General features: G+C 43.6%; 4 protein-coding genes across 5 annotated transcripts in view; all 4 read right to left on the bottom strand.

Moving 5' to 3' along the window:
- Positions 1-11,897: 11,897 nt before the first annotated feature.
- Positions 11,898-19,419, bottom strand: LOC149995670 (uncharacterized). The gene is made up of 3 exons (XM_090259281.1): positions 19,387-19,419; positions 17,522-17,648; positions 11,898-14,413 (listed from the first exon to the last, which is right to left on the bottom strand). Exons 1-3 carry the CDS (start codon positions 19,417-19,419, stop codon positions 12,927-12,929), a joined length of 1,647 nt encoding a protein of 548 aa, XP_090115407.1. The 3' UTR covers positions 11,898-12,926.
- A 3,799-nt stretch (positions 19,420-23,218) lies between these two features.
- LOC149995669 (zinc finger protein 552-like) lies at positions 23,219-35,290 on the bottom strand. Of its 2 annotated transcripts, XM_090259326.1 has the most exons (5): positions 35,052-35,290; positions 33,858-33,984; positions 25,448-26,267; positions 25,112-25,279; positions 23,219-25,027 (listed from the first exon to the last, which is right to left on the bottom strand). In XM_090259326.1, the coding sequence occupies exons 1-5, from the start codon at positions 35,082-35,084 to the stop codon at positions 24,808-24,810; spliced, it is 1,368 nt and encodes a 455-aa protein (XP_090115452.1). In that variant the 5' UTR covers positions 35,085-35,290; the 3' UTR covers positions 23,219-24,807. The 2 variants fall into 2 exon arrangements, with proteins under 2 accessions (XP_090115452.1, XP_090115451.1); XM_090259325.1 differs by having other exon boundaries at positions 23,219-26,267.
- Positions 35,291-50,664: 15,374 nt separating this feature from the next.
- Positions 50,665-51,843, bottom strand: LOC149995668 (uncharacterized). The gene has a single exon (XM_090260770.1). It carries the CDS (start codon positions 51,774-51,776, stop codon positions 50,847-50,849), a length of 930 nt encoding a protein of 309 aa, XP_090116896.1. The 5' UTR covers positions 51,777-51,843; the 3' UTR covers positions 50,665-50,846.
- A 14,558-nt stretch (positions 51,844-66,401) lies between these two features.
- The window catches only part of LOC149995667 (uncharacterized), a 14,027-nt gene continuing 8,699 nt past the window's right edge, over positions 66,402-71,729 (bottom strand). The window contains exon 3 of the mRNA XM_090259280.1: positions 66,402-68,085. Coding sequence (XP_090115406.1) covers positions 66,467-68,085 — 1,619 coding nt within the window. The 3' untranslated portion in view covers positions 66,402-66,466. The remainder of the gene's footprint in view (positions 68,086-71,729) is intronic.

Below are 71,729 nucleotides of genomic sequence, written 5' to 3'. Positions count from 1 at the left end.
CTCAGAGATCCTTTAATTACATTTGCCCTTTGTTACTAATGACTTTCTATTGGTTTGGGAGTCACTATGTCCTTGTTTCTAACAATTCCCCCCTGTCTCTTTTGGAAAATTGACTACTCAAACCATTCTATTTGTCCCTTCAAATCTAAGGAGGATTTCTCGACTTTCTTCCTCATGGTTAGGATTCCCTTTGGTCTCTCGGAGGAGGAGATTATGAAAAGTTGCTGGCATCTGTTTAGTTAGTACAGTCTCAATTAGCCTCTGAACCAGACCTTTGACGCATGGAATAATATAGCAGCCTAAAGCTGTGAGGACGCCTGCTACCACTATGAGGGATATGAGAGCTGATGAGATTATTCCTTTCCAGTTGCCAAACCAGTTTTCTAACCATCCTGTTATGGGATTATCAATACCTGAGTTTTCTGCCAGTTTATTTGCTAAGGTAGTTAGTCCCTGCAGAGCCTTAGTGATATATCCATCAGGAGCCGTATTATTAGGGATAAAGGTGCAACACTGCCCCCTGAGCATTACACATACACCTCCCTTTTCTGCCAACATCATATCCAGTGCCATCCTGTTCTCCCAAGCCACTCGACTGGTGGCATCTAATGGTTGAGCGATTCCTTCTATAGCATTCCTGCTATATAATTGATAAACCTCTGCTGGTTATAATAAATATAGTTTATCCAATCAACATTTTTATTAATGGTTGACCACCAGAAGAGCACTGACTCAAACCCTGCTGCTATCTGATTTCTAGCTTTAAACTCATCTGGAACTCCTCTGGGGACCCCAATGGCATCAATATAGATATGAGGATCAAAGGATCCACCAGGCTCCACTGACCTCTTTTTCCTAGCAGGGGCAGTCTGGACCGGTTTTGGAAATGCTAGGGTAAAAGGGATAGCCAATTGAACCAGGGCATAGGTTCCACTCCACCTATCAGGTAGGATTTTCCAGAGGCTCCTCTGCCCACAATACCACCAGACATCTGCTCTGGGGATCCGGAGGGGAATATAGTTGCCGGCCCCACTGTGAAGGTGGCTCGCATCTCTGGTATGAGCGCATGTTAGGAGTTCTCCCGCAGGGGTACCCGAATTCGCTTCCCACCTAAAGAGGCAAGAAGAGTAATTCATGGGCCCCACTGAGTATGGAGGGAGGGACTGAGTCCCATTACTCCTTATAGAGGGAAAGAGGAGAGACAAGCTTCTGCAAGTCTCGTTTCCCCATGCATTCTCATCCCGGTAGAGAGCGAGCATACAGGCGATTCCCGAGGGGTCAGAGTCCCAGCCTAGTGGAAATGGTATGACCTGTGCCTGGGGTCTCCCTGTGGTACAAGCATAACAGTTGCTTTTATTCAGGGATTTAACGGTAAATTTGACCCATTGTACCCAAGCATTTGCGTCCCCGTACCCAGTCTCTGTCTCCAAGGTTTGTCTGAGATCTAACACTTCAAAAACTTTTACCTGGGCTGGATCATTCTGGGACCTTTTCTGAGGTGTTTCTGAGGTCCGGCTGGGGGAAGTTAGATGTTCTAGGGAAGGAGGAGTTGTCACTAAGTGAAGACCTAGCCACCCTACTAGATCTATGCCAGATACATCAGCTCCTAGGCCGTAAACTCTGGTAACTACATGAGGTTCCTGACTTAAGGCCTGTGGGTGGTTCAGTGTCAGAAGAAGAGGGCTGCACTGGAGAGGCTGGCAGTTTGGGGGAGGAGCTCCTTTGCTGAAAGATATTTTAGGCAGGAGCAGTTTTACTGGCTCAGGGGGAGTGGCCATTTGCCCACTAGGGTCAGTTGTCCACCAAATATCTTCCCATGTAGGACAAGGGCTGTTCCCTAAATATGTAAGAATCCCATTGTTTTCTAGATAGGGACAGAGATACTTATCCTGGGATGACAGCCAGCATTGATAAGTAAGGTCCCCACAAAACAAAACTTGGCATGCATCAAACTTCAGGGTTTGGGGATTTGTACTTTCAGTTACATTAATAATTAGGGTTATTGGCCTGACCCAGCTCAGAGTGCCCTGGAAGGAGACGGTTATCCAGCAGAGAATTATAGAGGGCCCACACCCCCACCTGGGGAACACGACTTTTTCCTGAGAGTTAACTTCAGAGGGTCCCTCCCCGGCTCCGAGGTTACTTCCCACTTAGCCTCTGCCTTTTCTTCTAGGGGTCCCTTCACCCTAGTGTAATGAGTCCACCCCTTTTCAGCAGTTCTCACGGCAGTCTCAGTAGTCAGGAGCACCTGGAATGGTCCTTCCCACTTGGGCTGAAGTCTCTCTTCTCTCCAGGACTTGATCAGGACCTTGCCGCCAGGCTGGAAGTGGTCAACCGGGAACTCGAGCGGTGGGGTCTGGGCAAGGAGGCCTTTCACCTTGAGAGATGCAAGGGTAGATGAAACAGCCAATACATATTTCTTTAAGAACTGATCCTTGGTCTCCAGGGTGGGAGGTTCAGTCCTCTTTCCTAGGTAAGGGAGTCCATACAGGAACTCGTAGGGCGATATTCCAATATCCTTCCTAGGAGCTGTCCTGATCCTGAGGTGAGCCAATGGAAGACACTTAGTCCATGGTAACTTGGTCTCCAAGATCAATTTAGCTAATTGTTTCTTTAGAATTTAGTTCATGCGTTCTACTCGGCCTGAGGAAAGAGGGTGCCAGGCGGTATGATATTCCCATTTGATGTCTAGACACTTCATAACACACTTTAGCACTTGGGAGGTAAAATGACTCCCATTGTCTGAGTCAATATTTTCAATTAAGCCAAATCTGGGGATAATTTGTTCAAGGATTATTTGAAACACCTTGCTTGCTGTGGCTGATGGAAGTGGTAAGGCTTCTACCCACCCAGAGAAATGATTTACTATAACTAAGAGAAATTTTTGACGACCCACCTTTGGCATTTCAGTAAAATCACTCTGAATGCTCTGAAAGGGCCTGAGTCCCGGTGGCCTTTCCCCAGCCGGCACCTTTCGTACGGCCTGTTTGTTCACCTTCTGGCATATGAGGCCTCCGCGGCAGACCTGCTTAGCTATAGTGTAAATCCCAAATCCCCCAGTTTGATGCCTACTGATGTGGACTATAGCGACTTCTGCAGGGATTAGGAGGCCATCCAGGACTGACTTGACTAGTCTTTCATGTATTAGTTCTTTCCCCCTGCTATTTATTAGTCCTCGTTTTAGCCAAATTTTTCCAAAGGTATGGGCTACCCCATAGCCATATTTAGAGTTCGTATAGATGGTTCCTTCCTGATTCTTTAGTAATTTCAATGCCTGCCCTAAAGCATAGAGTTCACATGTCTGTGCAGACCCATTATTAGGCAGCCTCCCTCCCTCAGAAAGTGCTTGAGAGTCCCCATCAATAATGGCATATCCATTATGCCTTTTCCCATTGATTACTCGGGAAGAGCCATTGATTAAGAGGGACTGTCCATCCTGTAAGGGCTTTTCTCTTATTCTATGACATCAAGGCAGTTATGCTCTAAAACCTTTTGAGTCCCCTTTTCCCCTGCCCAAAGAAAGCTAGCAGGGTTTAAACAACTTTTCAACATTCACAAACTTTCTAAATACCCTTTACTTCTTTAGACTTAACCATAACGTGCTTCTGATTTTTGTTCTTTTTCACACGGTGAAGGACTGTACTCAAACTCAGTATCTGGCCGTTAAAAGTTCCTAGATTTGCAGAGATATCCTGCAGCTTTTTGAAGTTCCTGCTTCTCCTCTCTTCTAACATACACTTTCTGAGCTTCCCTGAGGAGTTTTTCAATTGCTTTATTTGGCCCATTCATTTACTTTTTGCAATTTCTTACAACTATTTGGCCAGTTTCTGTTACAGAGGTGACTTTTAAGAGTCCCTGTCCTACAGCATTCTCTGGATTTAGACCAGAATACTTCCTCATTTGGTCCCTGAGCTTCTGCAGGAATCTGATGGAGTTATATTTCAAATACCTTGGAGACATCCTGTGCTTGGGAAACGACTCCTTGATTCCCCTGATGACGAGGCTCCTAAGGTCTTTCATTTGAGCCCTATCCTCCGGCCTGTTATTCCGTTCAGGATCTATACTGGGAAACTTTTGTTAGGCCGGGACAATTCCCTGACTGGGAAGATGTTCCCTTTCCCAAATCCTCACAGCAGCCCGTCTGATCACTCCCTTCTCTTCCCCACTAAAGATGTCTAGTATAGACATTAATTCCATCCACATGTATATGCTGGGTCCAGGGAACTGATCTAATTGTTCTGCCAATACAAGGGGGTCCTCTACCAAGTGCTTCATATTGCGTTTGAAGTTTCTAACTTCAGTGCTTGTTCAAGGAGCATTTGACATATCTAATATGTCCTGGACCCCTGGAGACCTCCCTAAGGGGAAACCGGCTGCTCTGAGGGAACGGGGAAGTTCTTTAGGTCTTGCTTACATTGTTTCAATTCCTTTCTTAATTTAGATAAGTTGCCACCAGCGCCGTAGGTGTCATGGGGGCGGATACTGGTGGGGTATCTGCTAGGTGTTCCTGGCCTCTTCCGTCTGTACTGTCTGTCCACGGTGCCTCTGCCCAGTTGGCTGCCGGCTGGCCAGGGATGTAAGGCAGCGGGAGACAGGACAGAGGGTCCCAGGCCTTATCTTCTTTCTCTTTTACAGGGAAGAGACCTGCGGATCTGCTGGTAGGTGGTGATCAGCAGAGAGCATATTCCCTCTCTTCCTTAAAAGCTGATGCCTGGCCCCGGCTGCTGTGGCCCAGTGGAGGCTGGTTCGACTCCCAGTCAGGGCACATGACCAGGCCGCACGCCAGGTCCCCAACTGGGGGCACAAGCGAGAGGCAACCACACAGTGATGCCTCTCCCTCTCTTCCTCTCCTCTCCTCTCTCCAAAAACAAACAAACAAATCCAAAAAAAAAAAAAAAAAGGCTGACGCCCGATAACTCACATATAAGACCAGGGCTTGACAAACTCAACATTAATCATGTTAGAAATAGTAAAAACCGAAACCAAGGAAGCTGAGATGCAAGATTTATTAAGAGGAACCTGCCGGGCTGTCTCAAAGGAGAGAACAGCAGCTGGCGTACAGGCTGACACGGTTTTAAAGGGAGGGATAGAGGATGACTGGAACAGGGTATTAGGGCGCCTAGTGATTGGTTTGGCCTGGGGTAGTGGCAGGAACAATGGGTTGAGTCTGAGGGTAACGGCGCGAACAATAGTGGGAACAACGAGGCACTTGGTGTTCTGTTGGGTATGTTGTTCGGGAGAAGGTACTTGGTGATTTATTGGGCGTGTTGCTGGGGAAAAGAATAGAATAAGGGAGTAAAAATTTTTCTACCTCCTACTGGTGCTTTGCAAGATTTGAGAAACTTTTCACTGGACTGCTCAATAGTCATTGTTTGTAGTTTTTACTTCCTGCTAATCAACTTATTGGGTGGGGTTTTGAAGCTCTTATTGAACCTAAGACATCAGACCCAAATTGGGGCCAGAAGACAGATTTCCCCTAAATGGGTTCCTTTGGCCAAAGGTAACAACAATAATTTACCATTGTCCGTTTTTCCTTACTTTTGGTCCGGGGATCCTCTCCCCAGTGCTCTAACATTCTCCCTAATGGACTGTTGGGTGGACTGTCTGTGGGGCCTTCCTTGGCCCCACCCCTAGGCCTAGAATTTCTATTTCCCATCCTCAGCTGATTCCCGTGGCTGAATCTACCCATGCGCTCAAGCCCGAGATGCTTCGTCCATCTCCGGCCGCTTCCCTCATGGGTGAACAGACCCAGCGGAGGGGCACTCCACACTAGTACCAGCCACACACACAATCAGCTTCCTGAGGATGCCCAACCACCAAGGCAGTACTTAAGTCGAATTTTCTTACCTTGGCCCGTGCACGAGGTTGCCTGGTTGCCGCGGTGTTTACTTTTGTTTCCCCCCTGCGTCGGTCCACTGCTGTCCCAACAAGAAGTCTCGGGTCGTTTCCAGACACTGAGGAGGGTGGGCCCTGTGTCAAGTGGGCCACCCAAAAGCGGGCAGGACGCGTCTCCCCGCCTTGGCTCAGAGCCCCTTCCCACACACAGGCGGAGGATCCTGGATGAGCCCCCAAATTGTGAGAAACGCTCACAGTAAAAACTGGGACACAGGACTTGAGCAGTAAAGCGAGGCCTTTATTCACGAGTCTGCAGAGCAGGGCGCACCCTCACAGCCAGGAGAATGTGTGCATCAAGTAGACAAAGATGGCTGGTTTTATAGTCTTGGCTTCCCCACCCTGAAATTGCCAAGGCAAGGTGAAATTGACTAGCTTCCTGGCCCTAAAGTGAGAGGATCAGCTCCCCCTCCCCTCTCCTCCTTCCCCATTTCTCCATGACTGGTTACTCCTGAGTTACAATCTAAGGCATTCATCTAAATGCCCCTATTGTGATTTGTAAATATGCCAATGCTGTCAACTCCCCTCTCAGAGATCCTTTAATTACATTTGTCCTTTGTTACTAATGACTTTCTACTGGTTTGGGAGTCCCTATTTACTTGTTTCCTACAGAAGGGAGGGTGAAAGAGAGAATCATCCATGTGTGAGATAGAGTAGTCCTTCTCTATATCGCGGTTCATTTATCGCGGCCTTACCGAATTGCGGGATTTTAAAAATATTATATTTAATTATTTATCGCGGATTTTTCGCTATATCGCGGGATTTTGAGGTACTGTACAGTAAACACTAAAACAAATGTAAGGTTCCTAATTCGCGGATTTTCACCTATCGGGGTGTGTGTGTGTGTGTGTGTGTGTGTGTGTGTGTGTCTAGAACGTAATACCCGCGATAACTGAGGGGTCACTGTACATCAATCAGTTGCCTCTCCATTGCCTCCCGCACACCCTAAACTGGGGACCTGGCCCGCAAACCAGTCCTGTGCCCAGATCAGGAATTACACAAGCCACCTTTTAGTTCACAGCCCGGCGTTCAATCCACAGAGCCACACTAGCAGTGAAATGTGCTGTGTAGTTAGTCTACTTTGAAGCCATCTTGGAAAATTACCCCAACACTATGAATTTAAATTCCTTCACGGTGGTGACAGGTTTCATGTGAAATTTATAAACAACCAGCTTGGGCACACAAGCCATCCTCTTCAGATACCTTGGTGTGGTTGAATTGATAGTTACTGTCTTGTGACCTGCAGTTCACCCATGAAAGGGTTACCAAACAGTCATTGAGTTCATTTGGTTATTAATAATTGTTGGCATAATCTATGCAATATATCTAAATTGAATTATGGTACCAGGTAAAATTATAGATAAGAATGAAGTTTGTGCTTCACCCATTATCATGTGAAATCAATGAACAAGTTAATATCCTAATGGGAAAAAAAGGAAAATAATGAGAGAGGAGAAAGCAAATATTCTGAGGGTCGCTGAACCATGGTGTCAACTCATCTACTTGCTTCAGGGCTGCCAAATACATTCCCCCCGGATTTCCTCTACAAACTGTGTGGAGTATTGTTGCTGTTATTGGTAAGTGAACACACCAAACCTATCCATCACAATGCTTGCCATTAAAAAATGTTTTATTAATTTTTGAATATTACTCTCTATAGCTATAATTAGGTGTGTATTTTTGAGCTTTTAAAAGCATGATTTAAAAAGATATTTTGAGCAGTATTCTCATATCATTTCTTCATCAGTGTGGGTGTAAAATTTCCCTGTAAGATTTAGTCAGACCATTTCCTACACAAAGGCCTCATTACAGACACAGGGAGACTGGAAAGGAGGATGTGTTTGCTGAACAAGGTCAGGGAAGCAGGGAGTAGATGGTGAGCACCACTGTCTCCTCCAGCCAGTCCTGGAGAGATTACAGATTACAGATTCTAGGGGACACTGAGTTCCCTGTATGAAGAAGAGGTGAACCCTCCTCCACGGAAGTAACAACACTCTAGGTCTCCAGCATCACTTTCGAGTATGTCCCCGGTGTCATGTCCAGTGTCCTCAATACTGCAGTGTATGTCAGTGACATATACCAACAACACCTGAGAGGTCAAACTGAGGCACCACTATCATCACAGTGGATAATATCCTAGTCCGTCATGCAAAGATAAGTGAACGTGCAGAAATATTTGGCCTGGAATCACTAGAGTCTCAGTGCCAAGCTGTGTGCTGAGCTAAAACACAAAAACAAAAACAAAAACAAAAAAAACAGACAAAATGCAGGGAAGGTTTAAAAGTTCCCCAGGAAAAACCACTGGAAATATCAGAGAGTGTTCCCATAAAGATTGTGAGGCATATGTAAAGCGCTCTCAAGACATTAAAAAATGTGGAAAATTCATCATTGCAACAATGAAAATAGCAACAGCTGAGTTTCCCATTTCAGTGGTCTTGAGACATGTCTGTACAGTGAACATAAAAATTAAACATGGATGTTTCCTCAGAAATTATTGTTTTCACACTGTGTCTTCCTGTCCTGCACTGAGGCCTTAATATGTCAAAATAGGGTATGTCCCCAGCTCTACAGCCAGAGTTTCGAGTTTCAATTCAGTCAGTTGGATTCGACATTTGTCTGCTGTGTGACCTTGCAAAAGCCCTTCCTCTTCCTGATCCTCGATTTGCCAAGAAATACAATAACAGTTTTTAATCCACAGGGTGCAGTTGAATGAAAAATAATCAAAAAGCAAGTCCTGAAATACTATTATCAGCAATGCTGATTGAATTTATTTAAGTCTATTGATTCTCATAAGGACAGTGATTAGTGCCTTCATTAATTTCATGTAGTGAAGTGACGTTGGGGGAGTTTTATTGTCACCCAGAGATTCCCCACTGGGGAATCCACAAAACCTAAGAGCCCTGGACTTCCGGCCAAGATAGAGGCCTAGACAGGCTGCATCTCCCTCCACAACTAAGAAGCAATACAACCACCTCAAAACTAAAGACAACCAGAAGTTCCAGAAAATCGAGCTGCATGGAAGTCCAACAAACCAAGATATAAAAAATACTCATCCAGACAGGTAGGAGGGGCGGAGAGGACGTGGTGTGGAGTGGCGTCAGCAGGAGCAACAACAGTGGCAGTGGCAGCAGCAGGCCAGCAAAGCTCAGTCACATTTTAAAAAGTCACGAGGTACACCTGGGGAGCAATCCCAGCCCTAGACCAGACCGTGCTGCCCAAGGTCCCAGCGCTGGGGAAAATCAAGCCTCATTGCTTCTGACTGTGCAAACCAGTGGGGGTTGGGGCAGAGGCAGAAACTGCTGGTCTCTCAGCAGTTAGCTTGTTTTAAGGGTCCCCAACGGTCCTAGAATGTCCACAGACCCACCCACTCTGGGAATGACGGCCAGAGCCATACATAAGTGGGAGGAGTGCCTGGAAAAGGGGGAAGTGCTGAGCAAGAGGCATTGTTCCCTCTCAGACCCCTCCCCCACATACAACACCACAATGTGGTAAAATGGGTTTCCCGGTTTGTAAGTTGCCCTTACAACGTAACTGGAGCGACAGTTGTGCCTAAGACAGAGGCAAACCAACACAGGAGACTGTCAAGATGAGGAGACAGAGAGGTATGGCCCAAAAGGGGGAACAGATCAAAGTTCCAGTGGGAGACCTAAGTGACGAGGAGATAGCCAACCTAACAGATGCAGAGTTTTAAACACTGGTGATAAAGATGCCCACAGGCCTGACAGATATGCTTAAGTATGGCAAACGCATAAGGGAAGAAGTGAAGGCTATGCTAAATGAAATGAAGGAAAATCCACACAAAACCAATGGTGAAGGGAAGGAAACTGGGGTTCAAGTCAATGATTTGGAGCATAAGGAAGAAAACAGTCAACCAGTACAGAATGAGGAAACAAGAATTGAAAAAATGAGGAGAGACTTAGGAATTTATGGGACAATTTAAACGTGCCGACATTCAAATCATAGGGTTTCCAGAAGGAGAAGAGGAAGAGCAAGAAATTGAAAACTTATGTCAGAAAATAATAAAGGAAAATTCCCCAAATTTGGCGAAGAATATAGACATACAAATCCAGAAAGCAGAGTCCCAAAAAAGCTAGACGCAAAAGGACCACACCAAGACAAATCATAAGTCAAATGCCAATGGTGAAAGATAAAAGCAGCAAGAGAAAAGCAGAGTTACCTAGAAAGGGATACCTATAAGACTATCAGTTGATTTCTCAAAAGAAACTTTGCAGGCAAGAGGGGACTGGCAAGAAGTATTCAAGGTGATGAAAAGCAATGACTTACAACCAAAATTACTCTATCCAGCTAAGCTATCATTTAGAATAGAAAGGCAGATAAAGTCCTTCCCAGACAAGGTAAAGCTAAAGGAGTTCATCATCACCAAGCTATTATTACATGAAATGTCAAAGGGACTTAAGAAAAAGATCAGAATTATGAACATTAAAATAACAACAAACTCACAATTATCAACAACTGAATCTAAAAAATAAAAACAAAATCCAACTAAGCAAACCAGAATAGGAACAGAATCATGGGTATGGGGATCATTTGGAGGGTTATCAGCTGGGAGGGGAAGGGGGGAGAAATGGGGAAATGATGCAGGATTAAGAAGCATAATTGGTTGGTACAAAATAGACAGGGGGAAGTTAAGAATAATATAGGAAAGGGTGAAGCCACAGAACTTACATGCATGACCCATGGACATGAACTAAGTGGGGTGGGATTGCTGGAGGAAAAAGACGTACTGGGCAGAGGGGAGCAAAGGGGAAAATATTGAGACTACTGTAACAGCATAATCAATAAAATATACTTAAAAAAAAAAAAAGACCTAGGAGCCCTGAAACCACCTCCTCCTGTGGGACTCTGTGTGGACTACAGCAGATATGGAGGATCAGAGAAGCTCCATTTATTTTCACAAGCACCCAGGACACAAGGTCCCATGATGTGGTCTCTCTATGGCAACCACGGGGGATGACTGGGGTATAGCCACTGCCTTTGAAATAACCACCAAGGCTGGGATCAATGCTGCTCTTTACCCCTCTTTTACACGGGAGGAAACTGAGGCGCAGAGAGAACATTGCTTTCCTATAATCATAACAATGGTCAAGAATCTAACATTTAAATTGAGATTGCATGGCCAAAGGTCTGTGAAGTCTTCATCACTGATCTTTCTTGCCTCCAGAAGTGTTTTGAGGCTCCACAGGTACCCATTCATCGTCACACAACCCACTGCACCTTCAAATCCTGCTCAGCCTAGCAAATCCCAGATGAGAGACAATAAAAATGGGCGAAAACCAAAATCAAAGCTTTTTATTATATTACTAAATGTTTGAAGTTAAAAAATTGATTAAGTGTGTAAACAATACAGATTATACTTTAAAATATATGATCTGCACCTACTACATTTTGTACAGCAAAAAAATATTTTAGACTATTAAAACAACTATTCCATATCCCCAAAAACCAATTATTACATAAAACAAAAATAACTTGTTTTTCAAGCAGTGAAAGTGGGTGACATTGCAACATACGTCTTTGCCCTTTTACTCTCCTATTTACTAAAGTGGAATATCCCAAATTAATAAAACAATTAATTAGGTAAATTATGTGAGCACACACTGTACTAAAAACATATCAATAATACAAAAGGCGGTTTGACGTTGTAGTCAACACCGGCAACTCCTGCGGCGCACCTGAAACCAAGCTGTATTGACTCCGTCTTTCCCTTGGACCCTTCAGCTGCGAAGAGAGGGGGGGTCTGCTGCATGGGCAACAGCAGACCCTCCATATCACCCTGCCCAGGCTCTGTAGCTTCAGCTTCACTGGAGAGGACACTCCAGCGTCATCGCAAGATGTCGATTCAACACGGGAGGAGACAGATACCGTGTCACTCCCGAGTCGGACTGCACAACCATTCTCGGCGGTGCAGATAGACTCTTAAGAAGCTACACCATCGTCTCTCGAGACGGACGGCTGCCGACGACGACGGAATACATAAACACTTGCAAAAATGCCCATCTTAACTCCTTAGGGAAATGCAACTAAAACAGAGAAAGATCAGGAACATAAGAAGAGCTAAAATTCATAAAAATTAAAACAAATCAAATTTTGATTAGAGTCGGGAAATGCAACCTTCACATGCTATGGGTAAGAATGTGTAAAGGCACATTAGTTCAGATCATACATTGTTAGGTTCTTCAAAATTTAAACATTAAAATTCTGAGAAATGTCTGTACTCTAAACATATAAAATTAAATCCGGACATTTCTTGAGAAGGTTCCTTCAGTGTCATTACACTGAAAAACAAAATAATTTTCTAAAATCTAACCATTTACACTATGAGAACTTCCCAACATTAAAATTTACCATGTTCACTTCACACTTAAAGCCTTTATGTAGTGTGAACTGTCATTAAAGTGGCCTTAACTATGAGGTAAAAGATGTCCCACATTTGATGTCTCCATAGGCCTATTTTCTGTGTAAACTGATATGGGTGAAGAAAGTATGGAAAAAGAATATCCCACGCTGACTGTACTCATAAGGCTTTTACTAGAGTGAAATCGCTGAATATAACGGAACTTCTTGCTACAAGAAAAAAACTTCTCATATTGCATTTATATATACAAAAGCTATCACCTGTGTGACTTTGGAGAAGATAGCAAAGGGAATGTCTAGAAATAGAAATAAAAGACTTCCCAAATTTTGTTAACTGCTAAGAACTGAGTCATCCTGAATTTTTGGATGACAACCAAGGCGTGGCTACTGGTAAAATATTTCCCATATTCAAAAGACTCAAATGCCTTTTCTACCTTATAAACTCTCACAGAATAATGGAAATTACTGACATAAGAAAGATTTCCCATGTCTCCTGCATACCTAAGAGCATTTCCCAGTGAGAACTCTCTGATGACAATGGAGGGGACAGATACCGATAAAAGATTTCCCACATCTCTGTACTCAAAAGCCTTTGTCTGTGTGAACTCTTCAATAACAAAAGGCACAACTTCTCATAAATTTCTCCACATTAACTACATTCATAAGGGCTTTTCTCCAGAATGAAGTCGATGGTGTTTAATAAGGGCAGAGCTATTTCTAAAGCATTTCTTACATTCACTGCATTCATAAGGCCTTTCTACAGTGTGAATTCTCTGATGCAGAAAAAAAGCAGACCTCCAAGTAAAAGACATCCCACATTCACCACACTCATATGGCCTTTCTCCAGTGTGAAGACTCTGATGACCTTGGAGGGCAAAGCGACTCATGAAAGTCTTCCCACATTCACTGCACTCATAGGGCTTTTGTCCAGTGTGAACTCTCTGATGATCACGAAGAGCGTAGCTTTGGGAAAAAGATTTCCCACAATCACCACACTTATAAGGCTTTTCTCCAGTGTGGACTCTCTGATGATCACGAAGAGCAGAGATTTGGGAAAAAGATTTCCCACAATTACCACACTCATAAGGCCTTTCTCCAGTGTGAACTCTCTGATGAACAACAAAAGCAGACCTCCAAGTAAAAGATATCCCACATTCACCACACTTATAAGGCTTTTCTCCAGTGTGAACTCTCTGATGACATCGAAGGGCAAAGTTACTGGAAAAAGATTTCCCACACTCACTGCATTGATAAGGCCTTTCTCCAGTGTGAACTCTCTGATGTATACGAAAAACATAGCTACTGGAAAAAGATTTTCCACACTCACTGCACTGATAAGGCCTTTCTCCAGTGTGCCCTCTCTGATGATTACGAAGGGCAACGTTACTGGTATAAGATTTCCCACATTCACTGCACTCATAATCATAAGGCCTTTTGACAGTGTGAACTCTCTGATGACCATTGAGGCCATAGGTGCTGGTGAAAGACTTCCCACATATGCCACACTCATGATGCTTTTCTCCAGAGTGAACTCTCTGATGATCATGGAGGGCAGAGCTATTGGTAGATTTACCACATTCATAACGCACCCAACACTGCCTTCCTATAAGAAAACTCTGGTCCTCAGCAAGTGTGTCTTCACATCCATAGGCTCTCTTGCATTCTCCAGAACTGTAATATTTTGTACTTTGAAAAGACATTACGGACTTAGAGATTTCCTTTGCTCCGTGCAGTGTGTGCGCAGACAGTTGCTCAAGAGGTCCCGAGTTGATGAGGAAGTACTTTTCAATCTGACTAGAGGTATGAGGCGTCAACGACACATGGAAATTCCAGTGCTTACCAAGTGAATCATCATCCACACTGCTTATGAAATAATCCTTTGTTGTGTCCTGCTCCTGGTGCTGATGACTCTGTGCACCGAAATAAAATGGTTCTGCACATGCCCCACACCTCAGCAGTGTCGGGCTCTGTTGTGTTCCCTGCTGGTCAACCAAGAGAAAAATGTCTCTCAAGACGCGCCCACAACTCTCACAGGGGTGGCTCTTCTGGGAAGACAAAGGTGGTTTCGGTTGTTTAGCCTGTGAGACTCTTCCAGAAGCATTCTGTTCATTGGGTGCCTCCACATCCTCTGCTCCACAGCAGCACCCTGAACAAAAACAAATGCTGGTAAAGTGAATACTGACCTATACAGAGGCAAGATTTCTCACCACAGAATTGCATCTGTCACATCAAGGCATAACTCTGCAAAGATTTTCAAGACAAGTGAGATAAGACTCTATGGAAGTGATGGTTGTGCGTTACTAGGCCACCAAACAGTAAATAATAGGAACCTCATTAGGAAGGACATAAAACAAGGAAGAGTCATGGTTTACTACTTGTTCCACTGCAATGGCTGCCTGAAAAAGCACGTACCCAAAACCATGAAAATAACCACAGCACAGCAGATGTTGTACAAGGTTTATATAGAAATATGTGCACACTTGAAGGCGCAATAGTCACTGACCACAACTGGAGAGAACATAGAGACCCCTCAGAGAAACGGTTGTGATGCAGGGGTTAGAGAGGCAGTTTAGCCCTGGCTGAAGGTCAGAATAGAAATGGCAACTGTAAGAACTAACAAACTGGCAAAGTGCCAACACTCGGGAAAGACGAATAGATTGAATTGTGGACACTGGCAATTGTGACAAAATACAGTTAAAGAGAACAGCTTCCTCGTTGTGTATTAACAAAGCCCTGTCATGAAATGTTCCCCAAGTGCCATTCACCAATGACAGACCCCCTCTGAGGCCGTCCTGTCATGGCTGGACTACTGACTAGCTCGTGATACACAAAGGACTCTTCCACTCCCCTCCAGTTGAGCAATTATATGGAATACTGAGAGAGAACAGAAGAGATGCATAATCAGCAGGTCATAGAACAACTCAGCACAAATAGACCAAAAGAAAAAGATCTATGTGACTGACATCAGCAGGATGGCAGCATAAAAAATACAAATAGTCAATCCCCTTCATGAATACTTTGACAATTATCCATGATAAAAAGCAGCCCTTGGACTTCCGGCCAAGATGGAAGGAGTGGTAGACACGCCTCCCCAGCCTCCATAACAAGAAATACAACTACCTCAAAACTAAAATTAGCCAGAATTACCAGAAAAGTGAACTACATGGAAGTTCAACAAACAAAGATATAAAGAAGCAATACTCACCCAGACAGGTAAGAGGGGTAGAGAAGGGGCAGAGAGGACCCACTGTGGTGGTGGTAGGAGCAAGGCAGTGGCTGTGGCCAGACAGGAGAATGAGTACTCACACCTTGAAAAAGATGGACAGACACCTGGGGAGCAATCCTAGCCCCACATCAGACCATGCAGCTCACAGTTCCAGTGTCAGGGAAAATAAAGCCTCATTGCTTCTGACTATGAAAAATAGTGGGGGGGGGGGGGGGGTTGGGGCAGAGCAAGAAACCCAAAATACATCACCTACCAAGCACCCATGTATCCACGGGCAGAAAAAATTATATCTCACCCTGGCTGGTGTGGGTCAATGAGTTTGCCACCGAACTTTATATAGAAAGGTCTCTTGTTGGCTTCCCATCAGGACACATGCCTCAATTGCCAGGCAAGCCCCCAGTTGGGAGTGTGCAAGAGGCAACCAATTCTTGTTTTTCTCCCACATTGATGTTTCTCTCTCTCGCTCTTCCTCCCGTACCCTCTCTCTAAATAATAAATAAAATCTTCAATATAAAAACCAATTCTTTAAACAGAACTTGTCCATAAAGTCCAAAATGGTAACTGTTTCATGAAATGCTCAAACATCAACACTAACACAAAAATATGAAAAATCACAAAAGAAACATCACAATTTTAAAGTGAATTCCCCAAAACTCGAGGTATACAAATTGCAAGGCAAGAATGCAAATACTCATTTTTTAAAACCTCAGTGAGGTATGAGGAAATACACATGGAACTAAATATAAAGGCCAGACAAATAGTCACAAAACAAGGGGTTCTGAGAGGCAGAAATCATAAAATAATAAACAGATATTCTAGAGTTGAAGAATACGATGAATTAAATGAAAACTGCAAATAGAATTTCAAAAGTAAGCAAGATGAAGGGTTAAAAGGGATAGGTCACCTCTAAGGCAGGTTATATGAAATCCATCATGAAAAGAAAAATTGTTAAAAAGAGTGAAGACAGAGTAGATGATGTTTGGAACACAACATTATTAGGGGACTCCCAGAGGAAATGAAGAGGAGGAAAAAAAGATAAAGGGAGGGGAAGAAGAGGTAAAAAATTTATTTTAACAAATGAGCTAAAGATTGATTTTATGTATGAAAATAAATTTGAAAAACCGTGTTCATGATCCTCGGAGGTCCCTGTACAGATTCAATGCAAAGAGAACTTTAGCAAGATGCATTATAACAAATGTCAAAAATAAAACCCAGAGATTTTAAAAGAAGATTTCATTTATTTATTTATTTTAGAGAGAAGGGAACAGAGGGAGAAAGAGAGAGAAACAAATATCAATGTATTGTTGTCTCCTGTAAGCCCCCAACTGGGGACCTGGACTGCAGCCCAGACATGTGCCCTGAATGGGAATTGAACCGATGACCCTTCATCATAGGCCAGAGCTCAATCTAATGAGCCACAGCTACCAGGCCAAAGAGATTCATGCTGCTTGGCTTAGCTTGATGGATAGTTGTCCGGCACAACCACAAAAGGTTGTGGCTTCAATCCCCAGTCAAGGATATACAGGAGGCAACAGATCCATGCTTTTCTCTCATATTGATGTTTCTCTCTCCCTCCATGTCCTTCCCCCTCGCTCTCTAACAGTCAGTAAATGTATCCTCGGATGAATATGAAACATAATTATGTAGAAATCATCAACAGGAATATAAAAAATGCTTTTCTCACTAATCGGTGCAAAATCTATTAGGTTTTTGGCAACACTACTTGCCTCAAATCTTTCCCTAGGAGAGTTCAGTATACCAGATATTGGGGCTGCAGAGAGAGAAGGGGGGCAGTGCAAATAAAGCCAGCTGTGCCATGTCCAGGATCTACCCAGAAAACTGGGGATGCAAACACTGTACACACTGCACATGTCAGCAAAGAGCAACCTGAAGAAGGAAGGGCATGGGGGAAATGCAAACCTAGTAAAGGTCACTGGAGAGTGTGATTTTTGAAAGTAAGAGTTTATTAAGCCTGAGGAAAGGGGGTGCAGACATGTGAAAAAAGAATGCACAGGGAGAGTGCCTTACCGAGAGAAGATACAAGAGCAAAGTTCTCCAGCATCACATCGAGGTACAGGCATCTCTGAGCCTCATCCAGGAGGAGCCATTCTGTCCTGGAGAAGTACACGGCGACATCCTCAAAGGTCACAAGAGCCTGTCAGAATTAATATAAATGAATGCAGAACAGTCTGTCTGAGACCATCCCGATCCTACTCCATACAAAGCTTTCCCACGCCCAGCCCTTTCCTGAATCCCCAGTTCAGAGAAGACAGCAGCCTTGGGCCCAAGGCCATCCGCTGTCTCTTCACAGTCTCATTAATCTCCTTTATCACCCTCAGCAAGAGCAGCAAAGATTGGATACTGGAAGGGACAAAGAAACTGGTGACTCTCAAACCAGTAGGAAAGAATTAGCAGCAAAGGACAAATGTAATTAAATCTTGAATTAGGGGGTTTCTGAGTCAGAGTCAACAGTATTTGCACACCTACAAGTCAGGAAGAGGCATTCTGCAGCTCAGCACAAATGTCTCTGAGATCAAAGGGGGAAGATATTCAACACCAAATATAGAAAAATGGGAAAATTTAGCTAGAGAGCTGAGCAAAAAATTTAGGGAATTTTCAAGGGGGAGCTGGAGAAATACATATAACCAGCTTGCCCTTAGTCAATCACTACCCTCAGGTTATTTAGTTAATTGCATTAGGTTGTAACTCCGGATTATCCAGCAAATGGAGAAATGGGAGAACAAAGGAGGAGGATGGAGGGGAGAAGTGGAGGGGGCTTCTTGCCTTAGGATAAAACCAGGTTGCTTTGGCTGTTGGAGCATGCATATTTTTAATTCGTGCGCCCAGCTCTGCAGACCTGTGAACTCAGCTACTGCTCAAGTCCTGTGATCTGGTGTTTCTATTGTGAGCATTTCTCACAGTACCATTATGCTCAGGTCCATGTCTGCTGGGCTGCGTCCCTCCGCCCAGCAGTTCCACACAGTCTCCCAGACCGCGCCTCCGACACAGCCAAACGTGGGCTCGCGCTTCACCCGTGATCCCCACACCGGGTACCGGGCCCGTCCGCTCACACTTCCTCCAGCTGAGCTCACAGTGTGGTCCTTCCTCCTTCACAGCCTCACACGCAGGGTCACCCCCTCGGCTCGGCCCCCTCCTGCTCCGCACCACAGGCATCTCTCTGAGATCACCCGTGAACTTAGCATGTGGCTTGCAGAGGGTGCTCGGAAATGCCAGGAGGACCTAGTACAACTGAGGCAGGGCAGAAGGACGTCAGGAGAATCCCGACAAAAGGATGGAAGAGCCCACATCCTTTCACCAGAGCCCTACGTCTGGGCACGAACTAAGGGGAACAGGTAATGGCAGGAGGCCCCTGCGTCAGGCACGGAAATCGCAGCCACAAGGGCCCCTCCCAGCCAGGAGGCCCCTCGGAACCAGGCGTCACAAAGCCCGGGGACAACGCCCCGCCCTGGGAAACGCGGAGAACCCCACGAACCCTCTCAGCACGGGCCCCGTCCGCTCGGAGGCACACGGTTTGCCCCCGTCCCCGTGGCGCCCGCACTGGCCTCTTCCTTCCGTTCTGACTGAAACTGCCCGAGTCTCACGCCGCTTTGTCCTTCAAACCTGTCCCGGGCCGGTCAGGAGCCCGAGGGGTGTCTGACGCGCGGAAGTTTCAGGGGCGCGCCAGGCGGGGGCAGCCCCCGGAGCGTTAGAGGTTCGGTGACCAAACCGCAGCGGCCCCTCAGCCGGTCGCCCTCCCCCACCCCCGTCACCCGCGTGTCACCCACGAGCGCCTCACGTCCCGGACGCCGGGGCCTGGGCCGCAGGACGTGACGGGCGCCCGCCAGGGCTCGGGGAGAGGCTGACGGGGCAGCGCCCCGGGGACGCGCACTCACCTCAGCCGGGCGCCTCAGCGCGGCCGCGGCCATTCACTCCGAGGTTTGTGTGGCGCGAGCCGCAGACGATTACCGGGGTCCCTGGTTTTGGGGTCCCTGTGGCGGCCCTGGCTCCGATCACCCGAGCAACGTCGCTGCGGCTCCCACTTGCTACACCGATCACCACCCCGGCGCGCTGTCCATGCGGTTGTGTGACCACGAGAACGTGACCGGGTAATAACGAAACCAAGGAAGCCAAGAGCAGGTGCCCGCCAGGAGGCCGACGGAAGTCCCGCCCCGCAGCAGCGCCCTAACGGAAATGCCTTTCTGGGCCTTTATTGGCTCAGCGTTCTGCCACTCCCGCCTGCCTTCTGGGTAGGTGAGGTAGAAGTTTACAGAGAGTGGGGTGCAGGGGGGTTCATAGTAATTGCAGAGAAAGCTCACAAATGACTATTAACTGCGTCGGGCCGTGTGTCGGTTTTTACAAAGATGACAAGAGAGGGTCTGGAGCAAGATAAAGACCTGACTTAACAGCCCTCCACCCGTGTCTGTGTTTATGAATTGACGCCCTCCCTAGGAAGAGTACCCATCACCTTCTCCCACCAAATCGGTATGTCATTCCCTCACCCCACTGTGAGAAACGCTCACAATAAATCACCAGGACACAGGACTTGAGCAGCCAAGAGAGGCGATTATTCACGAGTCTGCAGAGTCGGGCCCCCCACCAGCCAGGAGCATGTGCGCGAGAGGTAGACAAAGAAAACCGGTTTTATACTAATCCAATTTGCTCCCCTTCCCCTCTCTTCTCAATTACTGGTTAATCCGGGTTCACAATCTAACATGATTAACTACTTAATTAAGGGTGTGATTAACTAAGGGTAATCTAGTTATAAGTCTATCTCCAATTTATTGCAAAGTTATCTAGCTTTATCTTCACATTTCTGTATTTGGTGATGACAATCTTCCTCCTTTTGATCCCAGAGATATGTGTGAGGAGCTGTGGAATGTCAGTTCCTCGCCCCTTTTCCATGATTCATCAGTTAATTATCTCCTACTGGTTTGAGTCATTGGCTTCTTTATCCCTAACACCACCACAGAAATTCTATAACTCTTCAGCACAAAGACGCCCAGCGCCTATGCCTTAGCTAGGCCCGTTCTCCTCCCCAAGAACGCATTAATAATAAAATTCTGCTTGCATGCTAACCAACTTGCTGATCTTTTTTTTTTTTTTCTTTACTGTGTCAGTGAAGAATCCAGGCTCCTACAAGACTTACACTCCAGGGCCTGGATCCTGTAATATCCCCAGCTGACTCCAGGAGTAATTTGAGGACGTTTACCCTAAGAATACACAGGAAATAGTAGCTGTGCTGTACCGCCCGACGGTGCACCTCATTTCTGGAACAAGGTAGTCTCTGGTGTGCCTACAAGACCTTTACTTATTTATCTTTTAAACTGTGGATTCTGTCCTCCAGACATCCTGTTACTTCTTGCTTCAGGCACTCTGGCACGTGCCTCACCTGGCAGAATGTGGTTGCGGAAAGTTTCTCAAGTCCCTAAGGCTATCTATGGTGCCCCAGTTGGACCCACTTTACAAAGTTAATGTAATGAAACATATACTAATACTTAAGTGCATCTGTGCCTGATGCAGCCTGAAGTCCTAGCTCCGCCTGTGAAGCATTGTGACTAGAATCCATACTGATTTGATCAGATGCCTCTGACTTACATTTTTTGCAACAATGGAGTACATGTTCAAGATGGCAAAGACATGCAATTATAGAAATTCATTCCAGAAATTACATTTAAAGTTCCAGACCCACCACATGAATATGCTAATAAAGTTATGCACACTATATGTTTGTTCCCCAATACATATTGTAGTCTATTAAATATGCAATAGGTCAAAAATGAAAATACACATAAAAATACTTCATTGATTACAAAATAAAACCATTATGACCCTTCATTGAGTTGCATGCAATCTTTAAACAAATAAAAACGATTTACTCATGTATTTTTAGAGTGGGAAGGGAGGGTGAAAGAAACATTCATGTATAGGAGATATATCAATCAGTTGCCTCTCCATTGCCTCCCGTGCACCAACTGGTGACCTGGCTCACAACACAGGCATGAGCCATGACTGGGAATCAAACTGGGGACCTTTCAGTTTGCAGTGTGAGAAACGCTCACAATAAAAAAACTAGGACACAGGACTTGAGCAGTAAAGCAAGGCCTTTATTCACAAGTCTGCAGAGCCGGGCGCACCCTCACAGCCAGGAGAATGTGCCTACCAAGTAGACAAAGATGGCTGGTTTTATAGTTTTAGCTTCCCCACCCTGACATTGCCACCCTAAAGTGAAATTGATTAGCTTTCTCACCCTAAAGTGAGAGCGATCAGCTCCCCCTCCCTTCTCCTTCTTCCCCGTTTCTCCATTACTGGTTACTTCGGAGTTACAATCTAAGGCGTTCATCTATATGCCCCTATTGTGACTTGTAAATATGCTATTGCTGTCAACTCCCTTCTCAGAGATCCTCTAATTACATTTGCCCTTTGTTACTAACCACTTTCTACTGGTTTGGGAATCACTATGTCCTTGTTTCTTACAGCAGGCAGGCACGCAATCCACTGAGCCACACTAGCCACTGTAATGTGCTGTGTAGTTAAGTCTACTCTGAAGCCATCTTGGAAAATTACCCCAGCAGTATGAATTTAGAATTCCTTTAGGGTGATGCCAGGTTTCACTTGAAATTTATATACAACCAGCTTAGGCACACAAGCCTCTACTTCAGAAACCTTGGTGTGGTTGAATTGATAGTTACTGTGTTGTGACCTGCAGTTCACCCATGAAAGGGACACCTAACCAGACATTGAGTTCATTTGGTTATTAATGATTGTTGGCACATTCTATGCAGTATTATCTAAATTACATTATGGCACCAGGTAAAATAATAGATGGCAATGAGGTTTGTGCTTCACCCTTTATCATGTGAAATGAATGAATAATTTAATATCCTGCTGAGGAAAAAAGGAGAGTAAAGAGAGGGAAAAGCAAATATTCTGAGGGTCTCTGAACCACTGTGCCAACTCATCCACTTGCTTCAGGGCTGCCAAATACATTCCCTCCAGATTTCCTCTACAAACTGTGTGGAGTATTACTGCTCTTATTGGTAAGTGAACACACCAAACCTACCCATCACAATGATCGCCATTAAAAATGTTTTACTAATTTTTGAACAAATATTAGTCTATATATTGTTAGGTATGCATTTTTGAACTTTTTAAAGCATTATTTGAGAAGATATTTTGTAGCAATATTCTCATATCGTGTCTTCATGAATGCAGGTGTAATATTTTTCTGTAGGATTTAGTGAGACTATTTCCTACCCAAAGGTCTCTGGTGCAGACACAGGGAAGCTGGAAAGGAGGACGTGCTTGCTGAACATGGTCAAGGCTGCAGGAAATAGATGGTGAGCACCACTGTCTGCTCCAGCCAGTCCTGGACATAGTACGGAATCAAGTAGGCACTGAGTTCCTCTGCATGGCAACCACAGGGGATGACTGGCATATCCACTGCCTTCGAAATAATCACCAAGGCTGGGATCAATGCTGCTTTTTACCTATCTTTTACACGGGATGAAACTGAGGCCAATAGAGAATATTTCTTTCCTGTAATCATAACAATGGTCAAGAATCTAACATTTAAATCCAGGTTCCATGGCACAACGTATGTGAGTGTTTTCAAGCTCCACAAGTATCCATTCATCCTCACACCCGGAGCAGCTGGAATGCCCACCTGATGCACCTGCAAATCCTGATCAGCCCAGCAAATCCCAGATGATAGACCATAAAAATGGGTGAACACTAAAAATCAAGGCTTTTTATTTTATTACTAAATGTTTGAACTTACAAAAGTGATGAAGTGTGTTAGCAATTCAGATTATTCTTTAAAATGTACGATATGCAGTACTACAGTTCATAGAGCAAAAAAATATTTTAGACTATTAAAACAACTATCCCATCTCTCCAAAGAACCGATTATTCCATAAATCAAAAATTACTTGTTTTTCAAGCAGTGAAAGTGGGTGACATTGCAACATACATCTTTGCCCTTTTACTCTCCCATCTGTTAAAGGAGACTAGACCTAATTAATGAAACAATTAATTAGGTAAATTATGTGAGTACACACTGTACTAAAAACATATCAGTAATACATAAACACTTGTAGAAATGCCCGTCCTAAGTCCTTAGAGAAATGCAACTAAAACAACAGAGAAAGCATCAGAAGAGTTAAAATTCATAAAAATAAAAAAATCAAGATTTTCTTAAGAGTAGGGAAATGCAACCCTCACACACTGTGAGTAAGAATGCATAAAGGCACAATTAATTTAGATCATACATTGCTAGGTTCTTCAAAATTTAAACATTAATGTTATGAGAAATATCCGTACTCTGAACATATAAAATTAAACTTGGATATTTCCTCAGAAGATTCCTTCAGTGTCATTACACTGAACAACAAAATAATTTTCTAAAATCTAACAATTTACACTATGAGAACTCTCCCACATTAAAATGGTACGGACTTATGCTAAAGATTGATCATGTCCACTTCACACTTAAAGCCTTTAACCAGTGTGAACTGTCATTAAAGTGGCCATGACTAAGATGTAAAAGATTTCGCACACTAGAGTCTATATAAGGCCTATTTCCTGTGTAAACTGATGATAAAGAAGAAAAATGTATGGGAAAAAAAATTTCCCACACTGCCTGAACTCATAAGGCCTTAATCTAGGGTGAAATCTCTGAATATCATGGAATTTATTGGTACAAGAAAAAAAGTTCTCATATTGCATGTATAGATATAAAAGCTATCGCTTGTGTAACATCTAAGAATATAACAAAGGAAATGTCTAGAAACAGAAATAAAAGACTTCCCAAATTTTCTTAACTAGTAAGATCTGAGTCATCGTGAATTTTTTGGTAACAAAGGCATGGCTACTGGTAAAGTATTTCTCATATTCAAAGGACTCAAATAGCTTTTCCACAGTGTAAACTCTCTCAGAAAAATGGAAATTACTGACACATGGAAAAGATTTCCCACATCTCCTGGACTCATAAGTCCACTTCCCAGTGAGAACTCTCTAATTACAGGGGAGGTGACTGACACACATAAAAGATTTCCCAAATTCATTGCACTCATAAGGCCTTTCCTTTAGGTGAACTCTCTGATGACCATCATGATTAATGCTACAGATAAAAAATTTCAGACATTCACAGCACCAATAAAGCCTTCTTTGTGTATGAACTCTTTGATACTAATGATAGTGACTGCTACAGGTAAGATTTCCAACATTCTCTGCACTCGGAAAGCCTTTATCCAGTGTGCACTCTTCAATGATGAAAAAGGCAGAGATACTCATAAGTTTTTACATATTATCTGTACTCATACAGGCTTTTCACCAAAATGAACTCGATGGTGTTTAGTAAGGGCAGAGCTTTTTTTAAAGCACTTCTTACATTCACTGCATTCATAAGGCCTTTCTCCAGTGTGAACTCTCTGATGATTACGAAGAACAGAGCTACTGCGAAAAGATTTCCCACACTCACTGCACTCATAAGGCCTTTCTCCAGTGTGAATTCTCCTATGATAACTAAGAAGAGACCTAATGGGAAAAGATTTCCCACAATCACCACACTTATAAGGCCTTTCTCCAGTGTGTACTGTCTGATGCAGAAAGAAAGAAGACCTCCAAGTAAAAGATTTCCCACATTCACCACACTCATATGGCTTTTCTCCAGTGTGAAGTCTCTGGTGATAACGTAGAATAGAATTTTGGGGGAAAGATTTGCCACAATCACCACACTCATAAGGCTTTTCTCCAGTGTGAACTCTCTGGTGCACAACAAAAGCAGACCTCCAAGTAAAAGATATCCTACATTCATGACACACAAAAGGCCTTTTTCCATTGTGAACTCTCTGATGATCACGAAGAGTGGAGCTATGGTAAAATGATTTCCCACAATCACCACACTCATAAGTCTTTTCTCTAGTATGAACTCTCTGATGCACAACAAAAGCAGACCTCCAAGTAAAAGATATCCCACATTCATCACACTCATAAGGCTTCTCTCCACTGTGAACTCTCTGATGATCACGAAGAGTAGAGCTACGGGTAAAAGATTTCCCACAATCACTGCACTCATAAGGTCTTCCTCTAGTGTGAAGTTTCTGATGACGTTTGAGGGCACAGCTTCTGGTGAAAGACTTTCCACATATGCCACACTCATAAGGCTTTTCTCCAGTGTGAACTCTCTGATAATCATGGAGGGCAGAGCTATTGGTAGATTTCTCACATTCATAACACTCAGAAGATTGCTTTCCTGTAAGGAAACTCTGGTCCTCCACAAATGTGTCTTCATATCCACAGGCTTTCTTGCTTTCTCTGGGGGTGTAATAATATTTTCTACTTTGAAAAGGTATTCCAGACTTAGAGATTTCCTCTGCTCTGTGCAGTGTGTGAGTAGCCAATTGCTCGAGAGGTCCTGAGCTGATGAGGAAGGGTTTTCCAATCTGACTAGAGGTATGAGGTATCCGCGACACATGGAAATTCCAGTGCTTACCAAGTGAATCATCATCCACACTGCTTATGAAACAATCCTCTGTTGTGTCCTGCTCCTGGTCCTGGTGACTCTGCACACTGAAATAAAATGGTTCTGCACATGCCCCACACCTCAGCAGTGTCGGCCTCTGTTGTGTTCCATGTTGTTCAATCAAGAGAAAAATGTCTCTCAAGACGCGACCACAACTCTCACAGGGGTGGCTCTTTTGGGAAGACAGTGAGACTCTTCCAGAAGCGTTCTGTTCATTGGGTGACTCCACATCCTCTGCTCCACAGCAGCAACCTGGACAAAAACAAATGCTGGTAAAGTGAATACTGACTTATACGGAGGCGGTTTTCTCACCACAGATTTGCATCTGTCACATCAAGGTATAACTCTATGCGATGATTTTCAAGACAAGTGAGATAAGACTCTGAGGAAGTGGTGGTTCTGCATTAGTAGGCCACTAAGACAGTCAATAATGGGCACCTCATTAAAGGAAGGACTCTAGGAAGAACAGGAAACAAGGAAGAGTCAGGGTTTACCACTTGTTCCACTGCAGATGGCTGCCAGCAAAAGCATGTGCCCAAGCATTTGCAGTTGAAAATCCACTGCAGCAGAGCAGATGTTGTACAAAGGTCGTATAGAAATATGTGCACACTTCCAAGGCACAGCAGTCATTGACCAAAGTTGGAAAGCACACCAAAGAAATTCCTCAGAGAAATGGTTTTGCTTTAGAGATTAGAGATGCAAACTTTTGCCCTGGCTGAAGGTCAGAGTACAAATGACAACTCAGAAATAACAAATTGGCAAGGTGCCAACACTTGGGGAGGACACGTAGATTCAGGTGTAGCCCCTGGCAATGGTGACAAAATGCGGTTAAACAGAACTGCTCCCTCATGTTTAATAAAGCCCTGGCATCAAACCCTCCCCCAGTGCCATTCACCAATGACAGACCCCTTCTGAGGCCGTCCTGTCATGGCTGGACTACGGACTAGCTTGTGATACACAAAGGCCTCTTCCACCCCCCCTCCCAGTTGAGCAATTACATAGAATACTGATGATGGAACTCCTAAGAGAGAACAGAAGAGATGCATAATCAGCACTGTCATAGAACAACTCAGCAGAAACAGACCAAAGAAAAAAGATCTATGTGATTGACATCAGCAGGATGGCAGAATAAAAAATACAAATAGTCAACCCCCTTCATGAATACTTAGACAGTTATACATGATAAAAAGCGGCCATTGGACTTCTGGCCAAGATGGAGGGGAGGTAGACACGCTTCCCCAGTCTCCACGACAAGAAGAAGAAATACAACTACCTCAAAACTAAAAACAGCCAGAACTACCAGAAAACTGAACTACATGGAAGTCCAACAAACAAAAATATAAAGAAGCAATACTCATCCAGATAAGTAAAAGGGGCAGAGAAGGGACAGAGAGGATGCGGTATGGCAATGGCAGCAGCAAAGCAGTGGCTATGGCTGGCCAGGGGAAAGAGCAGCCACACACTGAATACTTGCGGGGGACACCTGGGGAGCAAACCAGACCTCACAGCTCACAGGTCTAGACTCAGGGAAAATAAAGCCTCATGGCTTCTGAATGTGAAAAACAGTGGGGATTGAGGCAGAGGGAGAATCGGCAGAGTCCGTTTGTTTAGAGGGCCTCAAAAGTCCTAGAACATCTGCAAACGCACCCATGCTGCGAACCACAACGAGGGGAACAGCTAGAGGGGAGCCAGTCTCATAAGGCCAGCAAGAGAAGTGCCTGGAAAAGAGGTAAGTGCTGAGAGAGCAGCATTGTTCCGTCAGACCTCTTCCCCACATACAGAGCCATAATGTTGTAAAATGGGTACCCTGCATTCATGAATAACCATCCCTTACAATATAACAGGTACGACAGCTCTCCTAAGACACAGAGATAAACAAAGGATCCTGTCAAGTTGAGGAGGCAGAGAAGTACACCCCAAAAGAGGTAACAGATCAAGGTTCCAGTGCAAGAACTAAGTGACCAGGAGATAGCCAACCTTACAGATGAAGAGTCAAAACACTGGTGATAATGAAGCTCAAGACTTGACAGAGAAGATTAAGTACGACAAATGCCGAAGGAAAGAAGGGAAGGCTAGGCTAAGTGAAACAAAGGAAAATCCACATAAAACCAACAGTGGGAGGAAGGAAGATGGGGTTCAAATCAATGACTTGGTACATAAGGATGAAATAAACAGTCAACCAGTACAGAATGAAGAAAGAAGAATTTAAAAAAAAAACCTGGGAGAATACCAAAAAAAAAAAAAAAAAAAGAAGAAGAAGAGAAAAAAATAAATAAACAAGAAGAGAGCCCTGGCTGGTGTGACTCAATGTATTGCGCGCCGGGGCCTGCGAACCAAAGGTCGCCGGTTCGACTCTCAGTCAGGGCACATGTTTCTCTTCCTCTCTTTCTCCCTCACTTCCCTTCTCTCCAAAAAAATAAATAAATAACCCAAAAAACAAAACAAAAACCAAAAAACCAGGACAGGATTAGGAACCTCTGGAACCAGTTTAAACGTACCAACTACCAAATCACAGGGGTGCCAGAAGGTTGAAGAGGAAGAGCAAAAAATTCAAAACTTAGATGAAAAAATAATGAAGGAAAACTTTCTTAATTAGGTGAAGGAAATAAATATATAATTCCAGGAAGCACAGAAAGTCCCAAACAAGCTATACCCAAAGAGGACCACAACAAGACACATCATAATTAAAATGACAAAGGTTAAAGATGAAGAGAGAATCTTAAAAGCAGCAAGAGAAAAGAAGAGGGTAACCTACAAAGGGTCCCCCATAAGACTATCAGCTCATTTCTCAAAAGAGACTTTGCAGGCAAGAAGGGACTGGCAAAAATCTTAAAAGTGATGAAAAGGAAGAACCTACAAACAAGATTACTCTGTTCAACAAAACTATCATTTAGAATGGAAAAGCTGATAAAGTGCTTCCCAGACAAGGTAGAGCTAAAGCACTTCATCACCACCAAGACACTATTATATGAAATGATAAAGGGATTTATTTAAGAAAGAGATCAAAACTATGAACATTAAAATGACAACAAACTCACAACTATCAACAAGAGAATCTAAAAAATAAAAGACAAAATCAAGGAAACAACCAGAATAGGAACAGAATCATGGGTATGGGGATCATGTGGAGGGTTATCAGCTGGGAGGGGGAAGGGAGAGAGATGGGGAAATGGTGCAGGGATTGAGAAGCATAATTGGTAGGCACAAAATAGACAGGGGGATGTTTGAATAGGACAGGAAAGGGAGAAGCCAAAGAACACAGAGGCATGACCCATGGACATGAACAAAGGGGTTGGGTCTACTGGGCGGAGGGGGAGCAAAGGGAAAAATAATTGGAACAACTGTAACAGTACAATTCATAAAATATACACTTAAAAAAAAAAAAAACAGAAGCAGTCCTTGAGGAAAAGGGGAAATGCTTAGGATACCAGTTTCTCCAGAGACATAAAGTGGAGCATAAAACAAAGAACTGCACAGAAACAACTGCAGGAATGATTAAGATGGTTAGACTCAAATCAGAAAAGTGAGAGCTTCCACTCGAAACCACTGCGCTTGTGCAACAGTGGACTCTAGTGGCCAGTTGTGTGATGACCATGGCAACCACTGTCATTGATAACTTTCGGATTCTCTAGTATCTGCAAACTTAACAGATTTTATCTTCAAGGAACCTGTAGTTTGTCAGCGCGGATATCAAGAGGAACCCCCTTGGCTACAACATCACTTATGAAAGAATAACATCAGTATGTCCCCAGCAATTTCTGCCACCAAAGACTCCAATGGAGATCAGCAAATATTTGGAAAACTTCTGCCCTGGCCACAGAGGATCCCTAAAGTCTTCATTATCCTGACATCAGCTCATGGGGCAGCAAGAAGAATGTGAATTGAATCTTGTCCTCACCCAAAACACATCACCTACCAAGCACTAGTGTATCCACAAGCCGATTAAATTATATCTCACTTGGCTGGTGTGGGTCAATGGATTGACCACCAATCTTTGTACAGAAAGGTTGTTGGATTCCCATCAGGGCACATGCCTCAACTGCCAGCCAAACCCCAAGTTGGGAGTGTACGAGAGGCAACCAATTCTTGTTTCTCTCCCACATTGATGTTTCTCTCCCTCACTTTCTTCTTCCCTTCTCCTCTCTCTAAATAGTAAATAACATCTTTAACAACCAATTCTTTAAACAGAACTTGTCCATAAAGTCCAAAATGGTAAGTAACTGTTTCATGAAATGCTCAAACATCAACACTAACACAAAAAGAAATATGAAAAAAAATCACAAAAGAAACATCACAATTTTAAAGTGAATTCCCCAAAACTGGAGGTATACAAATTGCAAGACAAAAATGCAAATAATCATTTTTTAAAACCTCAGTGAGGTACGAGGAAATACACATGGAACTAAATATAAAGGCCAGACAAATAGTCACAAAACAAGGGGTTCTGAGAGGCAGAAATCATAAAAATAATAAACAGATATTCTAGAGTTAAAGAATACAATGAATAAAATGAAAACTGCAAATAGACTTTCAAAAGTAAGCAAGATGAAGGGATAGGTCACCTCTGAGGCAGGTTATATGAAATCCATCATGAAAAGAAAAATTGTTAAAAAGAGTGAAGACAGACTAAATGAATTTTGAACTACAATACAAAGGACCTATATTTGCATTATGGGACCCTCAGAGGAAGTGAAGAAGAGAGAAAAGAGATAAGGTAAAGGGATGGAAAAGAGGGGTAAAAATTTAATTTTTAAAAGTGCTAAAGATTGACTTCCATGTATGAAAATAAATTTGAATAACCATGTTCATGATCCTCTTTGGTCCCTTTACAGATTCAATGCAAACGTGACTTCAGGAAGATGCATTATAACAAAAGTGTCAAAAATAAAACCCAAACAGATTTTTTTAAAAGACCTTATTTATTTATTTTTAGAGAGAGGAAAAGGGAGGGAGAAAGGGAGAGGAGCATCAATATGTGATTACCTCTCTTTCGCCCCCCCACTGGGGACCTGGCCTGCAACCCAGACATGTGCCCAGACTGGGAATCGAACCATCAACCCCTTTGGTTAAAGGTCAGCGCTCCATCCAGTGAGCCACACCAGCCAGGACAAAGAGATTTTTGAAAGACCAAAAAGAACAGAAACTCCTCATATACAGGACAACACTCCCATAGAGCTATCTGTATAGTTATCTGAAGAAATCTTGCAGGGTAGGAGAATGTCCAATCATGTATTCAAAACATTAAAAGAAAACATCTGCACACCAGCTATACCTCAACCAGAAAACCTCTTCCTCATAAATAACAAGTAAAAAACTTTTCCAGAAAGGCAAAAGCTAAAGAAGTTAATTTCCACTCATCCTGACTTACCGGAAATGACCAAAAACAAACAAAAAAAAGTTCTTTGGGCTGAAATAAAAGCATACTACATAGAAAAATGAAAATGTAGAAAAGTGAAACACTCTGTGGTAAGGCCAGGAAGGTCTTCAAGTTACCAATACTAAAACAATTAAATAGTGGAGTATACTTTATTTGACTTTATTGTATAGGATAAAAAATAAAGTGTATTAAGAATAAGAATGTTGATAATAACTTATTAATAGATACACAAAGTGTAAAGATACAGACTGTGACATCAAAATATACAGAGGGGTGTTGTGGCAGAGTCAAAGTGGACAACTTTAGTGTGCAACTGAACCTGTTTTCAGGTTACAATAATATGTTGAGTATGAATTGTTTTAGGTAAGTCTAATGGGAACCACTAGCACAATCCTGTGTAATGGATACACAGAAGAGAAAGGAATCAAATCAAACCACCATGGAAAAGGATTAAATCACAAAAAGACAGCAAGAGCAAAACAAAAAGAAGGAACAACAAAAGAGGCAGAAAACAATGACAGATGACCATTGTAGGCCCTTCGACCAATTCTGTAACGCAGATTGGCTGAAGGGATGAAAAACACAGGACACAAAAGTATCTGAGATTTTGCTTTTGGCCCACCATCATCAGCTGGGCTCAAATAACTACTTATAAAAATTCTCACAGTGAACGAAAAAGTTGAAGGGATTAAGTGCTACAAACAGGCAGTTACAGAATAGTCACAGGGATGTAAAGTTCGGCATAGGGAATATAGTCAATAATATTCTAATAACTACGCATGGTGTCAGATGGGTGCAAGACTTATCGGAGTGATTACTTAGTAAGTTATATAACATTTAATCATTGGGGCATACACATGAAACGAACTTAACAATGTAGGTCCACTTAAAATATTTTAATTTATGAAAATAAAGAAATAAATCAATAAATAAGGTGAGGACTGGCTGGGCTTCCCTTGTGTTAAAAGAAAAAAACACCACAAGACACAATATATGCTGCCTCCAAAGGACTCACTAAAACTTTATGGACACAAGTAGGTTGAAAGTAAAGAGATGTTAAAAAATATTCCATACAAATAAAACCAAAGAGAGCAGGAGTACCTAAAGTTCTATCAGACAAAACAGACAACCTGAAACACCGTCAGAAGAGAAAAGCCATCCTAAAATGATAAAGCAGTCAATTCATCTAGAGGATAACATTTTTCATTAGTATGCATCCAACCCCAGAGCACCTAAATAGACTGAGCAAACAATATGAGCTCTGACGGCAGACAAGGCAACAGAACAGCACTAGACAACTATGTATTTTCCTTCCAACAACGGGTAGATCATCTAAGTCAGCAGCACTACAGAATTATTTTATACAGCCTTGGCCAGTTGGTCTGATACAGCACCAAAAGGCTGCAGCTTCCACCCCCAGTCTAGGACATACAAGAGGCAACAGATCCATGCTTTTCCTTTCACATCTATATTTTTCTCTCTCTCCCTATCCTTTCCTCTCTCTCTGTCAGTAAACATATCCTTGGATGAGTAGTAAATATACATATATATATGTAGACATGTCCCTGGCTGGTTTGCCTCAGTGGATTGAGCGTCGGCCTGCGAGCTAAGTGTCGCTGGTTCGATCTTCCAGTCAGGGCACATCAGAGAAGGAAAACTCTGTCTCCAAAAAACCTCCGCTGCCTTGCGGCATACCTCTTCAGGGGAAAGGCTAAGGGAGTAAACCCCGACAGAAAATCCGGAGCCGGAGTCCCTAAGGCGGTTCGACGTTGTAGTCAACACCGGCAACTCCTGCGGCGCACCTGAAGCCAAGCTGCATCGACTCCGTCTTTCCCTTGGACCCTTCAGCTGCGAAGAGAGGGGGGGTCTGCTGCATGGGCAACAGCAGACCCTCCATATCACCCTGCCCAGGCTCTGTAGCTTCAGCTCCACTGGAGAGGACACTCCAGCGTCATCGCAAGATGTCGATTCAACACGGGAGGAGACAGATACCGTGTCACTCCCGAGTCGGACTGCACAGCCATTCTCGGCAGTGCAGATAGACTCTTAAGAAGCTACACCATCGTCTCTCGAGACGGACGGCTGTCGACGATGATATGTAGACATGATGAACGGGAATATAAAAAAATACTTTTCCTCACTAATCAATGTGAAATCTATTAGGCTTCTGGCAACGCTACTCACCTCCAATCTTTCCCTGTGAGGATTCAGTTCACCATACTAAGGCTGCAGAGAGAGAAGAGGCAGTGCAAACAAGCCAGCGCTGCCCCGTCCAGGACTTACCCAGAAAACTGGAAAACCAACACTGTACACCCTGCACAGGTGAGGAGAGAGTGCCCCTGGGGGAAATGCAAACCTAGTCCAGGTCACTGGTGAGTGTGCTTTTTTTTGAAAGTGAGTTTATTAGGCCTGAGGAAAGGGGTGCTGGCATCCCCAAAAAAGTAAGCACAGGAATAGTGTCTTACCCAGAGAAGATATAAGAGCAAAGCTCTCCAGCATCACATGGAGGTACAGGCGTCTCTGAGCCTCACTAAGAAGGCCCCATTCTGTCCTGGAGAAGTACACGGCGACATCCGCAAAGGTCACGACAACCTGTCAGAATTAACACAAATGAATCTGGAACAGTCTGTCTGAGACCCCGCAATCCTACTCCATACAAAGCTTACCCACGCCCAACACCTTCCTGAACGCCCAGTTCAGAGAAGACACCAGCCTTTGGTGCCAGTGCTGCCTGCTGTCTCATCACAGTCCACACAGTCTCCCAGATGGCGCCTCCGACACAGCCAAACGTGGGCTCCCGCTTCACCCGTGGTCCCCACACCGGGTACCGGGCCCGTCCGCTCACACTTCCTCCAGCTGAGCTCACAGTGTGGTCCTTCCTCCTTCACAGCCTCACACCCAGGGTCACCCCCTCAGCCCGGCCCCTCCTGCTCCGCACCACAGGCATCTCTCTGAGATCACCCATGAACTTAGCATGTGGCTTGCAGAGGGTGCTCGGAAATGCCAGAAGGACCTAGTACAACTGAGGCAGGGCAGAAGGACGTCAGGAGAATCCCGACAAAAGGATGGAAGAGCCTCTTACAGGAGCCCCAACCTCGGCTCACCAACTAAGGGGAACAGGTAATGGCAGGAGGCCCCTGCGTCAGGCACGGAAATCGCAGCCACAAGGGCCCCTCCCAGCCAGGAGGCCCCTCAGAAGCAGGCGTCACAAAGCCCGGGGACAACGCCCCGCCCTGGGAAACGCGGAGAACCCCACGAACCCTCTCAGCACGGCCCCGTCCGCTCGGAGGCACACGGTTTGCCCCCGTCCCCGTGGCGCCCGCACTGGCCTCTTCCTTCCGTTCTGACTGAAACTGCCTGAGTCTCACGCCGCTTTGTCCTTCAAACCTGTCCCGGGCCGGTCAGGGGCCCGAGGGGTGTCTGACGCGCGGAAGTTTCAGGGGCGCGCCAGGCGGGGGCAGCCCCCGGAGCGTTAGAGGTTCGGTGACCAAACCGCAGCGGCCCCTCAGCCGGTCGCCCTCCCCCACCCCCGTCACCCGCGTGTCACCCACGAGCGCCTCACGTCCCGGACGCCGGGGCCTGGGCCGCAGGACGTGACGGGCGCCCGCCAGGGCTCGGGGAGGGGCTGACGGGGCAGCGCCCCGGGGACGCGCACTCACCTCAGCCGGGCGCCTCAGCGCGGCCGCGGCCATTCACTCCGAGGTTTGTGTGGCGCGAGCCGCAGACGATTACCGGGGTCCCTGGTTTTGGGGTCCCTGTGGCGGCCCTGGCTCCGATCACCCGAGCAACGTCGCTGCGGCTCCCACTTGCTACACCGATCACCACCCCGGCGCGCTGTCCATGCGGTTGTGTGACCACGAGAACGTGACCGGGTAATAACGAAACCAAGGAAGCGAAGAGCAGGTGCCCGCCAGGAGACCGACGGAAGTCCCGCCCCGCAGCAGGGCCCTAACGGAAATGCCTTTCTGGGCCTTTATTGGCTCGGCGTTCTGCCACTCCCGCCTGCCTTCTGGGTAGGTGAGGTAGAAGTTTACAGAGAGTGGGGTGCAGGGGGGTTCGTAGTAATTGCAGCGAAAGCTCACAAATGACTATTAACTGCGTCGGGCCGTGTGTCGGTTTTTACAAAGATGACAAGAGAGGGTCTGGAGCAAGATAAAGACCTGACTTAACAGCCCTCCACCCGTATCTGTGTTTATGAATTGACGCCCTCCCTAGGAAGAGTACCCATCACCTTCTCCCACCAAATCGGTATGTCATTCCCTCACCCCACCCCACAAACTCTAAATCCTCAGGATAAGGAGACCTAGCGCCTAACCTTTTATCACCTTCGTCAGCTAGGCCCTTTCTCTTCTCTGAGATCATATTAATAATAAAATTCTGCTTGCATACTAACCAACTTGCTGATCTTGAATCCCTTTCATGTTCAGCAAGAAGAGTTGAGCCTCCCACAACACTTCAGGGGCGGGATCCCGTATTTCCCCAGCAGACTCCAGGAGTGGATTTGAGGACTTTTATCCCAGCAATACACAGAGAATAGGAGCTGTGCTGTAGTACCCCACAGTGCACCTCATTTCTAGAGCAAGATAGTCTCTGGTGGGCCTGCCAGGCCTTTATTTTTTTAAACTGCTAGTTTTGCGTATCTTTTTTCAGGATCTGCTCTTTCTGTCCTCCAGACATCCTGTCACTTCTTGCTTCAGGCCCTCGGCATGTGCCTCACCCGGCAGAATGTGTTTGGCGGAGATCACTCAAGTCCCTAAGGCTATCTATCCTGCCTCAGTTGGACCCACTATGCAAAGTTAATGTAATAAAATATATACTAATACTTAAGTGCATTTGTGCCTGATGCAGGCAGAAGTTCTAGCTCTGCCTGTGAAGCGTTGTGACTAGAGTCCATACTGATTTGATCAGATGCCTGTGACTTACATTATACATTTAATGCAACAATGGAGTACATGTTGAAGACGGCAAAGATATGTAATTACAGAAATTCATTCCAGAAATGACATTTAAAGTTACAGACCCACCAAATGAACATGCTAATAAAGGTAGTCACACTATTTGTTTGTTTCCCAGTGCATATTGTAGTTATTAAATATGCAATAATACTAGGTCAAAAATGAAAATATACATACCATAATTTGAAAATACTTTATTGATTACAAAATAGAAATCATTATTTGAGCCCTCATTGAATTGCATGCAATTTTTTATAAAAGATTCATTTACATATATATTTTTTAGATAGAGGGGGAAGGGAGGGAGAAAGAGCAGAGAGAGAGAAATATCCATGTGTGAGAGATACATCAATCAGCTGTCACTTGCTTACCTCCTGCACACCCCCATCTGGGGACCTGGCCTGCAACACAGGCATGTGGTGACCTTTCAATTCGTAGGCCGGTACTCAATCCACCCAGCCATACCATCCAGGGCAAGTTGCATGCAATTTTTTTACAGGTAGAAGGTCTTGCTTTCCTGTTGATGACAATGCATTACAATAAAGTTGGTATGCCCACATTGTAGAATCTCAAAAAGCTTACTATAGTAATGACCTAGTTACCCCATCTTACATATGACAATTATGTCTCAAGAATATAGAAGAAATCTTTGAAAATAAAAAGAAAGATGCATAATATAAACAAAAATTGGAGTCTATTTACTTGTAATTCAGGTATCAGTTAAGAAGAATTATTTTTTGAGGAATGGGCAGAATTAAATTCTGACAAAGTTATTGGTATTTTTATTAGTGTGAAAATGAAAGAGACCTTGTGAATAAGAGACATAGTTAATGATTCATAGATGAGATGATGATGGTAAGTATGGCATTGTCAATGCAATAAGATTAGGAACATGTTCAAGTATTATATTTAAAGTAAATAAAGAAATACATATCTATAATGAAAGTTGACCGATATTTAACAGCGAATTCTTTTACAATACATGAAATATTATAATGAACGATAAATTATGGGCTACCCTGGACAGCTATTTCCTTTGGTTACAGTGTTGACCCTACACACCAAGGTTGTGGGTTTGATCCCCAGTCAGGGCAACATATAAGAATCAACCAATGACTGCATAAACAAGTGGAAAAACAAATTGATATTTCTCTCTCCTTTTCAATCTCTCTAAAATTAATAAATAAAAACATTTTTATTATTACGGGTATGCAGGCTTGGTTGGTGTGGCTGAGTGGACCGAGCCTTGGCCTGTGAACCTAAGGATCACTGGTTTGCTTCCTAGTCAGGGCACATGCCTTGGTTGCAGGAAGCAACCTATCAGTGTTTCTCTTCCTTTCTCCCTCCCTTCCCCTATCTGTAAAAAAGGTAAATAAAATATTTTTTTTAATTATGAGTATGTATATATGCAATAAAAATTAAAAATCAATAGTAAAATTCTGTAAGAAGTCTTTTCCTATTTATAAATTTAAAGTGCTGTTCTTTTTTCTTGTTTATGTTGCAGTAGGTGTCGGGGTCTCTGTCTCCAATCATCTTTCACAATCTGAACATGCTGAAGTCATTACGGGCTTTAGAAGACAGCAAAGTTTATGACATCCTTGACCCAAGACAACTGTTCAGACTGGGTGGAGTCCTTATATGATTCCTGAGCACTTTCCGGATATGCCCTACCAATCTTTCAATTAAAGAGATCTCAGCTAACAAAGGCTACAGACTGGATTCGCGCCACATAGGAAGACACACATTAGTGCCCCCTCTCAGTTTGGTGGTGAAGTCAATATGCTTATATACATGAGGAGGATGAAACTGTATCCTGCTGGTGGGCACAGTGTACACACAGAAGACGGCCTATCAACTGTTTAGATGAAATTTTCACAGCAGAACCTCAGCACAGACAAATATCCCAAAAACAGATAGCAGTTGAAGCTGCAGGCCCTACCGAAAGGCCCAGGATATAGAGTGAATACACTTGCCTGTGGAAAAAATTCCAGAGACATTTTAGTGAAGCACAGATGGGGCCAAAAATGACTAAATCATGATGTTACAAAATGGGGGTCTCCAAAAATCCCCAGAGCCTGCGGGTTGGGGAATGGGGAAAGGAAACAGCTTTTAAGATGCCTTCACATACCTGTGGCTAGTGGCTAGTGTCTTTGTTATGCAAATGGATTTGGTTCTTCAAAGGCCCCAAGAAGACGAGAGAGGTTTTGGGCCATGGAATGGTACAGAAAGAGCATACAGAGCCTGTGAAAGGTTCTGTGAATGGTCAGAACTGGGTACCATGCCCACTGCGTCACAGGACGCAGTCAGGGATTTAAAAATAAGTGTCCAATATTTTAGTGGAAGAATACCATGTGGCTTTGAAAGGAAAGGGAGAACTCCATGCAGTTTATAAGGAGGCTGGGAACTCCACACGATTCTGCATTAAAAGCTGGAGGGCACCGCAACACAGGCAAAACCTCCCCAATCAGGATCAAATGATTGGGTGCTGCTGGTAAAACTAAACTGTGTCTGGGAAGTAGGAAAACGGTATCTCCGACTTTTCTAAAATTAGCCTGGTTTGGCAGGGGCAGGCAGAACTATGTGTTTGTGGGTGTTTTAAAGAAAATAAGACTTAACAGCAAAGATCCGCAAATAATCTAAATCTATATAACCATTAAATAATCAATTCTTTTTCTTTTCACCAAACTCTGGTATTGAGAGTTATGCTTCTGGCGACAGGCAATCGGGCCCCTAATAACTGAACAGCCCATGGGTTCTGTTTCAATTAGAGCATCCTGCGGGTTCTGTTACAATGAGATTCTGAAGTTCGTAGGGACTAGGAGGAAAAACAGAAATGGACTTTCCACAGTTAATGAAGGTGCTCCATTTGGAAATGTCAGAGCCACAGAACAGCCAGTGATGTGTGGCCCTAAAATACAATAATAAGGCCTTTGACTGCATCCCCATGAAAAGTGACAAGCCCCTGTGGAGTATCAGGACTATCTTCCATGCACACAGTGCAGCGGACGACCCTGTCATCTGAAAGCTGGAGAATATTTAGAGCAATGTGTTGCCCATCGACAGCAATCTGGCCACACTGGTTTGCTGCATCCATTCCCTGTATTCCTGGGACTTTGTCGTCCAAGGAGTCGGATCCGAGCTCTTCTTTGACAAGAGGCTTGACTCTGACACGGACCTTCTGACGGTGAGTGACAGAGCCAATGACGCCCTCAGGATGAAGGTAATTTCTTCAATTTTCCCTGCAACCCGGCCAAGGAGTCAAACTACATCAAACAAAGCTTCCCTGAGACCTAGGTGAGCCTCTGAAGCTGATGAAATAATTGGTAAATGGTTGTTGAAGAAATAAAACACGATGTCACGGCTTCCCCGTAACTCTTCTCAATTTCTCAGCTCACACCTTACTGTATGTTTCTCACCTTACTGTTTTACCTCAAGTTCTCATGAATGAAAAGGACCCACACTTTGCAGAAAGAAGTATTTCAGGGTAGTCCCGTTTCCAGCAGAGCCAGAGCTCAAGTTAATTCTCTTATTCTTAGAAATGTGTCTTTTATGTACCACCCGTTGTGACCTACCTCTTGTGAGGCTTCATAGAGTTTTTTCTCTTATAGCTATTTAAGTAATGCTCCGTCCATCGACATTAATACCTTTCTGTAGCTTGCTCACTTGGTAACTCTTTTACAGAAACAATCTGCAGTCCTCATGCAAAAACTGTCACTGCATTTGCAGGTAAAATGATGATCATGTCCCTGGAAGATGGAGAAATACAAAAGTCCAAAATGCTTATCTCACGTTCAGATGCCCACTTTCCATACCTTCATGGATGGCAACATTGCCACCAATCTGGCACATAATGTAAATTTTTTTATATACCATTTTCAAATACATGTTGTATTCACAGGAGTTAAAAATACGTATTATCTCAGGATTTTCAGTAAGAAACTTCACAGGCCAAAATAAGAGTTTTCAGCAGTTAGAAAACAAATTCTGACCCTTTCTGCCAGTGGCTGCTGCTGAGTAAGTATCCTCGCAGTCTCCCTCCCACAGTCACCACATCTAAGTCAGTCTCCGAAAGAGCCCAAGAGGTAGAAGAAGCTCTTTATTAGAGGTTGGAGCATTGAAAATGATGAGTCGAAGGAGCCATGCTTACCAATGGGCAACGCTCACAGACTCTGTGATGATGAGAGATCCAAGCACTGAAGTACTCCCTAGGCTTGGGGTTTGTCACACATGCCACTGTGGAGGAGGTGAATGCCTCTTCCACACGAGGTGGGTGGAAGAGTTGTGGAACCTAAAAGGACTGTCTCACAGGAAGAATCCCAAAGACCTGGTGCCCACGTGACTGTGAACATTTTTGTTGGTGGTATTAAAGAAGAAACTAAAGAATATCACCTAAAACATTACTTTTGAACAATGTGAGAAAACTGAAATGTTTGAAATCATGACTGACTGAGGCAGTGGCAAAAAGAGAGGCTTTGTTTTTGTGACCTTTGAGGACCATAAGACAAGGTTGTCATTTGGAAGTACCATACTGTAAATGGCCACAATTGCGAAGTAAGGAAAGCCCTATTTAAACAAGGAATGGTTAGTACTTTATCCAGCCGAAGAGGTCGAAGTGGTTCTGGAACCTTCAGAGGTGGGCATGGAGATGGTTTTGGTGCAAATGGCAGTTTTGATCACAGAGGAAACTTTAGTAGTCGATGTGGCTTTGGTGGCTGCTGTGGTGATGCTGGTGAACATGGTGGCAGTGAGGATCGCTATAATGGCTTTGGTAATGATGGAAGCAAGTTTGGAGGTGATGGAAGCTACAATGACTGGCAATGACAACAATCAATCTTCAAATTTTGGACACATGAAAGGAGGAAACTTTAAAGGCAGAAGCTCTGGCCCCCATGGTGATGAAGGCTAATACTTGGCCAAACCAGGAAACCTATATTGCTCTCTAGTGGTCCTAGTAGCAGCAGGAGCGATGGCAGTGGTAGAGGCTGTCAGTACTGCCAGGAAACAGAGCTTAGCAGGAGAGGAGAGCCAAAGAAGCTACAGGTTACAGCAGATCTGTGAACTCAGCCAAGCACAGTGGTGGCAGGGCCTAGCTGCTACAAAGACATGTTTTAGCCAATACTCATGCGAACGGTCCAAAAAATTTGAGGACGCTACTTGTGACTAATTGTATAACAGGTTATTTTAGTTTCTGTTCTGTGGAATGTATAAAAAATTCCAACGAATTGATTTAAAGTATATTTCTTTTGCACCCATGCTGTTAATTGCTAAATGTAATAGTCTGATCATCATGCTGAATAAATGTGTTTTTACTTTATTTTTAAAAAGATTTCATCTTTATTTTTAGAGAGGGAGAAACAGAGAGAGAGAAACATCGATGGGAGAAACATCCATATGCCACCTCTCGCATGCCTCCAACTGGGGACTTGACCCAAAACAGGTCTGTGCCCAGACCAGAAATCAAACTAGGGACCTTTCAGTTCATAGGCCAGCGTTTAAACCATGGAGCCACACTAAGCAGAGAAATGTGCTGTGTAAAGTTAGTCTACTCTGAGGCCATCTTGGAAAATTACCTCAACAGTATGAAGTTAGAACTCCTGGGTGGTGTCAGGTTTCATTTCAAATTTATTTACAACCAGCTTGGCCACACAAGCCATCCTCTTCAGAAACCTTGGTGTGGTTGAATTGATAGTTACTGTGTTGTGACCTGCAGTTCACCATGAAAGTGTCACCAAACCAGAGTCACTGAGTTCATTTAGTTATTAATGATTGTTGGCACATTCTATGCAATATATCTAAATTGTATTATGGTACCAGATAAAATTGTAGATGGTAATGAAGTTTGTGCTTCACTCATTATCATGTGAAATCAAAGAACAATTTAATATCCTGATGGGGGAAAAAAGGAAAATAATGAAAGAGAGGCAAGGTAAGTATTCTGAGGTTCTCTGAATCATGGTGCCAATTTATCCACTTGCTTTAGGGCTGCCGAATACATTCCCTCCAGGTCTCCTCTACAAACTGTGTGGAATATTGTTGCTCTTATTGGTGAGTGAACACACCGAACCTACCCATCAAAATGCTCGCCATTAAAAAATGTGTTTTATTGATTTCCAGCCAAGATGGAGGCTTAGGCAGACATGCTACATCTCCCTCCACAACTAAGAAGGACTACAACTACCTCAAAACTAAAGACAACTATAAGTTTCAGAAAATCGAGCTGCATGGAAGTCCAACAAACAAAGATACAAAGAAATACTCATCTAGACAGGTAGGAGGCGTGGAGCCAGGGTGGAGAGGAAGCGGTGTTGTGGTGGCAGCAGCAGCAGGCCAGCAGAAACCTCAGTCACGTGTTTTAAAAAGTAGGGAGGAAAAAAAAGAAAGTAGGGAGGGATACCTGGGGAGTGCTCCCAGCACCAGACCAGACCGCAAAGCTCATGGTCCCAGCTCCAGGGAAAATAAAGCCTCATTGCTTCTGACTGTGCAAACCAGTGGGGGTTGGGGCAGAGGCAGAAACTGCCAGTCACTCAGCAAAGTCCGCTTGTTTAAAGGGCCCTTACAGTCCTAGAACGTCTGCAGACCCACCTACTCTGGGAACAACAGCCAGGGCAACAGCTAGAAGGGTGCCAGTCCCATAAAGAAGTGGGAGAACTGCCTGGAAAAGGGACTAGTGCTGAGCAAGCGTCATTGTTCCCTCTCAGAGCCCTCCCCAACACACAGCGCCACAACGTGGTGAAACGGGTCGCCCATACTGATGAATACCTAAGGCTCCAGACCTTACAACGTAACAGGTGCATCTACCTAAGACACAGAGGCAAACAAACACAGGAGCCTGTCAGGATGAGGAGACAGAGAGGTATCACCCAAAAGAGGGAATGGATCAAGGTTCCAGTGGGAGAACTAAGCGACGAGGAGATAGCCAACCTAACAGACACGGCATTCCAAACACTGTTGATAAAGATGCTCACAGGCTTGACAAATATGCTTAAGTATGGCAAACACAGAAAGGAAGAAGTAAAGGCTATGCTAAATGAATCGAAGGAAAATCCATACAAAACCAATGGAAGGGAAGGAAACCAGGGTTCAAGTCAATGATTTGAAACATAAGAAAGAATAAAACAGTCAACCAGTACAGAATGAGGAAATAATAATTGAAAAACATGAGGAGAGGTATAGGAACCCCTGGGACAACTTTAAACATGCCAACATCTGAATTGTAAGGGTGCCAGAAGGAGAAGGAGAAGAGGAAGAGCAAGAAATTGAAAGCTTAAGTGAAAAAATAATGACGGAAAACTTCCCAAATTTGGTGAAGGAAATAGACATACAAGTCCAGGAAGCACAGAGAGTCCCAAACAAACTAGACCCAAAAAGGACCACACCAAGACACATAATAATTAAAATGCCAAAGGTTAAAGATAAAAAGAGAATCTTAAAAAGCAGCAAGAGAAAAGCAGAGAGTTACGTACAAAGGGGTGCCTATAAAGCTATCAGCTGATTTCTCAGAAAAAATTTGCAGGCAAGAAGGGACCAGCAAGAAGTATTCAGTGTGATGAAAAGCAAGGACCTACAACTCTATCCAGCAAAGTTGTCATTTAGAATGTAAGCGCAGATGAAGTGCTTCCCAGACAAAGTAAAGCTAACGGAGTTCATCATCACCAAGCCCTTATTAGATAAAATGTCAAAGAAAAAGAAGATCAAAACTATGAACATTAAAATGACACGAAACTCTGAAGTATCAACAACTGAATCTAAGAAAAAAAAAAAAGTCCAACGAAGCAAACCAGAATAGGAACAGAATCATAGGTATGGGGATGATTTGGAGGGTTTTCAGCTGGGAGGGGGCAGTGGGGGAAATGGGGAAATGGTGCAGGGATTAAGAAGCATAATTAAGCCCTGGCTGCTGTGGCTCAGTGGATTGAGCGTCGGCCTGAGAGCCAACTGTCGCTGGTTCAATTCCCAGTCAGGGCACATGACTAGGTTGCTCGTCAGGTCCCCAGCTGGGAGTGCAAGTGAGAGGCAACCACACAGTGATGTTTCTCACCCTCTCTTTCTCTTTTCCCCTCTCTCTAAAAATAAATAAATAAATTACTTTAAAAAAAAAGCATAATTAATTGGTACAAAATAGACAAGGGGAAGTTAAGAATAATACAGGAAAGGTCAAGCCGAAGAACATATATGCATGACCCATGGACATGGACTAAAGGGGGTGGGATTGCTGGAGGGAAGGGGGCTACTGGACAAATGGGAGCAAAGGGGAAAAAATGGGACTACTGTAACAACATAATCAACAAAATATACTTAAAAATGTATTTTATTAATTTTGAATGAATATTAGTCTCTATAGCTATTGTTAGGTATGCATTTTTGAGCTTTTAAAGGCATGATTTGAAAGATATTCTGTAGCAGTATTCTCATATCATTTCTTCTGGAGTGCAGGTGTAAAATTTTCCTGTAGAATTTAGTCAGACCATTTCCTACACAAAGGTCTCTGGTGGAGACATGGGGCGGCTGGAAAGGAGGATGTGGTTGCTAAATAAGGTCAGGGCTGCAGGGAGAAGATGGTGAGCACCACTGTCTGCTCCAGCTAGTCTTGGGCACAGTACAAAATCAAGTAGACACTGAATTTCCTTTATCAAGAAGAGGTGAACTCTCCTCCAAGGAGATAACAATACTATATAGATCTCCAGCATCACTTCTTGTTTTTTTTTTTAATTTATGTATTTATTTTTATTTTTAAAGTATATTTTACTGATTATATTGTTACAGTAGTTTCAATTTTTTTTCCCCTTTGCTCTCCTCTGCCCAGTACCCGCCTTCCCTCCAGCAATCCCACCCCCCTTAGTTCATGTTCATGGGTCGTGCATATAAGTTATTTGGCTTCACCCTTTCCTATATTATTCTTAATTTCCCCGTCTATTTTGTACCAACCGATTATGCTTCTTAATCCATGCACCATTTCCCCACTTCTCCCCCTCCCCCCTCCCAGCTGATAACCCTCCAAATGATCCCCATACCTGTGATTCTGTTCCTGTTCTGGTTTGCTTAGTTGGATTTTTTTTTTTTTTTTTTTAGATTCAGTTGTTGATAGTGTGAGTTTGCTGTCATTTTAATGTTCATAATTTTTATCTTCTTTTTCTTAAATAAGTCCCTTTGACATTTCATATAATAATGGCTTGGTGATGATGAACTCTTTTAGCTGTGCCTTGTATGGGAAGCACTTCATCTGCCCTTACATTCCAAATGATAGCCTTGCAGGATAGAGTAATCCTGGTTGCAGGTTGCCTTTCTTCACATTGAATACTGCTTGCCAGTCCCTTCCTGCCTGCAAAGTGTCCTCTGAGAAATCAGATGATAGTCCTATAGGCAACCCCCTGTAAGTAACTCTCTGCCTCTCTCTTGCTGACCCCAGACTCTCTCTTTATCTTTCACCTTTGGCATCTCAATCGTGATGGGTCCTGCTGTGGTCCCCTCTGGGTCCAGCTTGCCCGGGACCCTCCGTGCTTCCTGGACCTGTATGTACATCTCCTTTGCAAAATTTGGGAAGTTTTCCTCATTTTTTTCAATTCTTGCTTTCTCATTCTGCACTGGTTGACTGTTTTTTTCTTCCTTATGTTCCAAATCATTGATTTGAACCCTGGTTTCCTTCCCTTCACCATTGGTTTTGTGTGGATTTTCCTTCATTTCACTTAGCATAACCTTCAGTTCTCATATGCGTTTGCCATACTCAAGCATATCTTTCAGGCCTGTGAGCATCTTTATCACCAGTGTTTTGAACTCATCTGTTAGGTTGGGCATCTCCTCGTGTTAGGTTTGCTATCTCCTTGTCACTTGGTTCTCCCACTGGAACCTTGATCCATTCCCTCTTTTGGGCCACACTTCTCTGTCTCCTCATTCTGATAGGGTCCTGTGTCTGTTTTCCTCCACATCCCAGGTAGAGCTGTCGCTCCTGTTATGTTATAAGGTGCGGAGCCTTAGGGATTCATCAGTACAGGGCGACCTGTTTCACCACGTTGTGGCATTGCATGTGGGGGAGGGGTCTGAGAGGGAACAATGCTGCCTGCCCAGCACTCGCCCCTTTTCCAGGCACTTCTCCCACTACTGTATGAGACCGGTGCCTCTCTAACTGTTGCCTGGGCCGTCATTCCCAGAGTTGGTGGGTCTGTGGACGTTCTAGGAACGTGGGGGCCCTTAAACAAGCGGATTCTGCTGAGAGACCGGCAGTTTCTGCCTTGACCCCAGCCCCCACTGGTCTGCAAAGTCAGAAGCCATGAGGCTTTATTTTCCCCGGTGCTGGGACTGTGAGCTGCAAGGTCCAGTGAGCCGCTGGGAACACTCCCCAGGTGTCCCTCCCGACTTTTTAAAATGTGTGACTACGCTTTCTGCTAACCTGCCACTGCCCCTGCTGCTGCCAACACCACACTGTGTCCTCTCCGCCCCTCCTGTCTGGATGAGTATTTCTTCTTTATATCTTTGTTTGCTGGACTTCCATGCAGTTTGATTTTCTGGAACTTCTGGTTGTCTCTAGTTTTGAGGTAGTTTTATTCTTTCTTAGTTATGGAGGGAGACTCAGCATGTCTGTCTATGGCTCCATCTTGGCCGGAAGTCTCCAGCATCACTTCTCAATATGTCCCAGGTGTCAGGTCCAGCTGTCCTTAATACTGCAGAGTACATGTCAGTGATACGTACCAAGAACACCGGAAGGGTGAAACTGAGGTACCATGATCATCACAGTGGATAATATCCTAAGCTGTCACGCACAAGCTAAGTGAATGTGCAGAAAGATGTGGCCTTGAATCACCAGGGTCTCAGTGCCAAGCAGTGTGCTGAGCTAAAAAAAAAAGTAGACAAAATGCAGGGAAGGTTTAAAATAACATCCCTGGGAAAACCACTGGAAATTACATGAAGACTGTGAGGCACATGTTAAGTGCTCTCAATACATTTAAAAATGTGGAAAATTCATAAATACAACAATGAAAACAGCAGCAACAGCTGAGTTTCCCATTTCAGTGGTCTTGAGACATGTCTGCACAGTGAACATGAAAAGCATGGATGTTTCCTCAGAAATTCTTCTTCTGTGTCGTTACACTGTCTTCCTGTCCTGCACTGAGGCCTTAATATGCCACAGTAGGGAATGTTCCCAGCCCTGCAGCCAGAATTATGAGTTTCAGTCCAGTCAGTTGGATCAGACATTTGTCTGCTTGTGTGACCTTGAAAAGCTCTCCTCTCCCTATTCCTCAATTTCCCAAGAAATACAATAACAGTTGTTAATCCACAGGGTGCAGTTGAGTGAAAAATAATCAAAATGCAAATCCTGGAATACTGTTGCCTGGAAGTGTTTACTCAATTTATTTACCTCTATTGATTCTCTTAAGGGCTGTTAGTGCCTTCATTAATTTCATGTAGTGAAATTGTTACAGTAGAATGAGTAGCAGAGGGGAAATAAAGGCAGGACCCTCACCATTGCAATCTAACAAAGAACGTAACAGAGGAAGCTAGAAGCAGAGGGACACAAGTCTCTCCCACTAAATGAGCAGTCCTGGGTCTGGTCTGATAATATTGTCAGGTGTTCCAACATCACAAGAAACACTGTTAGCATAGGAGGGAAGTCCTTGAAATTCTATGTATCCTTTCCACTATCTGGAAGGAAAGCCTTTGAAACTGTGCTTTCCTCCCAAGGCCAGAAAGGCAGGAGAGGGTCCAGAGAGCCCAAAGGGAAGAGACCCATAAAACAACCGTGGTTAATTGCCTACCTCTCGTCGGTATCTGTTTTATGAGGGAGTCCCTGATGCTTACAGAAAGAGGCATAAATAGCTTTGGGTAACTGCCCCAACTTTAATTTACTGTCTCCTTTCACTTATGTGTTTTACAAGATGAACAAATCTGAAGCAAGATAAGGATTTAGGCTAACAGACCCCCTCACATACCCAAATTTGGGTAGTAATGTTCATTTTAGTCCGTCAATCAGTATGTAACTTCTTCACCCCAAGCTCACCAACTATGTAAATCCTCAGAACAAAGGACTTGCTCTCTTGGCTTGTTGGCCACTGGGCCTCTGGCCACACTAGGGTGAGCTTGCCACTTCGGCCTTTGGCCACCTTTGCTTCTGCTCTCCCATTTGTTAATAAATTTTGCAAGCGCGCTAATAGATTTGCTTATTTGTAATTCTTTACATGTGTCAACAAGAACCAGGTCTCTCCCAGGTCTCTCTCACTGACAAAGTGATATTGGGGGAGTTTTGTTGTCACCCAGAGATGCCCCATTGGGAAATGACATAAAGAGCCCTAAGAGGCTTGAAACCACCTCCTCTTGTGGTGGTCTGTGGACTACAGCAGATCTAGGGGATCAGAGAAGCTCCATATATTTTCACGAGCACCAGGTCCCATGAATGTGGCCTCTGTATGGCAACCCCGGGGTACACTGGTGGAGTAGCCACTGCCTTTGAAATAACCCTCAAGGCTGGGATCAAGGCTGCTGTTTACCCCACTCTTACACAGGAAGAAACTGAGGCCCATAGAGAACATTGCTTTCCTGTAATCATAATGATGGTCAAGAATCTAACATTTAAACCCAGGTTGCATGGCCAAGGTCTGTCTGTGGAGTCTTAATCACTGATCTTTGTGTTCCAGAGGCGCTTTGAGGCTCAACAAGTACCCCTTCATCCTCACCAACTGCTGCACCTTCAAGTCCTGCTTTAGCCCAGCATAACCCAGATGATGGACCATAAAAATGGGTGAACACTAAAAATCAAGGCTTTTTAATATATTACTAAATATTTGAATTTATAAGTGATGGAGTGAGTTAATAATGCAGATTATTCTTTTAAAAAATTTTTTTATTTACTTTTTAGAGAGAGGGGAAGGGAGGGAGAGAGGGCAAGGGAAGGAGAAAAAGAGGATGAGAAACATTGATCGGTGTGTGATGGCTACATGCATAAATTGGCTGCCTCTCACATGTCCCCAGCTAGGGACCTGGCCCTCTCCCCAGGCATGTGCCCTGATGGGGAATTGAACTGGTGACCTTTTGGTTTGCAGGCCTGTTGTCAATCCCATGAGCCACACTAGCCAGGGCAAGATTATTCTTTGAAGTATATGGTATGTACCTACTACATTTTGTATAGGAAAAAGTCCAAGTAATTTGGAAATACTATACACTATTATAACAACTAGGTGTCTTCAAAGAAAACCAATTATTTCATAAAGCAAAAATTACTTGTTTTCAAGGAGTCAAAATGGGTGAGTAACCCAAATTAATAAAATAGGTAAATTATGTGAGCACACAATTTACTGAAAACATGTCAGTAGTTCATATACATCTACAAAAACACTGATCATAAGTCCTTAGGGAAATCCATCTAAAACAGACAGCATGATGAACATACAGAAGCTAAAATTCCTAAAAATTAAACAGATCAAGATTTTGTTAAGAGTAGGGAAATGCAACCCTCATACACTACAAGAATGCCTAACGGAACAATTAGCTTAGGTCATACTTTGTTAGGTCCTCTGAAATTTAAAAGCTTTGAGACGTGTCCACACTGTGAACATATAAATTAAACATGGACATCTACTCAGAACGTTTTCTTCTGTCACTACAGTGAAAAAATAATACATTTCCTAAAATCCAACTGTTTACACAGTGAGAACTCTCCAATATCAAAAGGGCACAGACTTATGGCTGAAGAGTCCCCATGTTCACATCATGCTTGAAGCCTTTAACCAGTGTGGACTGTGATTAAGGTGGCCACGGGTACAAGGTAAAGATTTCTCACAATTTAATGTCCCCTTAAGGCCTACTTCCTGTGTGAACTGTCTGATGACAAGACAGGAAAAAGGATAGAAAAGGAATTTCCCACATTCACTGTACTCTTAAGGCCTTTACCTAGAATGAAATCTCTGGATATAATGGAACTTACTGCTACAAGAAAAAAATTTCTCATATTGCATGTATATATAAAACCTATTAGCTATGTGACCTCTGATAAGATAACAAAGGAAATCTATAGAAATAAAAGATTTCCCAAAACTTTTTAACTTCTAAGAACTGAGTCATTGTGAATTTTCAGATGACAATGAAGGCCATGGCTACTGAAAAAGATTTCCTGTATTCAAAGCACTCAGATGGCATTTCTAGAGTAAACTCTCTGGAAATTACTGATGCAAGAAAAAGATTTCCCACATTCACTGGAGGCATATGACCATTCCTCAGAACTCCTTGACGTCATGGAGGAAAATGCTACAAGTAAAGATTTCCCACAATCACTGCAGCCATAAGGCCATTCTCCTGGATGAACTCACTGATCACAATGAAGGTTAATGCTACAACAATAGATCTACACACATTCACTGCACTCTTAGGCCTTTCTTTTGAGTGAACTCCCTGTCGCTAATGTAGGTGGCCGCTATAGGTTATAGATTTCCCCTGCTCACTGCCCTTGAAAAGCCTTTATTCAGTGTGAACTCGTCAATAACAAAAGACAGAGCTACTCATCTAAGTTTTTCCATGTTAACCACACTCATACAGGTTTTTCTCCAGAATGAACTCGAGAGTGTTGAATAAGGGCAGAGCTCTGTCTAAAACATTTCTTACATACACTGCATTCATAAGGCTTTTCTCCAGTGTGAACTCTCTGATGACATCGAAGAGCAAAGTTACTGGAAAAAGGCTTTCCACACTCACTGCACTCATAAGGCCTTTCTCCAGTGTGAATTCTCTGATGATAACGGAGAAGAGAGCTACTGGGAAAGGATTTCCTACACTCACTGCACTCATAAGGCCTTTCCCCAGTATGAACCCTCTGATGATTAAAAAGGGCAGAGCTCCAAGTAAAAGATTTTCCACACTCATTGCACTCATAAGGCCTTTCTCCAGTATGAACTCTCTGATGATTACGAAGAACAGAGCTAATGGTAAAAGATTTGCCACATTCACTACACTCATAAGGCCTTTCCCCAGTGTGAAGTCTGTGATGGTTACGAAGGGCAGAGCTTCTGGTATAAGATTTTCCACATTCGCTGCACTCATAAGGCTTTTCTCCAGTGTGAACTCTGAGATGCTTATGAAGGTTAGAGCTCCTGGTAAAAGATTTTCCACATTCACAGCACTCATAAGGCCTTTCTCCAGTGTGAACTCTGTGATGTCTATTGAGGTCAGAGCTACTGGTATAAGATTTCCCACATTCACTGCACTCATAAGGCCTTTCTCCACTGTGAACTCTCTGATGATTACGAAGAGCAGAGCTAATGGAAAAAGATTTTCCACATTCACTGCACTCATAAGGCCTTTGTCCAATGTGATCTCTGTGATGTCTACGGAGGGCAGAACTCCATGTATAAGATTTCCCACATTCAGTGCACTCATAAGGCCTTTCTCCAGTGTGAACTCTCTGATGAACATGGAGGTCAGAACTACTGGTAAAAGATTTCCCACATTCATAACACACAAAGCACTGTCCTCCTACAATGAAATTCTCGTCCTCAACAAGTGTGCCATCACAGCCAATGGCTTTCTTGCATTCTCCTGCAGTGTAATGATATTTCCTACTTTGAAAAGTCATTCCAGACTTAGAGATTTTCTTTACACTGTGCATGGTTTGAGTAGCCAATTGCTCAAGAGGTCCTGAGCTGATGAGGAAGGGTCTGCCAACCTGACTAGAAGCACAAGGTTTCCATGACAAATGGGAATTGCAGCTATTTCCAAGTGAATCATCGTCCACACTGCTTATGAAACAATCCTTTGTTGTGTCCTGCTCTTGGTGCTGATGACTCTGTGCACTGAAATAAAATGGTTCTGCACATGCCCCACACCTCAGCAGTGTCAGCCTCTGGTGTGTTCCCTCCTGGTCAACCAAGAGGAAAATGTCTCTCAAGACGCGCCCACAACTCTCACAGGGGTGGCTCTTCTGGGAAGACAAAGCTGAGTTGGGAACCTTTGCCTGCGAGACTCTTACAGAAACGTTCTGTTCACTGGGTGTCTCCGCATCCTCTGCTCCACAGCAGCAACCTGGACAAAAACAAACACTGTTGAAGTACAGCCTGAACTACAGGGAGGGGGTTTTCTCATCACAAATTTGCATCTGTCACATCTAGTTATGGTTCCATGTGACGGTTTTCAAGTCAAGGAGATAGACTCTGAGAAAGGGGTTGTTGTGCATTACGAGGCCAAGGAATAATTAGGAACTCATTAAACAAAGGACACTAGGATAAGACGGGATACAAGGAAGAGAGGCTGGGTTTAAGGTTGTTCCACTGCTGATGGTGGCCTGCAAAATCCTTTCTGCTGGTGATGTAATACTGTGTAGAGAAATGTGAATGTGCCCAAAACATGAAAATCAACCACAGCAGAAAAGATGCTGTACAAGGTTTGTATAGAGCATGTGCACACTTCATGGTGCAGCAGTCAGTTGGAGAGCAAACCAGAGACCCCTCAGAACAACGGTTGTGGTGCAGAGGTTAGAGAGGCAGTTCAGCCCTGGCTGAAGGTCAGAGTAGAAATGGCACCTATGAGAACTAACAAACTGGCAAAGTGCCACCACTCGGAAAAGACAAGTAGATTAAGGTGTGGCCACTGATAATGGGACAAAACACACATGAACAGAATAGCTTCCTCATTATATTTTAACAAAGCCTTGGTATCAAACCCTCCCCAAGTGCCATTCACCAACGCCAGACCCCCTCTGAGCCCATCCTGTCATGAGGGACTAATGTCCCTCTTGTGATACACAAAAGACTCTTCCACTTCCCTCCCAGTTGAGCAATTACATGGAATACCGACGATGTAACTCCTAAGAGAAAACAGAAAAGATGATTAACCCACGTTGTTGTAATACAACTCTGCATAAACAGACAAAGGAAAAAGATCTATGTGATTGACATTAGCAAGATGGCAGAATAAAAAATACAAATATTCAATCCCCTTCAAGACAATCATCCATGATAAAAAGCAGCCATTAAGGAAAAAGGGAAATGCTTAGGAGTTTTTCCAAAGAATCATAAAGTGGAGCATCAAAAAAATAACTGCACAGAAGCAATTGCAGGAAAGACTGGCTTAGCAAAGATGGTTAGATTCAAAAGACAGGGTGACAGCTTCTCCACGGCACTGCACAGGTGCTACAGTGGACTCTAGTGGTCATTCTGTGAACACCATGGCAACTGCTGTCTGAGTTTAGGAGTCTCTGTAACATCTGCTAACTCTTCACAAATTTCATCCTAAACTATCCTGTATAGTTTGTCAGTATGGTTATCAAGAGAACCAATCCCCATGGCCGTAACATCACTTGTGAAAGAATAACATCAGTATATCCCCAGCAATCTGCCACCAAAAACTCCAATAGAGATCAGTAAACACTTGGAAATCCGTTGCCCTGGCCACAGAAGATACCTACAATTTTTACTACTCTGACCTTAGCTCATGGGCCAGCAAGGTAATGGGAAGTGAAACTTGTCTTCACCCAAAACACAACACAACATAACACAACACCTACCAAGCACCCTGCGTCCACATGCAGTAAGACTAAATCGCGCCCCGGCTAGTGTTGCTCAGTGGGTTCAGTATCAGCCTGTGAATGAAAATGTCACTCATTGGAATCTAACTCCAGGAGCATGCCAGGACTGCAGGGCAGACTCCAGTTTGAGAGTGTGAGATGCAACCAATCAATGTTTCTCTGGCACATTGATGTTTCTCTCCCTCCCTAACCCTCTTTGTAAAAAAAGTGAATAAAGTGTTTAAAATAAAAACTGCTTTTCTAACAGAATTGGTCCATAGAGCCCAAAAAGTAATTGTTTCATCCAATGCTCAGACATCACACTAACCTAAAAGAAATATGGAAAAAAAAAATCACAAAGGAACACCACAATTTTAAACTGAATAACCAACAAATGGAGGTATACAAACTGCCAGACAAAAATACAAATAAGAATTTTTTTTTAAATGGAGCTGCCTTTTTTAAATTTAGTTATTTGTTTGCTTGTTTATTTATCTATTTTTTAGAGAGAGGAGTAAGGAGAAAGAGAGGGAGAGAAACATCACTGTGCGGTTGCCTCTCACTTGCACCCCCAATTGGGGACCTGACATGCAACCTAGTCATGTGCCCTCACTGAGAATCGAACCAGCAACACTTGGCTCGCAGGCTGACACTCAATCCACTGAGCCACAGCAGCCAGGGCTCAAATAAGAATTTTTTAAAACCTCACTGAGGTAGAAGAAAATACACATGGAACTCAACATAATGAACAAACAAATATTGGAACAAAACATGGGGTTCAGAGAGACAGAAATCATAAATAATGAAACAGAAATAGTGTTCTTGAAGAATACAATGAATAAAATGAAAACTGCAAATAGTTTCAAAAACAGACAAGATCAAGGGGTAAAATGGATATGTCACCTAAGAGGCAGGTTATATGAAATCATCCACATTCAAGAAAAATTTTTAAAAAGGCGTGGCCCTGGCTGGTGTGGCTCAGTGGACTGAGCCTGGCTTGTGAACCGCAGGGTTGCTGGTGTAATTCCCTGTCAGGGCAAAAGCCTGGGTTGCAGGCCAGGTCCCCAGTTGGAGGCGTGCATGTGGCTGTTTCTCTCACACATCAGTGAGAAAAATAATAAATAAATAAAAATAAATAAAAAAAGGAGTGAAGGTAGCCTAGATGAATTTTGGAACACCATAAAAAGAATCTATATTTGAATTGTGGGAGTGACGGAAGAGTTTGGGGGGGAAAAAAAGGAGCAAAAAAGAGAGATTGAAAAAAGGGAGGGGAAAGTGAAGGGTAAAATTTCATTTTAAAAAATAGGCTAAAGCCCCACCCAACTTAGAGGCCCACCCAAGCTGCTTTTCCATATGAATGGCTGGTCCTGGGCTCATGCTTCACAAATTCCTAAATTGTATCAAACAATCAAAAGCTCTCCTAAGTGAGCCCCAGGCCTGGCAATTAGCAGTAGCCAGCTTAGATTCACAGCGTGGCTTCTCCTGGGAATCTCCAAGCCCAGTAAAAGTAGCAGCCATCTCAGATTGCTTTTATAGCCCAAACACAGTACCCCGAGCAAAATACAGGTGGAAGCTGACCTTGGCCTGCACAACACAGGAAACCCCAGGGCCAGTGCACCCAGTAGGCAGTTATAGACCACGTCAGAACACCATCACCCTACCCCTGCACAGCTGATCCTCTACAGAGGATGGAGGTTGGTGGTCAGTGGTCACAGCCAGTCCTTGCAGCTGACTGGCCTAGGGAAATGCCTCCCATTGATCTGCCAACAGCAACCAAAGCTCAACTACAAGAAGAGGGTGTACTCAGCCCACAGGAAGGGCACACCTCAAGTACCCAGCTTGGGTGATTCAAGAAGCTGTGCCACTGGACCCTACAGGACACCTACTACATTAGGCCACACTACGAAGACAAAGCAGTTTTACCCAACACACAGAAACAACACAGGGAGGCTGCCAAATTGAGGAGTCAAAGAAATATGGCCCAAATGAAAGAACAGAACAAAACCCCAGAAAAAGAACTAAACAAATTGGAGATAGCCAACCTATCATACGAAGAGTACAAAACACTGGTGATCAGGATGCTTACAGAAAGAATTGAGTATAGCCACAAAATAAAGGAAGAAGTGAATGTTATACAAAGTGAAATAAATAAAAATATACAGGGAACTGACAGTGATGGGAAGGAAGCTGGGATTCAAATCAATGATTTGGAGCAAAAGAAAAAACTAACATTTACCCAGAACAGAAAGAAGAAACAAGAATTGAAAACAACAAGGAGAGGATTAGGAACTTCTGGAACAACTTTAAACGTACCAACATCTAAATCATAGGGGCGCCAAGAGAAGAGGAAGAGCTAGAAGTTCAAAACTTATTCGAAAAAATAATGAAAGAGAACTTCCCTAATTTGGCAAAGGAAATAGACATACAAGTCCAGGAAGCACAGAGAGTCCCAAACAAGTTAGACCCAAGGAGGACCACAAGACATCACAATTAAAATGCTAACGGTTAAAGATGAAGAGAGAATCTTAAAAATAGCAAGAGAAAAGAAGAGAATTACCTATAAAGGAGTTCCCATAAGCCTGTCAGCTGATTTCTCAAAAGAAACTTTGCTGGCAAGAAGTATTCAAAGTGATGAAAAGCAAGGACCTACAATCTACATTACTCTATCCAGTAAAGCTATTATTTAGAAGGGCAAAGAAAGTGCAACTCAGACAAGGTAAAGTTAAAAAAATTCATCATGACCAAGCCATTATTACACAAACTATTAAAGGGACTTATTTAAGAAAAAGAAGATCAAATCTGTCAACATTAAAATGACAACTCACAATTACTAAAAACTGAATCTAAAAGATAAGAAAAAAAAACAAAACCAAGCAAACAACCAGAACAGGAACAGAATCATAGGTATGGGAATCATTTGGAAGGTTATCAGCTGGGAGATGGAAGGTGGAAGGCAGAGAAAGGGGGAAAATGGAGCAGGGATCAAGAAGCATAATTGGTAGGCATAAAACAGACAGGGTAGTGTTAAGAATAACGTAGGAAAGGGTGAAGCCAAAAAACTTACATACACGATCCAATGACATGAACTAAGGGGGAGGAATGAGAGAGGGAAGGGGGTTACCAGGTGGAAGGGGGAAAGGGAAACTATTTGGGACAACTGTAACAGCATAATCAACAAAATATACTTTAGAAAATGAGCTAAAGATTGACTCCAAAAAAATGAAAAACAAATGTGAATAACTGTGTGCATAATCCTCAGAAGTCCCTGCACGGATTCAAGCAAACAGGACTTAAGCAAGACAAATTATAATAAAAAAGTATCAAAAATCAAAGAAAGAGAGAATTCTGAAACACCAAAGAAAACAGAAATTCCACATATACAGGACAACACTCCCATAGGGCTATCAGTAGAATTCTTTGAAGAAACCATGCGGGCTAGAAGAATGTCAAATCACATAATCAAAACACCAAAAGAAAATATCTGCATACTGACAATATTTAAACCAGAAAGCCTTTTCCTTAGAAATAACAGGAAAAACTTTCTCAGAAAGACAAAAACTGAAGAACTTAATTTCCACTCATCCTGACTTGCTAGAAATGCCAAAGGAAAATCTTTGAGATGAAATAAAAGCATACTACATACACAGAAACACAAAAATGTAGCAAAGTGGAAAACTCTCTGGTAAGGCTGAGAATGTCATCAAGTTCCCAATACTAAAACAGTTCAAGGGCAGACTGTACTTTATTTGACTCCATAGTATAGGATAAAAATAAAGATATTAAGAAAAAGAATGCTGGCAATAATTTGTTGATACACAAAATATAAAGATAGGAACTGCGACATCAAAATATATAGATGGGTGGTGTGGCAGAGAGGCAAAGGGTAGAATTTTGGCGTGCAACTGAACCTGTTTTCAGGTTACAATAATGTGTTAAGAGTGTGAGTTGTTTTATGTAAGTCTAATGGAAACCACAAGTACAATCCTGGGTAATGGATACACAAGAGAAAGGAATCAAATCATACCACTATAGAAAGGGATTATAGCACAAAAAAAGACAGCAAGAGCAAAACGTGAATAAGGAACCACAAAAGAGGAGGAAAACAATGACAAAGAAGCCATAGCAGATTGTTCAACAAATTCTCCAATCAAGAAACACAGAGTGGCTGAAGAGATTAAAAAAATATATAAAAGACAAAAGCATTTGAGATTTTGCTTTTTGGCCATTGACATTAGTTTGGCTCAAATAAATCTAAAAATTCTCATGAAGGGTGAAAAAGGTAAAGGATTAAGCAGTACAAATTGGCAGTTACATAACAGCCATGAGGATATAAAGTTCAGCATAGGGAATATAGTCAATAATATTCTAATAACTTTATATGGTGTCAGATGAATGCAAGATTTATCAGAATGATCACTTACTTAATAAGTTATATAATGTCTAGTCACTGGATTGTACACGTGGAACTAACATAATAAAGTATGTCAACTATAAAATTTTTACATTTACAAAAAAATAATAAGTGTATAAATAATTTGAGGTGTGGCTGGACTTTTCTTGTATTTAAAAAAAAAAAAAGGAAACCCACAAGACACAATATATACTACCTCCAACAGAATCACTGAATGTTTATAGACACCATTAGGTTGAAAATAAGAGTTGTAAAATATATTCCTGACTGGTGTGGCTCAGTGGATTGAATGCTAGCCTGTGAAGCAAAAGGTCACCAGTAAGATTTCCAGTCAGGGCACATGCCTGAGTTGTGGGCCAGGCCACCAGCTGGCAGCGTGTGAGTGGCAAGCAATCAATGTGTCTCTCGCACATTGATGTTTCTCTCCCTCTTTTTTTCCCTCTCTTCCTCTCTCTCTCAAAAATGAATAAGTAAAACCTTTAAAAAATTAAAAAATATTCCATACAAAGAAAACCAAATTGAGCAAAAGTACCTAAAATTCTATGAGAACAAATAGACAAGTGCAAACATTGTCATAAGACAAAAAGGTCAACCTAAAATTATAAAGGAGTGAATTCATCAAAAAAAATTTTTTTTCATTACTATGCACCCCACCACAGAGCACCTGAGTACATCAAGCAAATAATATGACATCCAAAGGCAGACAACGCAACTCAACAGTACTCGACAACAAAAATACTTCTCTCTCAACAATGGGTGATCATCCCATTCAAAAACAATAAACAAGTATTAAACTTTGACTACATTTTAGAGAAAACAAACTAATAAATATATACAAAATATTTTATCCAGCCCTGGTCGGGTGACTGTTAGTTGGGAGAGTTTTCCAGTATTGCAAAAGGTTGTGGGTTCAATGTCAAGTCAGGACACAAACAGGAGGCAATGATTGATGCTTTGATGCTTTTCTCTCTCTCTTAATTTTGTCTTCTCTAACAGTCAATGAACATATCCTTGGGTGAAGATGAAAAAAAAAAATATATGAATATATATATATGTTCAACAGGAAGATAAAAAATACTTTTCCTCACTTATCAATGTGAAATCTATTAGGCTTCTGGCAATACTACTGATCTCAAATACTTTAAAGATTTTATTTTTAGAGAGAAGGGAAGAGAAAGAAAGAGAGGGAGAGAAAGTGCAACGTGTGGTTGCCTCTCACACGCTCCCAACTGAGGACCGGCCCACAACCAAGGCATGTGCTCTGGCTGGGAATCTAACGGGTGACCCTTTGGTTTGCAGGCCGTCACTCAATCCACTGAGCCACACCAGCCAGGACTGTCCTCAAATCCTTTTCTATAAGGGTTCAGTACAGCAGGTATTTGGGTTGCAGGGAGAGCAGGGGGCAGTGCAAACAAACCAGCCCTGCCAAGTCCAGGATCTTCCCAGACAACTGAGGAAGCAAACAGTGTACACAGTCTACATGTGAGGACAGAGCAACACCTGGGGAATGCAAAGCTTAGTCTGGGTCACTGGTGAGTTAGGGTCTTATTTTTCTTTTTTTCTTTTTTGGGGGAAAGTGAGAGTTTATTAAAAGTTTGGGACAATGAGGCAAAAAGAAGGACCTCCTGGAGATAGGATCAGTGGCGAGCAAGGCCAGTTACTCCTGTCCATTGCTTTCTGGGTGCAAGTCTGCTCAGGAGCCTTAGAGCTTAGAATAGAAGAAGCAACTAAAAGCCTGAAAGGGGGGGGTGCAGGCATGCCAAAGAAGAGTGTGCTATGACACCGAGTGTCTTACCCAGTGAGGATATAAGAGTGAAGTTCTCCAGCATCACATCGAGGTACAGGCGTCTCTGCGCCTCACCCAGGAGGAGCCATTCTGTCCTGGAGAAGTACACGGCGACATCCGCAAAGGTCATGACAGCCTGTCAGAATTAATATAAATGAATGCAGAACAGTTTGTGTGAGACTCACCCTCCAATTCTTCTTTGTACCCAACACCCTCCATGACCCGCAGTTCAGAGAAGACACCAGCCTTTGGTGCCAGTGCTGCCTGCTGTCTCGTCAGTCTCATTAGTCAGTCCTGTCATCCTCAGCAAGCGCAGCAAAGATGGGATGTGCAGCAGGTGAGTAGCGTCTGTGCTCAGGTCCATGCCTGCTGGGCTGCGTCCCTCCCGCCCAGCAGTTCCACACAGTCTCCCAGACCGCGCCTCCGACACAGCCAAACGTGGGCTCGCGCTTCACCCGTGGTCCCCACACCGGGTACCGGGCCCGTCCGCTCACACTTCCTCCAGCTGAGCTCACAGTGTGGTCCTTCCTCCTTCACAGCCTCACACCCAGGGTCACCCCCTCAGCCCGGCCCCCTCCTGCTCCGCACCACAGGCATCTCTCTGAGATCACCCATGAACTTAGCATGTGGCTTGCAGAGGGTGCTCGGAAATGCCAGAAGGACCTAGTACAACTGAGGCAGGGCAGAAGGACGTCAGGAGAATCCCGACAAAAGGATGGAAGAGCCCACATCCTCTCACCAGAGCCCTACGTCTGGGCACGAACAAAGGGGAACAGGTAATGGCAGGAGGCCCCTGCGTCAGGCACGGAAATCGCAGCCACAAGGGCCCCTCCCAGCCAGGAGGCCCCTCAGAACCAGGCGTCACAAAGCCCGGGACAACGCCCCACCCTGGGAAACGCGGAGAACCCCACGAACCCTCTCAGCACGGGCTCCTGTCTCTCCAGCGGGACACGCGGAAGTTTCAGGGGCGCGCCAGGCGGGGCAGCCCCCGGAGCGTTAGAGGTTCGGTGACCAAACCGCAGCGGCCCCTCAGCCGGTCGCCCTCCCCCAGCCCCGTCACCCGCGTGTCACCACTAACGCCTGTCGGTCCCGGACGCCGGGGCCCGGGACAAAGGACATGACAGGCGCCCCCGCACCCGGGCCGCAGGCCTCGGTGAGGGAGGAGGCCCCGAGGACGCGCACTCACCTCCGCCGGGCGCCTCAGCGCGGCCGCCGCCATCGTTCTCTGTGGGCGGAGCGGGGCGGAGCAGGCCGGGAGGGTGTCCCTGCTGCTGAGGTCCCTGTCCCGGCCCTGGCGCCCGTCACCCGAACCGCGTCGGTGGGCCGCACACCGGCTACGGTGACCTGCACTCCGGCCCCTCCTGTGCACGACTTGCGGACCACGAAACACCGACCACGTAATAACGAAACTGAGTACAGGAAATGCGAGCCGCCAGGATCCACGGAAGTCCCGCCCCACCGTAGTGCCCGAACGGAAGTGCCTTTCCCGAGTTCCCATTGGCCCATCGTCCTGCTCTTCCGCGCCTCCCTTCTGGGTAATGTAGTTACTGCAGTCCGAGGCCGGGATCTGTTAGCTCACCCGCTGCGTCCGGCAGTGGATTTGCCGACTCACACCCTTGGGAGACAGTATGCTAAGTGCGCTCTATTGCCCCCCAGTGGACAATCATTTCTTAAGTCAGGACGTCTCTGCTAGCCTGCAAGGCCTTTTATTCAGACCTTATGGCGTGTGGCTGCTTCAAGCGGAATGTGGCTGGGGGAGGTTGCTCAAGTCCCTACGGCGATCTACCCTGCATCAATGGAATCCACTTTGCAAAGTTAATGTCATAAAATATCTAATACTTACGTGCATTGGTGCCTGGTGCAGCCAGAAGTCTTATCTCTACACTCATTTGTTTGGTCCTCAGTGCATATTGTAGTCTATTAAATATGGAATACGTAGTACTAGCACAAAAATGAAAATATACATACATAATTTAAAAATACTTTATTGATTACAAAATGCAAACCATTATCTGAGCCTTCGTTGAGTTGCATGCAATCTTTTTGCAGGTAGAGGGTCTTGCCTTCCTGTTGATGAAAATGCAGAATCTCTGAAGCTCAGTAAAGCACACCTCAATCAATGGGGGTACGCCCACGTGAGAAAATAGGTGAAATTTTACTAGATGAGCAACCTAGTTACCCCATCCATCATACACATGAGAAACATGTCACAAGAACATAGAAGCTTTGGGAAAAAAAGATGCATAATATGAACATTAAAGGGTGTCTATTTACTATTAATTTAACTACCAATAAAGAAAAATTAATTGTTGAAAACCTGGCAGAAATAAATTCTGAAGAAGTTATCAGTATTTTTGTTAGTGTGAAAATATTATTGTAATTTTCATAAAGAAAGAGAACTTGTGAGTTACAGATGTAGTTAATAACTTAGGTAACATGGTTAAGTGTGGCATTGTCAATGCAATAGGTTTAGGAACATATTCAGGAATGATATTTAGTGAGACACCAAGACACACATGAAAACATGTCAATAAAAGGTTGTAAAATACAAAGAAATATAATCAATCCTGTAAAGAAACTTAAAGCTAAAGGATGGGGATGATGTTAGAATTCATTCAAGAGTATGAACTGTGCCAGCAAATGATCTGACAACTGATCTCTGCTTAGGGTACCATAGCTGTGCCCATGGTTATTATTCTCTTTAACATGACCTACACTTAATTTTTCTTATATACATTGAATACTAAGAAGTGTACTTGTATGTCTACAGTAATGGGGAATATCAATTTGACTTACAACTAGTTATAGGTTACCATGAAAACGCAAAGACATCAAAATAATGATCTGATGTCCCAGGTAACTTACAAGGGCTGCTCCATCTGTTGAAAATGGAAAATCAGTAACATTTAGAAGGGCTTTAAGGATTCAGCACTAATCCAAGGCATTCTGACAGCAGTGAGGAGGGAGTGACAATGGGAAAGGGGTCAGTTTTCAGGGTGTACATGCATGCCACCTGGTGCCTTTAAATGGACTGTTGTTTAGGAAAATGTTGTGGAAGCAGATCGCAAATATCACCAAGGATGCTCCGGACTCATCCTCTTCTCTGGAAAAGCCGATGAGCTGTAACTCTGCTACTGCGCCATGGAGACGCTGACCTGATTTGGCCAACTGGCCCCCGTCTGGAGGAATCAGAAGGAAGAATCTCAGTTGTGGCCCATATACTGGGCAGTGGAATGAGGGTTTGTGTTCAGAAGGATTTTTCCTGCCCAAAGGTCTCTGGTGCAGACATGGGGAGACTGGAAAGGAGGATGTGGCTGCAGAACAAGGTCAGGGCTACAGGGAGTAGATGGGGAGCACCTCTGTCTCCTCCAGCCAGTCCTGGACAGAGTACAGGATCTAGGGGACACTGAGCTCCCTGTATGAAGAAGAGATGAGCCCTCCACCAGGGAGATAATGAAACTATAGGTCTCCAGCATCCCTTCTGAATATGTCCCAGGTATCATGTCGGGCTGTCCTCAATACTGCAGGGTACATGTCAGTGACATGTACCAAAAACACCTGAAGGGTCAACCCGAGGCACCATATTCACCACAGTGGATAAAATTGAAGGCTGTCATGTAAAAGAAAATGGAACGTGCAGAAAGACCTGGGAGTCACCAGGGTCTCCTTAGTGCTGAGCTGTGTGCTAATCTCAGAAAGGAGGCAGACACAATGAAGCGAAGGCTCAATGTCGCTTCCCCAAGAGAAACCACTGGAAATGACAGATGGTGTTCCCATGAAGACTGAGGCAGATGGTAAGCACTCTAAGACATCAGAAAAATGCGAAAAAATTATGAAAATTGCAACAATAAAAACAGCAGCAACAACTGAGTTTCCTGTTTCTTGGTCTTTGCTGTCCTCCTGCCCTGCACTGAGGCCTTACTATGACACTACAGGGAAGATCCCCAGGTCTGTGGCCATTTAGGCGTTTGAACCCAGCCTGTTGGATCTGACATTTGTCTGCTGTGTGACCTTGGAAAAACCCCATCGTCTTCCCAATTCTTGATTTCCCTAGGAATACTGTAACAGTTATTAACCCACAGGATGCAGCTGAATTAAAAAGAAAATAATCAGAAAGCAAATTGTGGAATACTAACACCTGGAAGTGTTTACTAAATTTCGTTACCTCTGTTGATTCTCAAAAGGGCTGTGGTTAGTGCCTTCATTAATTTCTTATCTGTCAGTGAAGTGAATTTGGGGGACTTTTACTGTCACCCAGAGATGCCCCAGGGGGGAATCCTTACAGACACCTAAGAGCACTGAAGCCACCTCCTCCACATTGTGGGGTCTGTGTGGACTACAACAAATATGTGGGATCAGAGACACTCCAGTTATTTTTCACAAGCAACTCAGGCAGGTCTCAGGGGTGTCTGGCCTGTGCATGGAACCCACGGGGGATAACCGGTAGTATGGCTACTGCCTTTGAAATAAGCCCCAAGGCCAAGATCAAGGCTGCTATTTACTCCTATTTTACACAGGAGGAAACTGATGACCATTAAGTGCACCACATTCCTTTAATCATAAAAATGGTCAATAATCTAAGATAAAACCCAGAATGCAGTGCCTGGGGAATTTAAACACTGACCGCTTCTCTTCGGCTTCCGGTAGGGCTTTGAGGCCCAACAAATACCCCTTCATCCTCATACCACCCAGTGCACCTTCAAGTCCTGCTCCAGGCAGCCAACTACCGGTGACAGACCATAAAGACGGGTGAACACTAAAAAGCAAGGCTTTTTATTATATTCCTAAATGTATGAACTTACAAAGTTGATGAAGTGTTAATAATGCAGATTATTTTTTAAAGTATATATGTACCTATTACACTGTGCACAATAAAAAAACAACACAATAATTAGGTAATATTTTCCACTATTAAAAACAATTATTCCAGCCATGGCTGGTGTGGCTCAGTGGACTTAGTGCCGGCCTGTGAACCAAAGGGTCACCAGTTCAATTCCCAATCAGGGCACATGCCTGGGTTATGGGCCAGATCCCCAGTTGGGGGTACACCAGAGGCAATGACACATTAACGTTTCTCTCTTTCCCCCACCCTTCCCCTCTCTCTGCAATAAATAAATAAAATCTTTAAAACAAAATTAAAATGTATCTCTTTAAAAAAACTTATTCCATAAAGGAATCATTACTTGTTATTCAAGAAGTGAAAGTGGGTGACATTGCAACATACATCTTTGCTGTTTCACTGTCCTATTTGTTAGAGTAGCCCAAATTCATAAATTACGTAAGTTATGCGAGCACATATTCAACTATGTTTAACTAAAAGCATATCAGTAGTACACACACTCCTGCAAAAATGCTCAACATGAATCCTTAGGGAAATGCAACTAAAACAAGAGAGAGCATGACAAATTCAGGAAAAGAGCTAAAATTAATAACAATTGAACAAATCAAGATTTTGTTAGGGTGGGCAAATGCAACCCTCATACACTATGAGTAAGAATGCATAAAGGGCCCTAGCCAGTGTGGCTCAGTTAGTTGGAGCATCATCCCATAGCAGAAAGGCTGCAAGTTTGATTCCTGGTCAGGGCACATAACTAGGTTGCGAGTGCAATCCCCAATCTGGGCACGTACGACCCCTGATCCAGGCAGGAAACCAATCAATGATTCTCTCTCACATAGGTGTTTCTCTCCCTCCCTTCCTCTCTCTCTAAAAAAATGAAATAAAATATCCTTGGGGTGAGGGCAAAAAAAAAAAAGTCCAAAGAGTTTGGTCATACTTTGTTAGGTTATTCAAAACATTAATATTAAACTTATGACACAGGACCACATTTTGAACATTGGTATAAAATTAAACTCAGATGTTTCCTCAGCAAGTTTTCTTCAGTGTCATTATACTAAAAAATAATAATACATTTCCTGAAATCTATCCATTTATAGTGAGAACTCTCCAATGTCAAGAAGATATAGATTTATGGCTAAAGATTACCTACATTCACATCACACTCAAAGCTTTTAACCAGTGTGAACTATGATTAAGGTGGCCATGACTATGAGGTAAAGAGATTTCCCACATCTGATGTCCACATAAGGCCTATCTCTAGTGTAAACTCTCTGATAAGAAGAGAAAGGATATAAAAAGAATTTAGTTTCTCATATCCACTGTACTCACAAGGCCTTTCACCACAGTGAAATCTCTGAATAGAATGGAGCTTAGTGCTACAACAGAATATTTCTCATATTGCCTGCATATATAAATCCTTCTTCCTGTGTGAGCTCTCAGAAGATAACAAAGGAAATGGCTAGAATATAAAAATTTATAAAATTTCCTTAACTTACAAGAACTTAGTCATTGTGAACTCTCGGATGACAATAAAGATTAATGTTACAAATAAAAATTTCCCACATTCACTGCACTTGTAAGGCTTTTCTTTTGTGTGAACTCTCTGAGGCTAAGAGAGGTGACAGCTACAGGTAAAGGATTTCCCACACTCACTGCACTCATAAGGTCTTTCTCCAGTGTGAACTCTGTGATGATAACGGAGGGCAGAACTACTTGTAAAAGATTTTCTACATTCACGGCACTCATAAGGCCTTTCTCCAGTATGAATTCTCTGATGATAATAAAGGGCAGAGCTACTGAAATAAGATTTCCCACATTCACCGCACTCATAAGGCCTTTCTCCAGTGTGAACCCTGTAATGTTTACGGAGGTCAGAGCTACTTGTAAAAGATTTTCCACATTCACCACACTGATAAGGCCTTTCTCCAGTGTGAACTCTGTAATGTTTACGGAGGGCAGAATTATTGGTAAAAGCTTTACCACATTCACCACACTCATAAGGCCTTTCTCCAGTGTGAACTTTCCGATGATTACAGAGGGCAGAGCTACTCATATAAGATTTCCCACATTCAGTGCACTCATAAGGCCTTTCTCCAGTGTGAACTCTGTGATGTTTACGGAGGGCAGAATTATTGGTAAATGATTTCCCACATTCACTGCACTCATAAGGCCTTTCTCCTTTGTGAACTCTCTGATGATAACAGAGGGCAGAACTACTGGTAAAAGATTTTCCACATTCACTGCACTCATAAGGCCTTTCTCCAGTGTGAACTCTCTGATGTTTACGGAGGTCAGAGCTCCAGGTAAAAGATTTCCCACATAAATGGCACTCATAAGGCCTTTCTCCAGTGTGAACTCTCTGATGATAAAGGAGGTCAGAGCTACTGGTAAAACATTTCCCACATGAACCGCACTCATAAGGCCTTTCTCCAGTGTGAACTCTATGGTGTTTATGGAGGGCGGAGCTACTGGTAAAAGATTTCCCACATTCACTGCACTCATAAGGTCTTTCTCCAGTGTGAACTCTGTGATGTTTACGAAGGGCAGAGCCACTGGTAAAAGATTTTCCACATTCACTGCACTCATATGGCTTTTCACCTGTGTGAATTTTCTGATGATAACGAAGACCAGAGATTCCTAGAAAACATTTTTCACATTCATGGCATGCATAACACCGTCTTCCAGTTTGGACAGCCTGGTCTAGAACAAGTGTGTGTTTGCAGCCAATGGCTTTCTTACATTCTTTTCCTTTGTGATAAAGTTTCCTCCTTTGAAAATCCACCCCAGATCTTGACGTTTCATCTGGCCTTTCCCTGGTGTGAGTAGCCTGTTGTTCAATATGTCCTGAGCTGGTAAAAACATTCCTCTCAAGCTCTCCGCAGGTAAAAAGCTTCTGAGACACATTGAGATTGCAGCCCTTCCCAAGTGAGGCGCTGTCCGCACCTTGTATGAAAGGCTTCTCTCTCACGTGCTGCTCCTGGTGCTGATGACACTGTGCACTGAAATAAAATGGTTCTGCACATGCCCCACACCTCAGCAGTGTCAGGCTCTGTTGTGTTCCCTGCTGGTCAACCAAGAGGAAAATGTCTCTCAAGATGCGCCCACAACTCTCACAGGGGTGGCTCTTCTGGGAAGACAAAGCTGAGTTGGGATCCTTTGCCTGCGAGACTCTTACAGAAACGTTCTGTTCACTGGGTGTCTCCGCATCCTCTGCTCCACAGCAGCAACCTGGACAAAAACAAACGCTGGTGAGCTTGATGTAGACTTAATAGTAAAAGAATATTCCCAACACAAATATCCATCTAGCAAAGCTAGGCATGCATCTATGGGATGATTTTCAAGACAAAGAGTTAGACTCTGAGGAAACGGCTATTACGTATTGGTAGGACCCAAAGGTCAGTAAATGGTGGAGACCTCACCAAAAAAGACACAAGCAAGGAATATATTTGAAGGAACCCAAATCACTAATTCTAAAGAACGTAAGCACCCCTATGTTCATTGCAGTGTTATTTACCATCATCAAGATATGGAAGTAGCCCGAGTGTCCATCAGTAGATGAGTGGATAAAACAACTACGGGACATTTACACAATGGAATACTACTTGGCTGAAAAAAAAAAAAAAAGGAAGTTTTACCCTTTGTGACAGTATGGATAGACCTGGAGAACATTATGCTACGTGAGATAATCCAGTCAGAGAAAGACAAACACCATATAATTTCACTCATATGTGGACTCTAATGAACAAAGTGAACTAACAAGCAGAATAAAGACAGACTCATAGATAGAAAGCAGGATGACAGCTAACAGTGCAGAAGGCGGGCTGTGAGGAGGGTCCAAGGTCAGGGGATTGAGTAAAAAGGAAAAAGGACTCATCAACACAGACAACAGTTTGATGACTATGCTGGGGTGGGGGGTATAAAGGGACTAAATGATAATGAAAAAGAATACAGTAAAAAATCATTTAAAAAAAAGCTATTAAGAACAAAAACACAGAAACAAACAAAAAAAGACACAGACATAGTATGGGAAACAAAGAAGAGAGGTAGGGTTTGCTAGTTTTACCTCCTCACATGGCTTCCTGTAGGACCTTTCCCTCTGGTGATGAGAGGCTGTGTAGAAGTCGAATGTGCCTAAGCCCATATAATACAGTTGCATCACAGCACATGATATTCAAGGTTGATATAAGAATACATGAGCCCTGACTGATGTGCCTTACTTGGCTGGATCATCGTTCAGTAAACTGAAAGGCTGCGGGTTCGATTCCTGGTCAGAGTACCTACCTAAGTTGTGGATTCAATCCCTGTCCCCAGTCAGGATGCATGCGAGACGCAACTGATTGATATTTCTCTCTCACATCTCTCCCTCTCTTTTCCTTCCTCTCTATAAAATCAACAAACATATCCACTAGTGAGGATTAACAAAATAATGCTCAAAAACAAGAATATGTGCACACTATGAGGTTCTGCAGGCACGGATCAAGGTTGGAGAGCAGTGACAAGAGGTGTGTGAGAGAAATGGTTGAGGTGAAGGGCTTAGGAAAATGGAGGGTCTTCATAGGCTGTGAATCCTTGGAGAAATGATAACTATTAGAACCAAGTAGTTGGAAAAGTGTCAACAACAAGCAAGGACAAATAGATTAAGGTGTGGGGCAGACAATGGTAACAAAACACTGTTAAATGAATAAGTTCCTAATTATGACCTTAACAAAGCCCTGGCATCAAGCCCTCACCAACTGCCATTCACCAAGTCAAAACCCCTTCTGAGCCCACACAGCCATGGATGGAGTCATGTCCCTCCTGTGATGCACAAATGACTCTTCCCCTTACCTCTCAGTTGAGCTATTCCACTGGATTCAGAAGAAATCCTAAGAGAGTAACAGAAGAATTGGATGGTAAGCCCTATGACAGAACAAGACAGCACAAAACAGACTCTAGCAAAAAGATCTCTGTGGGTGACATCAGCAAAATAGCAGACTAGGAGATATGTACAAGAATTTATCCACATTACATAAGCAAGTACACAGCTATCCACGAACAACAACGAACCTGCGCGAGGGGAGTAAGACGTTCCTTAAGGCAACCAGCAAATGAGAGAAGCATAAAAGGAAAACTGCTCAGAAAAAACTGAATAAGACTGGGCGAGCAAAGCTGTGTGCAGCTTGCCGGGGACAGAAGACAAGTCTTAAAGTTACTTCTATCAGCTACTGCGCTTGCTGCAGCATGGACTTTAGTGACCTATTTGGTGAAAAACCCTAAGAAACTTTGTTAGAAGGAAACCTAGGAGCCCCTGGAACATGGAAAGAAAAACATGAGAAAAGGAAAAGAGTAGGAAGTTTATAAAAAAATATTCTGAAGATTGACTTCCCAAATCTGAAAAGACATGGGAACAATCAAGCTCATGGTTTCTCATAGGTCCCTGTACAGTTTAATGGAAGTATGGCGCCACCAAGACACATTACATTAAAAGTGTCAAAAATGGAAAGTAAAGAAAATTTTGAAAGCACACACACACAGACACAAAAAAAACAACAAACATTTCACACAGAAGGTATGTACCCATAATGCTATAAAGTTTATTTCCTTGAAAAAGACTTGAAGGCTACAAGAAAATCAAATGATATTTTGAAAACACTAAAAGAAAAAAATCTGCAAAGCAATGGTATTTACTCAGAAAATTTGTTCTTCAGAAATAAGCAAGACATTCCCAGATGAAGAAAAGCTGAGGAGGTACATTGTCATGCAACCTGACTCATTACAAATGCCAAAGGAAGTTCTTCTCCAAGTTGAAATGAAAGAAAACTTAACAGAAACATGAATACAAAAAAAGAAGTATAAAACTCACTGCTAAATCTGAGTGGAATAAAAATTCACAATATCACAACACTGCATTGGTGGAATGTACATTACTAAACACTATTCTAAAGGTTAAAAATTAAAACTAGTAAGAACAACAAAGCTAACGTTGTGGCAGAGATGGGAGGGGGCTGGCTGGGCTCACACAGGCATCAGCTGAAGGGACAGATAAGTATCTCGGCAGCCTAGGGTTCCCCTGAGAAGGGTGGAGTCTACACCCCCAGCTGGGCTTCCCAGCCTACAGCAACAGAGCTTAGAGTAAAATAGCATCCAGCTGTGAAAAGTAAAATGCCACAGGTTATTTTTTGCCAGCCAGAGACAGAGAGTTCTTAAAGGGATCATGCATGAAAATACACTGGAACTCACTTACCCTGGGCTCTAGCAGAGGGAGGGCACAGTGGGCTACAGACACTTGAGAGTTTGGGGCAGTGGCTTTGAGGAGAGAACTGAGGGAGCAGCTGACAGGGTCCCAGTGCTAACTCGTCCCCCATTCGGCAGGCAGACTACTCCCCTCCAGGCCTGAGGGGAAGCAATAGCACCACCCACAGGAATTAATCTGCCCTACCTGGCAGGTGCTTAATCCTGACTGCTCAGCACAGATTGAACAGATTAACAACTGAAGGAGACAGACAAAGGCAGTGGATTTCTGGTAGTCTCGAACAGGCTGTCCAGGTCCAGACAGGGACATGATCTGATATCACCAGGGGAAGATCCAGGAAGTGCACCCCTGCAACAGTATAGAAGACATGGTGGGAGGAGTGACTCTCAGTCAGCTAGATGGAGGGAAGGACCCACCAAAGAACAACACAACAACAACCAAAACCCAAGTGCAACCAGACAGCTCAAATAAGCAGCATAAAGGGCATCCCAAGAGCATCAAGTTCAGGAGATCAAGAAGACTGCACCACTGAATCCCACAGGTCTCCTACCACAGAAGGTCACAATAAAAGACAGGAAGTCAAAGCAGATTGATCTACGAAATAGAAATAAACAAGAAGAGTCACAAAAAATGGGGAGAC

Source organism: Furipterus horrens, unplaced genomic scaffold (assembly GCF_987537825.1).
Source record: "Furipterus horrens unplaced genomic scaffold, mFurHor1.1.pri manual_scaffold_13, whole genome shotgun sequence".
Lineage (NCBI taxonomy): Eukaryota > Metazoa > Chordata > Mammalia > Chiroptera > Furipteridae > Furipterus > Furipterus horrens.
The sequence above is the reverse complement of the archived record's forward strand: the minus strand, read 5'-3'. Positions and strand labels throughout refer to the sequence as shown.

What these genes read in the sequence shown, in the direction of transcription:
- LOC149995670 (XM_090259281.1), bottom strand. Translation starts at nt 19,419, where the DNA reads ATGGCCGCGGCCGCGCTGAGGCGCCCGGCTGAG. An exon ending in CGCTGAGGCGCCCGGCTGAG is followed by an intron (nt 17,649 to 19,386) that starts GTGAGTGCGCGT and finishes TAATTCTGACAG; the next exon opens with GCTCTTGTGACCTTTGAGGA. An exon ending in TGCTCTTGTATCTTCTCTCG is followed by an intron (nt 14,414 to 17,521) that starts GTAAGGCACTCT and finishes GTTTTTGTTCAG; the next exon opens with GGTGCTGCTGTGGAGCAGAG.
- LOC149995669 (XM_090259325.1), bottom strand. Translation starts at nt 35,084, where the DNA reads ATGGCCGCGGCCGCGCTGAGGCGCCCGGCTGAG. An exon ending in CGCTGAGGCGCCCGGCTGAG is followed by an intron (nt 33,985 to 35,051) that starts GTGAGTGCGCGT and finishes TAATTCTGACAG; the next exon opens with GTTGTCGTGACCTTTGCGGA. An exon ending in TGCTCTTATATCTTCTCTGG is followed by an intron (nt 26,268 to 33,857) that starts GTAAGACACTAT and finishes GTTTTTGTCCAG; the next exon opens with GTTGCTGCTGTGGAGCAGAG.
- LOC149995668 (XM_090260770.1), bottom strand. Translation starts at nt 51,776, where the DNA reads ATGAATGTGGGAAATCTTTTACCAGTAGTTCTGACCTCCATGTTCATC.